Raw genomic sequence first — 69542 nt, forward strand, 5'->3', positions numbered from 1 at the left:
GTTTGATAGGTACAGACGTAAACTCAAAAGGGATAGATTGAGGCGGAGTTCTTCTCGCTCTTCTAAAGAATTTTCATCTTCCCATGTCACTAATCCTGTTCCTTCCCCTGTAGTGGTAGATCCTGATCCCACTATTGCAACTGCTAATGAGCTGTCACTCAAAGATATGTTAGTGGCGATTCAAGCGCTGGGCACTAAAGTGGAATCGCTTGCTGTGGATAGAACACAGCTGATGGCCGATGTAAGGCAGTTGAAAGGTGAAAGTGATAAAAGTGCAGTGAAGTTAAGTGCAGTGGAGAGTGCACCTGCTCGCGTCTGTCGTCCTCCTAGTCCTCTTCCAAGCTCCCCAATCCCTGGGAGAAGGAATGTCGAAAGGCGAAAGGAGACGAGAGGCTTGAATACACGAGCAGACGTCCCCTCGAACGCACCTGTGGGTGCTTCCCAGGACGTTCACCCTCACCAATGGAAAGGTGAGGTTAAGTGTTTCTCGTTGTCTTCGTATGACCCCTTGCCTAAAAAAGGCTGGAAGCTTGCTTCCAGACCTCTTAAGAGGACCTATGATAAAGGCCTACCAACGTCCTGCTAGTTCTCGTCCTGGATGTAGTCACTGGGATACACCAGAGACGTTTGAAAGTCCTCCGATTAAACGTCCTTATAGGAAGTTGGACTCTTCCAAGGATACTCCTATGCAGTCAGGACCAGGCTTAACCTCATTCCAGGCGCCAGCACAGCCTTCAGACTGGTTTTCACCTTCCAGGCACACTATTTCGCTGAGCGATGAGGAGAACGTTGTGATTTCATCCCCGATTTCACAACGTTCAGATCCTAATTTTGCTATGCCGCAAGACATGCAAAACAGGCTCTCGTCGTTTATGCAGAACTACCAGCGCAGCAACAAACCTCAAACCAGCACACGTGACAGTTTTGGTCGGGATCGAGATAGCGAGCAGGCTGTTCTACAAGTTTCGAAACGTCATGTAGGACGTGTGCTCTAATGCCCTCATAGTAGAGGATCTAAGCTTCCTGCTAGCCTCTATGAACGGCCTTTAGGAAATGATCGTGAAGTCCACAGTTGACAGCCTGTTTAGAGAACACGAACGCCCTTACAGGTGCAAGGAGATCCTTCCATCAGAGCGTGTGCTCGAACATCCTTCAAAGAAAGACGGACGTCCTGTGAAACGTGTTATCAAACGTCCTTCCAAACGTGCTGCTGAACATCCTGAGAAACAGGCTGCCGTTCGTCCTTTGAAGCAGGCTATCGAACGTCCCTCGGAACAGGCTCCCGAACATCCTACGGAACAAGCTGCCGAGCGTCCTACGAGACAGGCTGCCGAACGCCCTGCGAAACAGGCTGTCGAACGTCCTACATTTCAGGACGCTCTTCACTCATCAGATTATTTTAGTGAACGTCCTCCAGGTCGTGTTTCCGAATGAAAAACAGTTGAACAAGTTGCTGAACAACAAGCGCTTCGCAGCGTCGAATGCTTGTCAGGAATTGACGGCAAGCGCGTTTCAGGATATGATCCGGAACTCCCTATCCCTTACCATATTTCGGATGTTAGTCTGGATTACGATAATGAGGCTCACTCTTTACAAGAGGATATTGATGCAGTTCAAGTACAGGAACTCCTTGATTCCGATCAAGTTGACCGCGAGCGTTCGGCTGAACCGCTAGCTTCACGCCAGCTCCCCAGAGAAAGTAATGTTTCTCCCAATGAGCCTGTTTCCATTGCTGTTGGTACTCAGGATATTTTTGAGAAGGAGACTGCTTCCAACACTGCTGCTCCCGAAGGAACGTTGCCAGAGAAAGATATAGAAGGACTGTCTCTTTTCGTCATTCTGCCGACTTGAAGAAACTGATGAAAGTTTTTACGGAGGAGTTCTCCGACTTTTTTGTGCCAGTGGCTCCCCGTTCGCTCGCCACCGTCTGAGTTTACTCTTGGGAAAGCCTCTAAGAAAGCTCGCTTTACTAAGATGGTGTTATCGCGCTCATCTAAGAGAGCTCTTAAATTGATGAGTGACTGGTTGCAGTCTAAGAAAGCCTTAGGAAAAGCAGCTTTCTCCTTCCCTCTGGCTAGACTGGCCTCCAGGTCTAGTATCTGGTACGAGACAGGAGAAGTTCTCGGCTTGGGGATTCCTGCCTCTGCCCAGGGAGATTTCTTAAGCCTCGTAGACACTCCTCGTCGGTCGGCCATGAGAAAGACCAAGATCTTCTGGTCTACTTCGGAGATGGACCACCTGCTCAAGGGCATATTCAGAGCCTTCAAAGTTTTTAACTTCTTAGACTGGACTCTCGGAGCTCTGGGTAAAAAAGTCGATACTTTTTAAAGAAGGGGATACCTCTGCCCTAGTCCATCTGATGTCCTGCATGGACAAGGCATTGCGGGATGAATCCAACGAACTAGCAGCGCTGTTCTCTGCTGGTATCCTTAAGAAAAGGGATCAATTATGCTCGTTTCTTTCGCTGATGGTTACTCCCTTTCAGAGCTGTTGTACGTGCCTCTTTCTCCATTGTTGTTCCCTCAAGAACTAATCAGAGAGATATCGGTAGCCTTGGCTCAAAAAGTTACTCAGGATCTTGTCTCGAAGACAGCCAGAAAAGCCCTTCCACCCTCATTTACTAGTCGCAAGCCTAAGGAAGAAACTTTTCCCAAGTTGTCGCAGCCCTTTCGAGGGAGATCTTCCAGCAGGGGTAGTTCCAGACCTGACGCTAGGAGGAGTAAGAGAAGAGGCTTTAGAGCAGGGCGAAGCAGGGTCTGACTGCTTTCGCCTTCAGGCAGTAGGAGCCAGACTACTCAACTTCTGGCGAGCGTGGGAGAAGAGAGGAGCGGATCAGTGGTCTATCCAGATCTTGAAGGAGGGTTACAAGATCCCCTTTCAAGGGAGTCCTCCTTTGGTCTTAGTTCCTGTAGATCTCTCTCCCAGGTACAGAGAGGAGGCAAAGAGACAAGCTCTATCGACCCAAGTGTCTCATGTTAAAAAAGGGGGCCACAGAGAGGGTACAGGATCCTTGTTCATCAGGTTTTTACAACCGTCTGTTCCTGGTACCCAAGAACTCGGGGGAATGGCGTCCAGTCCTGGACGTGAGCGCACTGAATAAGTTCATACTGAAGACGAAGTTCTCTATGGAGACTTCGAAATCAGTGCTAGCCGCAGTAAGTCAAGGGCGCCTGGAGGGTCTCTTTAGACCTCCAGGACGCCTACTTCCACATCCCGATCCATCCGACCTTACCTAAGATTCGTCTTCAAGGGAGATGTCTTCCAATTCAGAGCCCTATGCTTCGGCCTTTGCACAGCACCCCAGGTCTTTACGAAGCTCATGCTAAATGTAGCAAAGATCCTCCATTCAAGGGGCATAAGAGCCTCTCTGTATCTCGACGACTGGCTTCTCAGAGCGCACTCATACGATCACTGTCTGAAGGATCTTCAGACAACATTGGACCTCTCAACAGAGCTGGGTCTCCTTGTAAACAAAGAAAAGTCTCTCTTATTAACATCTCAAGAGATTCTCTATTTGGGAATGACGATTCGGAGTCAGACTTTTCGGGCTTTTCCGTTTCCTTTAAGGATGGAGCAGGCCAGATTGAAACTCCAGTCGTTTCTAAACAAGAATATGTGTTCAGCAAGTGGATGAGCCTAGTAGGAACCCTCTCCTCCTTGGAACAATTTGTTCCCCTAGGAAGACTGAACATTCGTCCTCTCCAGTTCCATCTCAACAGCCATTAGAACAAGGAGAAAGACCTAGAAGCGATGTCCATTCCAATTACGAACACTATCAAAGACTGCCTTCGGTGGTAGGAAGAACCGAACAAGTTCCAGGAAGGTCTCGACCTATCACAAAAGAGCCCAGACCTTGTGTTATGCTCCGACACCTCGGACGCAGGATGGGGAGCAACCCTAAACAAGCTGGAAGCTTCGGGGCTATGGTCAGAGAACCAAAGGTCTCTGCATATAAACCACAAGGAATTGTTGGCAGTTCTATTAGCCCTCAAAAGTTTCGAGGAATCAGTCACCAACAAAGTGGTTCAGGTCAATGCGGACAACACGACAGCATTGGCGTACATTACCAAACGGGGGAACCCGCTCGATATCTCTGTACGAGACGGCAAAGAATCTCCTTTTGTGGGCAAGAAAGAGGAACGTTATACTTCTGACAAGGTTCATCCAAGGGGAGAAAAACGTAATGGCAGACAGCCTCGGCAGAAGGGGTCAGGTCCTACCGACAGAGTGGGCACTCAACCTTCAAGTTTGCAAGAGCCTATGGCGCCTTTGGGGTCGTCCATGCATAGATCCCTTTGCAACCTCAAAGACAAAGAGGTTAGAGGCATATTGCTCCCCGGTGCCGGATCCAGAAGCAGTCCACATAGACGCGTTTCTTATGGATTGGTCCAACCTAGACCTGTACGCCTTCCCATCATACAAGATCCTGTACAAGGTAGTTCAGAAATTTGTAACATTCAAAGGGACCAGGATCACCCTAGTGGCTCCCTATTGGCCATCAAGAGAATGGTTCACAGAGGTACTGGAATGGGCGGTAGACAATCCAAGAATACTTCCATTAAGAGTAGATCTACTCAGAAAACCCCACTTGGAAAGATTCCATCAAAATCTCCACGCTCTTCAGCCGACTGCCTTCAGACTATCGAAAGACTCGCTAGATCTAGAGGCTTTTCGAAGGAGGCAGCTCAAGCCATTGCAAGAGCAAGGAGGACTTAAACTATCAAAGTCCATCAGTCCAAGTGGGAGGTGTTTAGAGAGTGGTGTAGGGTTAACTCCCTTTCCTCATCCAGTACCTCTGTAGCTCAAATTGCGGACTTCCTGCTCCACCTTCGAAGGAAGTGCAATTTCTCCTCCGCTACTATTAAAGGTTATAGGAGCATGTTGGCAATTGTGTTCAGACATAGAAACCTTGACCTATCCAACAATAAGGATCTGCAAGATCTCCTTAAGTCTTTTGAGACTACCAAACAATGGAAACAAGATTCTCCAGCCTGGAATTTGGATGTTGTCTTGAAGTATCTTATGAGCGACAGGTTTGAGCCTCTAGGTTCAACTTCTATGAAAAACCTGACTATGAAGACTTTATTATTGGTTAGTCTTACAACAGCCAAAAGAGTGAGTGAGATACATGCGTTTAGCAAAAACATTGGATTTCGTGATGGTAAAGCTGTCTGTGTCTTACAATTAGGCTTTCTTGCCAAACACGAACACCCTTCTTAACATTGCCCAAAGCGTTCGAGATTCCAAATCTTACGGTTTTGGTTGGAGAAGAATTGATAAGAGTCTTATGCCCAGTAAGAGCTCTGAGATGCTAATTGGAGAGGATGAAAGATATTCGAGGCAATTCTGAAGCTTTATGGTGCTCGGTCAGAAAGCCCTCATTACAGATGTCTAAAAATGCCTTGTCATTTTTCATCAGGCTTTTAATTAAGAAGGCACATATTCATTGTAATGAATCAGACCTTTGTCTTTTAAAGGTCAAGACGCATGAAGTCAGAGCAGTAGCAACGTCGGCAGCATTCAGACAGAACAGATCACTTCAAAGCATTGTGGACACAACCTTCTGGAGGAGCAAATGTGTGTTCGCATCATATTATTTGAAAGGTGTTCAGACTCGTTACGAGGACTGTTTCACTCTGGGTCCATTCGTAGCAGCGAGTGCAATAGTGGGCGAAGGATCCACCACTATGTTCCCATAATCCCAATAACATTTTCTTCTTTTGGTACTCTTAATTGTTTTTTATGGTTGTTTGTGGAGATTGCGTCAGTCTTCCACAATCATTGATTTTGTCAGGTGGTCAAATTTGTTCCTCGAGAGCGCCTGGAACGGGTTATTGGAGGAGGTTCTGTCATAATGAGGTATATACACCGGTTTGACAGTCCCTACAAGATCTTCAGCCCCCTGGGAGGACCGCTGGATCTCATAAGGCTAGCAGACATAATGAGGCAGAGTATAATTGACGTCAGCTTCCTTATCAGGTACAAACCCTTAGGTTTGTTTTAATTAACTCTTAAGCAGAATTCCAGATATATTAGCTGTCTCTAACCCTCCTCCAAGGGTGTTAATCTGCTATGTATATAACTACCGGGTAAGTCTTATGTTTAAAATGGTATTTTCATTATAAAATAAATTTTTGAATATACTTACCCGGTAGTTATATATAATTTAAGCCCCACCCTCCGCCCCTCTAAGAGACTAGAGGCATAGAATATGAGGATTCCTGGAATGGCTCCCAGGTACCTCGCTAGGGACCCGCCTAGGGCGCAGGGGTTGTACACCTGGCTATCCAATTGGTGATTGGCGCGAGCTTTGAATTTTCTGCCGTGACGTCAGAGACGTAAGCTATATATATATAACTACCGGGTAAGTATATTCAAAAATTTATTTTATAATGAAAATACCATTTTAGTTAGTATGATTGCTGGGTTTAGCACATTGCATAGCCACATTTGCACGCACCTTTGGTACCGTCACTTGAAATAGAGTTAGGGAGAGCACCTCAACTGACAGGTTTAACTGGTAATACAGTGACAGGCTAATCTCGTAAATAACGTTATGTTGGACTACAGAATTGCAATTTCTCAAGAACTGTGTTAAGAAGTGATGCAGGTTCTCCATTTTGCTCGGCAGGCCATCAAGCACAGTATTTTGGCCAGGTATCACTACAGCTAGAGAATGCTCGCTTGCTTGGCAAGCAGCCTATTCGGAGCCATTGCAGCAGACTTCTTTGTAGCCTGTGGTGTTATTATTATTATTATTACGAGCTAAGCCACAACCCTAGTCGTTGTTGTGGCCTGATTGGTAACGTCTCTGTCTGGTGTTTGCCGGACGGGGGTTCGAGTCCCGCTCAGACTCGTTAGTGCCATTAGTGTCTGCAACCTTACCATCCTTGTGAGCTAAGGTTGGGGGTTTTGGGGGAGCCTATAGGTCTATCTGCCGAGTCATCAGCAGCCACTGCCTGGCCCTCCCTGGTCCTAGCTTGGGTGGAGAGGAGGCTTGGGCGCTGATCATATAATATATGGTCAGTCTCTAGGGCATTATCCTGATTGCTAGGGCAATGTCACTGTCCCTTGCCTCTGCCATTCATGAGTGACCTTTAAAAAAAAAAACTTTAAAAAGCAGGATGCTATAAGCCCAAGGGCTCCAACAGGGAAAATAGCCGAGTGAGGAAAGGAAATAAAGAAAAACTACAAGAGAAGGTTAAGATAAATATTATTAAAATAAATCTTTCACATATAAACTATAAAAACTTGAAAATAACACAAGGAAGAAAAACAAGATTGAATAGTGTGCCCATCATGGACATGTTCAGCGGGTGGCCATACATGGTTGCATCGAAATCAGCCACCAAGGGCTTAGCCACAGCCCTGTTCAATCACCTTGCAACATTCGACATAACTAAGGAACTTAACATGGATGGCATAATGGAATTTACTGTCAAGAAAAAAAAATCGGTGTAACATTGGATGTCAAGCTTCTCCTTATTACCATACGACCCTCAATCGAATGGCCGGCAGAGGTAGTTGTCAAATCTATAGAGCTCTTACTAACATCTCGTAAAAACACCGATGCAGTGGCAGCCGGGTTGCTGCAGTGCCACTCACACAGGACCCACATGTCTTTATCACTGGCACAAATTGTCTGACAATCTTTGGATCTATTCCTTGTTTCCCCAGGCACACAGGGATTTACAAATCCAGCAGTACATTATTATTATTACTATCCAAGCTACAACCCTAATTGGAAAAGCAAGATGCTATAAGCCCAGGGGCTCCAATAGGGAAAAATAGACCAGTGAGGAAAGGAAATAAGGAAATAAATAACTGGAGAACAAATTAACAATAAATCATTCTAAAAAAAGTAATGTCAAAAGAGATATGTCATATATATACTATTAACGTCAAAAACAAATATGTCGTATATAAACTATAAAGACTCATGTCCGCCTGGTCAACAAAAAAGGACGAGACTTGGAACACCAAGAGAGAGACTGACAGAGACTTGCCAAACAAGTTTATAATCTGTCACTTCACCCACAGCAGCCCAACCTTAACTCCAGTTAAGAGTGTTATAAAGCCAGATGGGTCATTACAGCAAGAGATGGAACAGAAATTAATTGATCATTGAAGCAAAGCCTTGACCAATATTTGATCAAGGTGGACGATTTTGGTCGATGTCTTTAAGAAACCAGCTGCTCCTTTGCCACACTCAAGTGCTAGCCAAGACTGACCATTCCACAATGTGAACATCCCAACATTAGTCACAGATTAACTAAGAAAGTGGCGGGGTCAACAAAAAGTATAGCCAGTCCATACACCAAGCAGTGGACTATACTCAATTTTTTGTAATGAGACGCATTTGCATCGACTCGCAGCGGTGCCCTTTTAGCTCGGAAAAGTTTCCTGCTATCTGATTGGTTAGAATTATCTTGTCCAACCAATCAGCGATCAGGAAGCTTTTCAGAGCGAAAAGGGCACCCCTGCAAGTCAGTGCAAATCTGCCTCACTAAAAAGAATTGACTATAGATGTGTGCTTGCATTGTTACACTATGCAAAAGTTAAGGGAGATGTGCACGAGCGTTTCAATTCTAGGGCTATTAGTTTACCGAGTGTGTTTTGAAAATGTATGGTAGTGTTAATTATAAGGATTATGGATAAAACAGAGGATGCAATCTTGGAAGTACAGGATGACTTTAAAAGAGGTAGGGGAGGCATGGATCAGTTTTTTAGTTAGGTATGCGAGAAATATTTAGCAAAAGGTAAGGAGGTACTGTATAGGTTGCATTTACAGTATAGATCTAGAGAAAGCTTATGATATAAGAGTTGATAAAGGAAAGCAATGGGGAACGTAATAAGGCTATGTGGAATTGGGGGAAGGTTGTTGTAAGCAATTTAGAGTTTATACATAGGCAGTATACTACGTGTTAGGATAGGATTTGAAGTGAGCAAGTAGTAGATTAAATAACATGATGAATTGAGAGCTACTTGAGGAAGCAGATTACTTCAAGTACTTAAATCTCTGTTATTGCTGCAAATGGTGGAGTGGAAGCAGATGTACATCAGAGTGAATGAAGGATGTAGTGTTGGGGGCAGTGAAGGGAGTAGTAAAGAATAGAGGGTTGGGGATGAGTGTAAAGAGAGTTCTGTAAGAGAAAGTGATTGTATCAACTGTAATGTATGGATCGGAGTTGTGGATAACGAAAGTGACAGACAGAAATTGAATGCGTTGTTCGAGACGAAGTATCTGAGGAGCATGGCTACGACTTAGTAGTGAGAGAGATCATGTTTGAGGAATGAATTGGCAGCTAGAGTGGACATGAATGTGTTGAGGCAAAAGACCTTGCTAGAAATATGGCTTGCTGCCTTATTTGTGGTGGAAAAAGGGGTCCGCTGAGGTGGAAGTGCATTGAATTACAATCCAGGGGTATTTGTGTCTTGTAAATGCTTGGAATATATGTGATTTAAGGAATAAAAATGTTTGAAACGTGAATTGAAAATGTACATATCCATATTTAAACAATACTGTAGTGTAAGTGTTTTCATTTCCTGGAATAAACAAGAATATCTACTATGTCGTATTGTGTCTGTTGTAAATTAGTTTTCATGCTGTCCACTGGTTGTTTTGGTGACCAGCATATCGCAGCCTAGCCACATTGTTTTGTCCTAATTAGGACTTTTTTCTTTCCAGACTGGAAAACTTGTGATGTACCTGAATAAATTTTTTTTTATCAGCACACTTCAGAATGTAATTTTGACCAATCAAATGAGCAACTACTAGTGCCAAGAATGCAGGTATCCAGGGACACCAGCGCGAGTTGATCTGCCGTTATCTGACTTTTTCAAAAACTGTGCCATTGACAGGTTCTAAAGAGCTGGGATAGATCCGAATTGCCTGACATCGTGCTCTCGAATCTGGGACGATTGTTTCGTCTCCTCACTTCTCTTATTACTCCTGCTGCATTAGGAAGAGTCATTGTATCCTCCCAGTACAGAAAGGCTAAGGTAATAGAGAATATCTCGAGAGTCAAAGCCTATGTACTTCCCGTACCACAAGTTCGGATGGGTCTATTTCTTTGGATTTGTGACGTGGCCCATGTGGCTTGAGCTTCATATTAGGGCCAGACTGACCCACACTCCTGAGAGTCTTGTCGTTTCATAAGTCTTGGCCTATGTTTCAGTTGAAAACTGATCAAAGAGCCAAGTGGTAACCTTCACCACAGATTGAGAAGCTTAACCGAAAGTTTGATAGAAGACAGCTAATCTAAACAATTCATCGCAGGGTTGCTTAAAAGCGATCAACAGACTGTCAAGTAGCCTAATTGGAAGAACGGGTCGAAACGAGCGAGCAATCTAATTCCCAGGAATGTTGGATGGCATCCTCGAATGCTGCAATGGCTTTGACTGGAGACGAACAGTGGATGTTTATTGATCAACTGAATGGCAGTCCAGACAAGTGATGGTGAATCCTAAAGAGCAAGAAGCAATTTCACCACATTACTTTGGACCGCTACAGAGCATCCGTGTCGACAGAGCGTGTCTGCTCGAATAATCGCCCTGCCTGCATGACCGTGCTAAATAGCTCTACAGCATTGTCGACTTCCCAATGTTGCACCTACTTGCTAACTTGTTAAGGGTCTCGAAACACGACGCCTTTTTTAATGTAAGTTGCGAATGGAAGCGTTAGTGTTCATCAACAGAGTACAAAACTATTTGTTAAGTTTACAAAGATATGTATTTCTGGTAGGTTGAAAGCATGTACATTTCTTCTGTGGACCAATTATCGCAAGGGAGATTGGCTACCTGTACTTTGGTATGTATGAAGAGCAGATTTTCTGTGGTGAGGAGTTCCTACAATGAGGTTCAACATTCAGCTACCATAGTACATCGGTCTGTATTCCTATTCCACAAGAAGGGAAAGGGAACACTGTTTGGTAGCTAGCAATACTTCATGAATTGCTTGTGGAGGTGCCTGTTGGAAGATGTCACTAGTACAGAAGATAGTTTGTGCCCAAACAATAGCACTATTGTACCTTTGTTGCTACGTTCTTTTCAAGGGAAGATTATTGCTGTTCTCTTGCCATCGGTATTCCCAGATGCTCCATCCTCTGGTTGGGAATCCGTTAAAACTTTACCCCAATGCTATAGACCATTATCCGTAGCTCTCAGGAAACGAAAGTCCGACTATTCTTAAACAATTCTCCTTGAGTAGGACCCTCCACTTCATAGTTCAATAAAACTTTCTCCGATGCACTGCATCATGATTTGTAGATTGTGGCTGAAATTAAGAAGTCTGATTTGATGATTTACCAATTCTCCCGTGGAAGGATAAATGCTACAATCTACCACAGTGAACTAATGCTCAATTAGAGACTAGCATAAACACTTGGGGAGTGGTAGCCAGTCTGAAGTATAAAGTTCTGAACCATTACCACACTCCCAAAATGTAACGGAGAAATTCTCCTCTAAGACAGGGATTGGATTTTAAGGTACGAAGAAAAAATCTTTTTTATATAAGATCATACGCTGTCAACTACATCTTGTCTAGAGATACAATTAATTGTTCAATGTAAAGATATCTATGACGGGTCTCAAGATCCACATTGAATTCTCCATCCAGGAGTCAACTGCAAGAGGCCAGAGAACCGTCTAACCACTTGGAGCGTATTCTGTCGCCTCCGCTTTTGCTACTAGGGAAAGAGTTCTGGCAGACGGGGCGATAATGCAAGGTAGTTCCGAAACTTCATCGGTGTGCGATGGAGGTGGGCCACAGTGAAAGTCTCAAAGGACTTTCGAGCATCCGCTTCCTGCTCAGCATCACTGGCTTTACTCACGGCTGCTGTAGGACAATTTGGCGTCCCCCTCTCCCTTTCCTTGGAATGGCCAGTATTAGGCCTGAGTGCTTGCCTTGGCTTTATAGGCGAGGAACAGACTGCGGGTGTTGAACTGTACCTCTAGGTGGCAGTCTTCAGCACATCTTGAGGGTGCAGTGGAACTCTCTGAATAGTTACCCTTTTTAGTTGTCAATAGAAGAGGGAAATTCTCTCTCTTCAACTACTCACCTGATATGAGCTTTCTCCCGCACGACCAGAACAGCAGTCCCCAACATTGGTGCATTCCATAAGGTTCTTATCACCTGCCTGGTGAAAGACGAGGTTATGGTATTCCTTTTCTTTTAGGGTTCAGTTGGCCATCTGGTTAATCAATTACCAAGGTGGGTCTCAAAGCCTGACAGGATCCTAATCTCGAGGCTTGCCATCAAAGTCCTCAATCATTGCCCTATGTTTGAACCATGTCAAGACTGCCTGGCGATCATCGGACTGGGGTTCAAGTCCCGCTAAAGCTCGATAGTTTCTTGTAGTGTCTGATAAGGATGTGGATATTGGAGGAGCCTATGGGTCTCCCTGCAGAGGCGATAGCTGCCATTGCCTGGCACTCCTTGGTCCAAGCTTGGGTGGAGAAGGGGCTTTTGTGCTGGTCATACATAAAGGTCACTGCCCCCTGCCTCTTGCCATTCATGAGCAGCCTTTAAACCTGTTGTCAGTGTAAATTTAAAGTTAGATTGCTTGAGGCTGTCAATCCGTTAAATAAGAGGGTCTGTGGAGAGCACAGTTGGCGGAATCTCATGTGATCGGCTAGAATGCAAGATTTCCATTGACCAGAGATCTCTGCACGAGAAATTGCAACTGTAGCAACAAAGGGGGGTTTCACCAGCTCCTATCGTTTGGCAGTCACTATCTTTGGAACTCTGAAGAAAGGCAAGAGTGACACCCTCCATCCCGTTGTTTGTCTCCTATGAGTTCGAGCACTAGATCTGTGAACACCTGTATTGTACCACGCACCATAACATTCCTGGTACACAAGAGTATCCTTGTGTAACCCAATTGAAATCGATTGGGGAGAAGACTGGCCGATTGATCCTTCTTAAAAAGTAGTCTACTTTGGGAGAGATGTAGCAGAGGTCACGGCATTCAATACAAGAAAGAGTTATGGGTGCAAACATATCTTCCCATTACGAGCTAATTTTATTAGCTTACTCCCCCGCCAGTAAAGAGGACAGGTACTGATTTTTCTTCCCGCTTGACACACACCGCTTCCGACAGTGTTTGCGTGTCCAGGAGGGGGTAAAAAACTGGTGGCAACCTTAGTGTTAAAGGCAGCGAGTGAGCTCACCCACCCGTGCTTGGGTCGAGCTTGTCGACAGTTTTTCTTTCCGCTACGTAAAAACTCTGCACTTGTTCTTCCCTGTACAATTCAGAGCAATGGTAAGAGGTGTGAACACCCAAACCAACATCTATACTTTTGTGTCTGTCTCTTCCAACTATGGGGCAAGTCAGAGCAGTCACTGAAAGGAGGTTCCAGGTACCACACTGTCTGTACCACTGGTTAAGAAATAAATGGTAGGGGTCGCACAAAATACAGACTCCTTTAGACAGTCTTTCTGGACCAATGACTACTGCTACAACTACACTATTTTCGTCTTGAAGTTGCAACAAACTTCCCAGAGACAGCATCAACAGGCGAAGAATGGTAATGTCACTCCCTTAACACTAAACAGCGATGATAAAGTAAAGCCAATATCCATAGGATCAAGTCGTTGTCACAAGGCCACACTAGCGAGGTAATGAACAGGAATGCTGTTCAACAAAAACAAGAATATGAATATCGGCAGTTCAGGAACAAACAGCTTATATTTTCTTCTTCCGTAATATCCCTTTCACACAATAATTGTGCCATCATTTATCTAAAAGAAAAAGCTAAAGATTAAAATGGTCCGATGAGGTTTGAGATAACATCTGTCAGACACCTAAAAAAGGGGGAGTTCAGTGGCTTGTCGGATGAGCAGTGCTTACCTGGCACACTGCATCTTATCACTCCATCTCATGGAGTGAAGCTAGCTCTGGGTGATAGGATAGATTTGAGAGAGGCAAGAGCGCGTGCTAGAAATAGGAATGAATGGAGAGCGATTGTGACGCAGTTCCGGTAGGCCCTGCTGCTGCCTCCAGTGCCTTAGATGACCGTGGAGGTAGCAGCAGTAGGGGATTCAGCATTATGAAGCTTCATCTGTGGTGGATAATGTGGGAGGGTGGGCTGTAGCACCCTAGCAGTACCAGCTGAACTCTGTCGAGTCCCTTGTTAGGCTGGGAGGAACGTAGAGAGTAGAGGTCCCCTTTTTTGTTTTGTTTCATTTGTTTGATGTCGGCTACCCCCCCAAAATTGGGGGGAAGTGCCTTGGTATATGTATGTATGTATCTCATAATTTTCAAATCTCATCCAGCTTTGCTGAAAGCATACTTCTATAAAAGGACTTACGTTTATATTAGTGTAGGAACACAGAAACACTAATAACTAACCCCATATATACTAGCTACTCCCAAGCTATGTAGAGTAGAATTTGACTAGTACAGTAGCAAACTTAATTAATTTTTCTGCACACAATTAAATTCCTGGAGAACTAATCCAGTGAATACCACTGATAATTTCCGTACATTTTGGAAAATAAAGAACACAGCTACATTTAAAAGAACTTTATTATTAAGTTGATTAAACATTACACACTAATACAGAGCTTCTGCTCTTGAAAATAAAATCTGACTCATTTATTTGCACTTGAACTTACACTAAAACAAACACCACTTTCTTTTTATGGTATATATTGCCAATCTGATAAAAGGTATACTTTCTTTCTATTATATATAGCAATTGTCGTCCTTGCAGGCTAGAGAACCGTCCTTGACCTATTCCATAGATGAATTTTGAAAATTCATAAAAACCTTATAAAATGACTTTTCACAGTAAACCCGCCCAGACCCTAAACAACATTTGAATACATGATAATAAAATGCACACGGTACCTAGGGCACCGAAAGGTCACAGTCAGATCTACAGCATCAGTTATTCGTAGATATCAAAATCTCTGAAAAATATTCGTACACAATATATTTAACGTATTCACAATACGGCAATGGAGTCTAATAAACCTGGTATTCGGCTCAGCTTTCTAACCAAAGACAACTACACGATTCCTAATACAGTATAAGTTGTCGCATACAACGGCTTGAAGCTATGGAGACCTAAATCTGTGAGAATGATATAATAGTACAGTTACAATTAGTCTTCTTCCTGAGAAGTTTAAGCTTGAGGTAGTAGTATAGTATCTAAACCATTAAAATCATCTTTAATGAAGGAACTGTTTTCTCTTTTTAAAAAGAAGCTTATAATCTATGAGCTGCTTCGGACATCAAAAAACCGAGAAGTACAAAAAAAAAAAAAAAATCATCTAGCTACCCAGACCACGATTATACTCCTCTACTTGTGGCTACATCTGGCAACGACAGCAACTTTCCTCCCAAATAAAACATCTACGTATAGGCAATGAGATCTCTTCAAACCAAACCATAGACAACACGCACAGCGTCTTACACAAAGATAGAATCTTAAGATATCTACAATAATAATAATAATACCATCTAACGGCTTCACCAGCCACCACACACACACACTTCCAGATGGCCGCGTCCTCCTCGGAAGTAATGCATAAGACCTGGATTAAAGTCACGTATGGGAGAGTAGTGACAAGATATTATTCTAAAACATTTCCACACAATAGAAGACCCGTTTTCATTGACAGATTCCTTAGCACACACTTTAAAGCAGCATATTCTATGCAATTAGTTCAATGCTTTACTTTGTGCATGGTAAAGTTATTAAAAACTATGTTATAAACAAATATTAATACTTTCCTTATAACCTAAGAATGAGGTAGATGCATCTGCCATCCGATTTAATTCATTAAAAAAAAACTTGAACAAGATATATTAAGTCAAGTTTGTAGTAGTTTGTGCAATTTAAGCTTGCCTTTAAAAATTTATAACATCAATAGATTTAATAGTTAAATCTTAAATGCAATGAACATCAGTTTAAAAGAAATCCACCTTTGTAGCCTGCAGCAAAACTAGCTAAAACTTGACCTAACATTTTGTGACTATAAATACGTCATACCCGTTAACAGACACTTTCAGGACTTACTTAAAAGGATTATCCACCACTTCATCTTCAGTAATGGCTACTACATATATGGAGTACATTAAAAATAAAACTGGATCCCTGAGCTTTTGAGATGAGAGACAAAACATAGCTAGAAATTGCAACGCTGATGAAGACGACAACGAAAAACAAAACTAATTGTCCTAGCTTCATTCGATGAGCTGTTCCAAATTGCTAGTTTTGGCTCTTACCTACAAACCACAATGAATGTGGCTAAGGAACAATTGACAGTTTATCCTGAGCACCACACGACGAAGATTGTTACGAGATAAAAACTAAAATCATTGCCTAATCCCTTTTTGATAGGCCTTTAGAAATTCATCTTAGAGTTAATCACCTACCACTAAATGGAGTGACCCACTAACTTTGAAATAAAATTCCAAGGTTCTATATGTACAGTACAGTATATGAAATCCCTTTCACTTAAATTACAAAAATTACCCTGTATCAATCTCCAAATTATGATTGAACCTCAATTGAGTTACAAAATAAAAAGTACGTTACCTGTAAAATTGTAAAATTTGTACGATGTTACATAAACATTTTGTACTTTATAATAAAGACACTTCACTGCGAATACAAATCGCTGGAACTTAACCCTATCAAAATATCTAATACCAGTAGAGAGATTACAGTGTGTCACTAACTATCAACGCCTCAAAACACTTGCACCCGATTGTTGCCAAAATCAACTACAATTATATAGCCTTCGGGAGACACGCATATTCCGCTAGGACGGTCTAGCTGCCCGGGACCTGTGCCAGGCGTCCCAAACTTACACAAAAAATTGCCATTGTTCTGGAAGATTTGAACACGGTGGTTACGAGAATCGGCAACGATGAGGTGTCCCTCCTGATCGATTGCAACGCCCTGGGGTCTCAAAAACTGGCCATTGATAGTGCCCTCGCACCCCAGGAAGCGAGCCGTCTGGAAGTCTGGGTCAATGACGAGGAGTCTGTGATTGTTGAAGTCAGTCACGACAATGTGGCCTTCTTGGTTGAAGCACACTCCCCTGGGCGAATCAAAGTGCTTCCAAAGAGAGCCTTCAAAACCATATTTATTCATGAAACTACCATCAGGATTGAAGACTTGGATACGATGGTTTCGAGTATCAGACACTACGATGAGGCCCTCTTCGTTCACGGCCACATCCCAGGGGTAATTGAACTGACCATTCTTACTGCCCTTTTCTCCAAACTTGAAGAGGAATGTTCCATCAAATGTGAAGACCTGTATGCGATGATTATCCTTGTCAGCCACTACGATCCTGCCAATTGGGTCTGCAGCAACCCCTGCCGGCCTGTCAAATTGACCTGGCCGAGTTCCAGCAGAGCCAAATGAGTGATGGAAACTACCGTCTGGGTTGAAGACTTGCACTCTGTTGTTGCTGCGATCAGCAACGATGATGTGGCCCTCTTTGTCACAGCAACAGCCCCACGGACGGCAAAGCTGCCCTTCTCCCTCACCCTCTGATCCAATAGAGAGGAGCACCTGACCGACATTGCTGTAGTTACGACCACATTTCACATCTACGTTGAATGGCGATCCTTTGACGTCAAGCCCCTGCAGTAGAACACTTACAACATGTCGACCTTCAAGCTGTGGCTGGTAGGTAACTAAATAGGACCCATTACCCTTGTCCTGAGCCTCGGCCCTGAAATACAAGCCGTCCGGACCATGGACAATGACACGTAATGGGTCGCCACCGATCTGTCTAGCATCGCCCAGATGGTTCTTGGCGTGCACCATGAACGTAGAGATCCTACCACGAAGGGCCTGACGAAGGCCGCGGCCAAACGCAAACGAATTTGGGGCGAAGCCGGAGGAAGATATGACACCCATGTTACTAATGCTCTGGAGTAAGGTAACGTCAGTCATGGTAAAAGTAATGATGTCGTCTTCATGTGGACTTAAATGCGCTTTCACCTGTCTCAGTTCGTGCATGTCTGCCACGGCTTGGTTCCGAATCTGAATCAAATCCAGAGGATTATGGGAATCCACGACGGACCCTATCGTTTCGACGGTGCGGTTAAGTCTGGCCAGAGCCGTGGTCAGGTCATCTACTTGGTCTTTGAGCGTTTTTCCTTTGACAAGGCGAATCTTCTCTACTTTGTTCAATAACTTGCGTTCTCGTTCTTCTATGGCGGTAATGTGCCTCCTCGCAGTGTTTCGGACATCGTTAGCCACCGCCTGAGCCCTGAGGTCGACGCGATCTACCATTCGCTTAGTCAAACCGATGCTCTCTTCGATGGCACGAATGCCACTACGAGCCTCTGTCAGCAATCGCAAGGTGTCATTGCGAGAGGCTTCAATGGCGTCCTCTAAAAATACAAAGGAGTGCCCCCTGTGGGCCTGTGAAGTGCATTCACGACATATGAGAACATTGCAAACTTCACAGTAAAACCTAAAATACTCAATTTCATGTTGACTACAGAAAGATACATTAGAGTTTAGTGAGGAGTGAGAACCTATTGCACCTGGAGGCGAGGAAAGCGCCATCGAGACATGATTGTTCTCTTCCTGCATGTAATTCCTACTGCACGCATTCCTCCTGGGCGTAAGTGCCACAACCCCATTGCTTTCCCCGTCCGACAGAGGCACGATGAAATGATCCTTAGTTAACCGCACCCGTTGGTGGGCCCTCACACAAGAGTCACAGAGGGCTTCATTGCAATCCTGGCACCTTGAAGAGGCGTGCTGGCCCTCGTCGCAGCTAGCGCATAAATAAAACCGATGCCTCCCGCCGTCGCTCGGTATGTGTGGGAAAGTACGCATCTGATCGCTGTTCGGGAGCAGGGGGGTCGGTATCGGCAGACTCAGAAGGCCACTCGTCGGCGACTGCGACGCCTCATTGTTGGGGGAAACCATTTCGAGGATGGAGGGTAGCAAGAAAGGGGACCCTGAGTTGATGGGTTGGTCAAGATTGATTTTGGCATGGCAAGTGGGACAAGTTATAGTGGTTCCAATGGCTAAAGACTCCAAGCAAGCTCTACACACAGTGTGGAAGCACGGTAGGATTCGGGTGTCTTCCAGGGCCGACCTGCATAACGGACACGTTCGAACCAGGCTGTTGCCGAATTCAAACCCGCTCCTTCCACTCGCTATGCTCACAGCGAGGTTGAGTCCGCTCAATCTGTCTCTGCTGTCACAGACGCCATCCATTCCTTCAGCTATTCCTCCAAGTCCGGAGGGACCCAACCCATCCATATTATGGTCATTATGTCCGCCAGGGAATGCACTAGCCATTCTGTGAAAAAATAAGCATCAATGAGAATTACAAAATCTGACCAAAAATTACATTAAGCAGAAAAAAATCTTCCTAACTTAACTGAAAAATAAGTTCATAAAATAATTTGCAACAAACAATGGTGTTTGACTTAAAAACAGATTTTATATATGACAGACCAAGCTTTGATTATTTATAACAATGAAAAATCTTATCTTGAAAGATTAAATTCTTTAGTATAGCATAAGGTTTCTGCTATGCCAAGCTAACACTGTAATGTTATTTCTCATGAATAATTTAACAGGATCTTTTGACATTTTTATATATCAGCTACATCTTTATATTTTGGTCCAGCATCTTTTAGACATGTTTTGGCCAATATATTCAGCTTCCTCAACATTCATTGTACACATCAAAACACCTGGGCTTAACTATAAACTAGAGAAAGCAGCCCCACTAACTATTTTCTCTATCTTCTTATGAATGTTAAGAGTATATCTGTACTACATGAATTTTTTGTTTCATATATCCATATATATCTTATCTTATCAGTTACAATACTTATATGAGTGGAGCGACATAAAATCAGAGGGGTAGTAGTTACCTGGGAATTAGTATATGCAAATGATTTGGTGATTACAGCTGGAGAAGAGAACTTGCATAGTGAGTAGTAAGGAAGGTAGGGACGGGATAACTATACATAAACGTAGAGGCTCTGTTATACAACAGGTGAAACAATTTAAGATACTTGGAATCGACTACAAGTCAGGAGGGAGGAAGTGAGGCTGAAGTTGCGAATACAATAAAAGCGGCAGGGGGAGCTGAAGGAGATAGCAGTTGTGGTATGCGATGCAATCCCATCATGGTAAAAGTCAAGATCTATGGCACAGTAATAAGACCAGTGTTAGCCCTCTTACCCCTAAAGGACGTACTGGTACGTTTGACAAAAGCCATCCCATTACCCCCATGGACGTACCGGTACGTCCTTGCAAAAAAAGGCTATGAAAAAAAAAAATTTCATATTTTTGATAATTTTTTGAGAAAATTCAGGCATTTACCAAGAGAATGAGACCAACCTGACCTCTCTCTGACAAAAATTAAGGCTGTTAGAGCAATTTAAAAAAAATATACTGCAAAATGTGCTGGGAAAAAAATAACCCCCTGGGGGTTAAGGGTTGGATATTTCCAAATAGCCTGGGGGTAAAAGGGTTAATGGACAGTATGTATTGGAAACGTCAGCTCCATGATGAAAAGGGGAACAAAGCTTAAGAGAACAGAGACGAGGATGCTGAAGTGGATTACACAAATATCACTGCTTGAGGGATGGGAAAATTATCCAAAGAGTGGCAGGCATAGTAAAGATTACAGGAGATAAAAAAATGTCACGACGGATGGTGTGGGCACATTGAGGATGGATGGTGGGGGGAGTGAGAGAGGGTTTGGGAGGGATCAAGCAGGAGGCAGAGAATTAGAATAGATGGTGAGATACCTTTGATAGAAGGCATTGGAGAGGGGTCCTCCTATGGCAAACATTTTGCATTCTTTAGTCATGGATGCTGCAATGCTTGTACATTACGGTTGCTCGCTGCATATAAAGTAGAGAAGGTAGCCAGTGGACAAAATTTCTCTTAAGGGTTTCCTCCAACATGCACACACCAGAACATGATTGAAAATTATTCACAATTTATAATCATTCTGACAAATAAATTGAGGACAGATTTTGATGGTTCCGGTAGGCATACAGTATTTAGGTACTTGTATATCACTGCAAAGGTATACATTTCCGTGATGAGGAAACAAATACATCTGCCAACAACTTAGAATCAACAAAATCAATCCAATCTCTAGTCTTGGACAACCTTCCTTTTTCCAAGTGTAGCATTTACAGGGACAAAAATGTCCGGAAATTTACCAATGTTACATTTCCCTTAGTTTTTAACTAATGAAATCTTTGGAGATGGTCTTGATAAGGAATATTTACTCAAAAGTCACGATTCTATTCTATTTCAAAAACTGTTCTTCTCTTTTGTTAAGTAGATTCTTCACAGCCCTTTCATTTTCAAAAACAAGATACGTTCCCTGTTGGGGCTGCAAGGCTCTCTGCTTTCTGCTTTACCAACTAAGGTTGCACCGTATCGTAGTATCTTAGGACAGTAGCATCAGCCTATTATCTAAAATCTCCCTAACCATTATTTAAAACACTCAACTTTGTTAAATGTGGCCATTGTACTCATTATAAACCAGACTTGTTCTTTCTTACTAGGAGTGTGATTATAAATTTAATCTTCATAAGAAATATGGATTAATTTTACCAAAACTGGGGGATCCAAGTAAAATAAGCCACTTAATTTACTTCTACCGTTATGAAATGCACAAGGCCTATGGCAGACAGTTAAACAAAAGAGAACAAGTAAAATAAAAGCAACTTACTTGCACTATCTAGGCCCACACCAGAGCCACCAAAGGTATGGTCCATCATCTAAACGATAACATCTGGAAAAAAGAAGATTAAATTTTAACATCAGGGGAAAAAAATTCAATTTCATTTCAAGACAAAAATTTCATTATGTCTACTCGTGTATATTATAAACTAAATATCTAGAAAATTGTAGAACCAATATGGGAAAAATTATATTCAAACATTGGTCTAAACAAATTCCCAATAACAAGCTATCCCCAGTAATTCCATTAATAGAACTCTTCCCCTTAATCTGCCAGCAAAATTATTAACAGTCTTCCCTCAGCACACCCATTAATATACCATTAATAGACCATAACAGACCATTTCCTCTGCAAAGACCATAATAGACCCTTTCCATAACAGACTATTTCCCTGGACAGACTGTCAACAGAACAGTTAACTGGCAAAACCAACAATCCATGTCCCCGTCCGGACCATCAACAGACCACCAACAGAACGTTTCCCCGGCAAGACCACCAACAGAACGTTTCCCCGGCAAGACCACCAACAGAACGTTTCCCCGGCAAGACCACCAACAGAACGTTTCCCCGGCAAGACCACCAACAGAACGTTTCCCCGGCAAGACCACCAACAGAACGTTTCCCCGGCAAGACCACCAACAGAACGTTTCCCCGGCAAGACCACCAACAGAACGTTTCCCCGGCAAGACCACCAACAGAACGTTTCCCCGGCAAGACCACCAACAGAACGTTTCCCCGGCAAGACCACCAACAGAACGTTTCCCCGGCAAGACCACCAACAGAACGTTTCCCCGGCAAGACCACCAACAGAACGTTTCCCCGGCAAGACCACCAACAGAACGTTTCCCCGGCAAGACCACCAACAGAACGTTTCCCCGGCAAGACCACCAACAGAACGTTTCCCCGGCAAGACCACCAACAGAACGTTTCCCCGGCAAGACCACCAACAGAACGTTTCCCCGGCAAGACCACCAACAGAACGTTTCCCCGGCAAGACCACCAACAGAACGTTTCCCCGGCAAGACCACCAACAGAACGTTTCCCCGGCAAGACCACCAACAGAACGTTTCCCCGGCAAGACCACAAACATGAACGTTTCCCCGGCAAGACCACAAACATGAACGTTTCCCCGGCAAGACCACAAACATGAACGTTTCCCCGGCAAGACCACAAACATGAACGTTTCCCCGGCAAGACCACAAACATGAACGTTTCCCCGGCAAGACCACAAACATGAACGTTTCCCCGGCAAGACCACAAACTTAACGTTTCCTCAGCAAGAAATGCTATGTAGTGAGGTCTTTCAATCCAATCAATGGAGTTTCCTGTAATCCCACACTCACGTTCCATGTAATCACATGACTAAATTCAGTGTAATCCCATAAGACTAAATCCAGTGTAATCCCATAAGACTAAATCCAGTGTACTCCTCACTAGACTAAATCCAGTGTAATCCCATCAATAGACTAAATCCAGTGTAATCCCATAAGACTAAATCCAGTGTAATCCCATAAGACTAAATCCAGTGTAATCCCATAAGACTAAATCCAGTGTAATCCCATAAGACTAAATCCAGTGTAATCCCATAAGACTAAATCCAGTGTAATCCCATAAGACTAAATCCAGTGTACTCCCATAAGACTAAATCCAGTGTACTCCCATAAGACTAAATCCAGTGTACTCCCATAAGACTAAATCCAGTGTACTCCCATAAGACTAAATCCAGTGTACTCCTCAATAGACTAAATCCAGTGTAATCCCATCAATAGACTAAATCCAGTGTAATCCCATCATTTGACTAAATACCTTGTAATCCTTTGATAGTTTCATGTAATCACAGAATAAATTCCTGTAATTCCTTTAATGATTTCATGTAATCCCACCAATAGAATAAAATCACTGACCCATTTAATGGTTTCCTATAATCCCAAAGGAATAAATCCCACGTAATCCCTTTAATAGACTGCTTCCTATATCCTCACAAATAGAATAAATTCCCTATAATCTAAAAAAATAAACTAAATTTTGTGTAATCCCATAGACTAATTTCCCTGAAATCCCTATAATACACAAGTTCTTTTATACCATCAATTTAATAGTTTTCTGTAATACCACTAAAAAAATTTCCTGTAATCCCTTTAATAGTTTCCCGTATTCCCATTAATAGAATAAAATTACTGTAATCTATTGGTTTCCTGTAATCCCATTTACTAGAATAAATTATCAGTAATACCTTTAATAGTTTCCTGTATTATATTTAAATAAATTTCCTGTAATCCCTTTATACAAAGCTTCTCATGTCCTATATTAGAGCTTCCCGTAATCTCATCAATAGAATAAATTCTCTGTAATCCCTTTAATAGTTTCCAGTAATCTCGTCAATAGAATAAATTCTCTGTAATCCCTTCAATGGTTTCCAGTAATCTCGTCAATAGAATAAATTCTCTGTAATCCCTTCAATAGTTTCCAGTAATCTCGTCAATAGAATAAATTCTCTGTAATCCCTTCAATAGTTTCCAGTAATCTCGTCAATAGAATAAATTCTCTGTAATCCCTTCAATAGTTTCCAGTAATCTCATCAACAAAATAAATTCTCTGTAATCCCTTTAATAGTTTCCAGTAATCTCATCAACAAAATAAATTCTCTGTAATCCCTTTAATAGTTTCCAGTAATCTCATCAATAGAATAAATTCTGTAATCCCTTCAATAGTTTCCAGTAATCTCATCAATAGAATAAATTCTGTAATCCCTTCAATAGTTTCCAGTAATCTCATCAATAGAATAAATTCTGTAATCCCTTAAATAGTTTACAGTAATCTCGTCAATAGAATAAATTCTCTGTAATCCCTTTAATACTGTCCAGTAATCTCGTCAATAGAATAAATTCTCTGTAATCCCTTTAATAGTGTCCAGTAATCTCGTCAATAGAATAAATTCTCTGTAATCACTTTAATAGTTTCCTGAACAATCATCAGAATAAACTCCATGTAATCCTTTAAGACAGTTTTATGTAATCTCATCAATAGAATTCCATGCAATCCCATCAACAGATTTAATTCCCTGTAATCCCATCAATATAATTATTTACCTGTGATCCCTTTAATACAGTTTCCTGGAATCCCATCAGAATAAATTCCCTGTAATCCCTTTAATAGAGTTTCCTGGAATCACAGAATAAATTCCCTATAATCCCTTTAATACAGTTTCCTGGAATCCCATCAGAATAAATTCCCTGTAATACTGGAAAATTTTCCTGTAATCCCACCAATTAATTCCCTGTATTCTCTTTAATAACTGCCTGTAATCTAATCAATAGAAAAAATACCCTGCCGATCACCTCAATAGACTGTCCTGTAATCCCATCAATATATTTTGGTGCTTTAATCCCATCAATAGATTGAATTCCCTGTTACCCCTTTGATGGACAACTTCCAGTAATCCCATAGATTAAATCCCCAGTAATATCTTAAGATTTTCCTGTAATTGCATCATTAAATAAATTTCCTGTAACCCCTTTAATACAGCTGCCTGTAATCCTATCAGAATAAAATCCCTCTGAGTTTCCTGTAATCCCATTAATAAAGCCCTTGTAATCACTTTAATAGAATGTTCCCTGAAATCCCACCAATAGAATAAATTCCATGTTTTCATTTTGTTTTTTGTGATCCCATCAATAAAGTCCCTGTAATCCCATCAATAGAATAAAATGTGTAATCCCTTTCAGACAGCCTGTAATCCTTCAATAGAACAAATTCCCTGTAATCCCTTGCCAGTTTTTCTGTAATCCCAACAATACAACAAATTCCCTGTAATCCCTTGCCAGTTTCCTGTAATCCCAACAAAAGAACAAATTCCCTGTAATCCCTTGCCAGTTTCCTGTAATCCCAACAAAAGAACAAATTCCCTATAATCCCTTGCCAGTTCTTCTGTAATCCCAACAATACATCAAATTCCCTGTAATCCCTTGCCAGTTTCCTGTAATCCCATCAATAGATCAAATACCCTGCAATCCATTTAATAGTTTTCTGTAATTCCATCAGAAAATAATCCCCGTAATCCCTTTAAAAGTTTCCATTAATCATTGAATAAATTCCCTGAAATCCCATTAACAGACTACATTTCCTATGCACCAGTAGACTAAATTCCCTGTAATCCCATCAAAATTCCCTGTAATCTGATACAATAAATTCCTTGTAATCCCATCAATAAATTCCCTGTAATCCCATCAATAAATTCCCAGTAATCCCATCAATAAATTCCCAGTAATCCCATCAATAAATTCCATGTAATCCCATCAATAAATTCCATGTAATCCCTTTAAATTAGTTTCCTGTTATCCAATAGAATAAATTCCATGTAATCCCATCAAAATAATTCCCTGTAATCCGATACAATAAATTCCTTGTAATCCCTTTAGTTTCCTGTAATGCCATCTATAGAATAAATTCCCTGTAATCCCTTTAAATTAGTTTCCTATTATCGACCAGTAGAATAAATTCCCTGCGATTGCTTTAATATACAGATTCATGTAATCCCACCAATATACTTTGAATCCCTAATCCCCATCAATAGAATAAATTCCATGTAATCCCCTTAACTCTAGATTTCCTGTAATCTTAATATACTCTCGCTTCTTAATCCCATCAATAGAGTTCCGTATAATCCCATCAATAAGCAATTTATCATTAGATTTAGTCCTGCATTCTCAAAGATTCATCTAAAACCCCATCAATACTTATTTTCCTGTAATCCCATCAAATTATTTTCTTGAAATCCCATCAAAAAAATAATTTTCCTCTGCAACCCCATCAACACTTCTTATAACCCCCTCAAACGAAATTTCCTGTAATCCCATTATGACTAATTTTTCTACTTGCCCATCAAAAGATGGAGTTTCCCACTGCCCCATCATCAAAAGGCAGAGTTTCCCACTGCCCCATCATCAAGAGGCAGAGTTTCCCACTGCCCCATCATCAAGAGGCAGAGTTTCCCACTGCCCCATCATCAAGAGGCAGTTTCCCACTGCCCCATCATCAAGAGGCAGAGTTTCCCACTGCCCCATCATCAAGAGGCAGAGTTTCCCACTGCCCCATCATCAAGAGGCAGAGTTTCCCACTGGCCCATCATCAAGAGGCAGAGTTTCCCACTGGCCCATCATCAAAAGACCGAGTTTCCCACTGGCCCATCATCAAAAGACCGAGTTTCCCACTGCCCCATCAAAAGGCAGAGTTTCCCACTGCCCCATCAAAAGGCAGAGTTTCCCACTGCCCCATCAAAAGACCGAGTTTCCCACTGCCCCATCAAAAGGCAGAGTTTCCCACTGCCCCATCAAAAGGCAGAGTTTTCCACTGCCCCATCAAAAGGCAGAGTTTCCCACTGCCCCATCATCAAGAGGCAGAGTTTCCCACTGCCCCATCATCAAGAGGCAGAGTTTCCCACTGCCCCATCATCAAGAGGCAGAGTTTCCCACTGCCCCATCATCAAGAGGCAGAGTTTCCCACTGGCCCATCATCAAAAGACCGAGTTTCCCACTGCCCCATCAAAAGACCGAGTTTCCCACTGCCCCATCAAAAGGCAGAGTTTCCCACTGCCCCATCAAAAGGCAGAGTTTCCCACTGCCCCATCAAAAGACCGAGTTTCCCACTGCCCCATCAAAAGGCAGAGTTTCCCACTGCCCCATCAAAAGGCAGTTTCCCACTGCCCCATCAAAAGGCAGAGTTTCCCACTGCCCCATCAAAAGACCGAGTTTCCCACTGCCCCATCAAAAGGCAGAGTTTCCCACTGCCCCATCAAAAGGCAGAGTTTCCCACTGCCCCATCAAAAGGCAGAGTTTCCCACTGCCCCATCAAAAGGCAGAGTTTCCCACTGCCCCATCAAAAGACCGAGTTTCCCACTGCCCCATCAAAAGGCAGAGTTTCCCACTGCCCCATCAAAAGACCGAGTTTCCCACTGCCCCATCAAAAGGCAGAGTTTCCCACTGCCCCATCAAAAGGCAGAGTTTCCCACTGCCCCATCAAAAGACCGAGTTTCCCACTGCCCCATCAAAAGACCGAGTTTCCCACTGCCCCATCAAAAAACCGAGTTTCCCACTGCCCCATCAAAAGACCGAGTTTCCCACTGCCCCATCAAAAGACCGAGTTTCCCACTGCCCCATCAAAAGACCGAGTTTCCCACTGCCCCATCAAAAGACCGAGTTTCCCACTGCCCCATCAAAAGACCGAGTTTCCCACTGCCCCATCAAAAGGCACTGCCCCATCAAAAGGCAGAGTTTCCCACTGCCCCATCATCAAAAGGCAGAGTTTCCCACTGCCCCATCATCAAAAGGCAGAGTTTCCCACTGCCCCATCATCAAAAGGCAGTTTCATATTACCCCATCAAAAGACAGAGTTTCCCACTGCCCCATCAAAAGACCGAATTTCATATTACCCCTTCAAAATAGTTTCACACTACCCCATCAAAAGACTGAATTTCCTATTACCCCATCTAAAGACTGAATTTCCCACTACCCCATCAAAAGATTTATTTCCCACTGCCCCCATCAAAAGATTTCCCACTGCCCCATCAAAAGACTTATTTCCCACTGCCCCATCAAAAGATTTATTTACCACTGCCCCATCAAAAGATTTATTTCCCACTGCCCCATCAAAAGACTTATTTCCCACTGCCCCATCAAAAGACTTATTTCCCACTGCCCCATCAAAAGACTTATTTCCCACTGCCCATCAAAAGACTTATTTCCCACTGCCCCATCAAAAGACTTATTTCCCACTGCCCCATCAAAAGACTTATTTCCCACTGCCCCATCAAAAGACTTATTTCCCACTGCCCCATCAAAAGACTTATTTCCCACTGCCCCATCAAAAGACTTATTTCCCACTGCCCCATCAAAAGACTTATTTCCCACTGCCCCATCAAAAGACTTATTTCCCACTGCCCCATCAAAAGACTTATTTCCTACTGCCCCATCAAATGACATATTTCCTACTGCCCCATCAAATGACATATTTCCTACTGCCCCATCAAATGACATATTTCCTACTGCCCCATCAAAAGACATATTTCCTACTGCCCCATCAAAAGACATATTTCCTACTGCCCCATCAAAAGACATATTTCCTACTGCCCCATCAAAACTTATTTCCTACTGCCCCATCAAAAGACATATTTCCTACTGCCCCATCAAAAGACTTATTTCCTACTGCCCCATCAAAAGAATTATTTCCTACTGCCCCATCAAAAGACTTATTTCCTACTGCCCCATCAAAAGACTTATTTCCTACTGCCCCATCAAAAGACATATTTCCTACTGCCCCATCAAATGACATATTTCCTACTGCCCCATCAAGAGACTTATTTCCTACTGCCCCATCAAGAGACTTATTTCCTACGCCCCATCACAGACTGTTTCCTTTAAACCCAACACTAATTTCACAGTAACCCAAAGAACTGAAAATTCCTTGTCACCTCCGATCATCTCAGAAACATCTTACTAAATCCACAAGAAACAAACTATCAATGGGCTCAACGTGCTGTTCATGAGCCCATGCTGATGAAAGTCAAACTATCGAGTGGGTATTATAGCACCGATGTGGAGGCTAAAAAAAATATGGCATAATACAAGGTAATAATGTAACTAGCATGTCTCCGTACAGCAAATACGTGGGGTGTGAGAGAGAGAGAGAGAGAGAGAGAGAGAGAGAGAGAGAGAGAGAGAGAGAGAGGTCACACGGTACAGTGAGCTAGCTACAGGGAAGAGCTACGTAGCGGTATGTATAGCTACAGCAGATAATAATTTGCTACAAAATATATCTGGAAAATTCTAGAATCCTCCATATGATTTCGGTCATAATAAAAGACATTAATACCTATGAAATAGGCGACAACCCAATTAACGATACTAACCAATTACACACAAAAAGCTTTTTAACACACCCAATTTTACACACACAGCTCACATGCGATTTTCCACAGCCAATACTTAGGGATACTTAAATAAGTATGAATTACTTACAAGGTTTATCTACACTACGACACTTTTTTTTTTTTTAGAATTGATCTACTTCCCACCGACAGCGTTGACTCACTACTGACTGACTTGCTACTTCTCCTGCACCCAGTAACCCGGTAGAAGCGGCGCGCATGCGCGCTGATGCCGTACGGGAAACCTATACGCCTATAGAATGACAACAGGAAGTACAGAAACGTACAGTATATATGGACGTATGATGTATATTAAACAGCTCGAAGTATGTGATTTCATGGCTGGGGTTTTATATGTATAAATATACGTTAAAAATATACGTTTTTTTTTTTAGCATTCCATCTACTGCTCCCCTATTATATGGTGGGGGGAAGGAGGGAGGGGGAGGGAAGATGGTACCATAAAAATTTAGGGCCTACAACGAACCGGCCTATGGTGGGAAATAACGATTTTCAGTTATATAGAAATATATCAATATTTATAGACATTTATAACACTAATAATCTAGTATCATTAGTGGATAGTGGTCTCAGAGAGAGAGAGAGAGAGAGAGAGAGAGAGAGAGAGAGAGAGAGAGAGAGAGAGAGAAGAGGAAGCCGGTGACTAGGCCTACGAACACACACACACACACACACACACACACACACACTCACTACCGCCCTCTCGCTAGGAAACAAGAAATGTGTTGCGAAGGTCAGGGTTAAGAAACATACAGCCAAGAAATCAATAAAGGAATTTACAAAGGCAATGCATAGGGGAATATAACTTGCATTTTTGTTTGATTTCATTCAACCTTTTTTTCGATTTTTGATTTGTAACGGCTTAAAATACCATTAACTCGGTAGGCCTACACAGCCGGATAGACACAGTGTTCCATATTCATAAGAATGTCAAGACATGTGTGTGCGCCTGAGAGAGAGAGAGAGAGAGAGAGAGAGAGAGAGAGAGAGAGAGAGAGAGAGAGAGAGAGAGAGAGAGAGAGAGAGAATTTAAAATCATCGTTTTTGTTACTTCCCGCTAATCTTAAACCATATAAATTATATACTTACTAATTATAATTTCTTACCAATAAACACGTTAAAGTATATATTATCAATTTACAACTTAATTTAAATCAAATTTTATTTTATTTCAGACAAAATTCTTCTATGAACTCCACATCCATGAATAATTAACTTGAAAAAAAGGGAAAATTATCACTAGACTAATTCATAAAATATATATATATATATATATATATATATATATATATATATATATATATATATATATATATATATATATATATAACCTACTGTATGCTAAGAGCTAGCAATGCTGCTAATAGCATCTTCTCCTGCCTACTTAAAGAAAATAAACTTTTTTATAACATTATTGTATCTTTCCCACCAATAACTTATACTTCTAAAGTTCAAAGTTGGAGCAGATTTTTCTATGTTGACCAGGATAACATGAGTCTTTTTATAGTTTATATCTGACATATGTTTTTGACATTGTTAATAGTTTATATATGACATATCTATTTTGACGTTACTGTTTTTAGAATGATTTATTGTTAATTTGATCTCATTTATTTATTTCCTTATTTCCTTTCCTCACTGGGCTATTTTTCCCTATTGGAGCCCTTGGGCTTAAAGCATCATGCTTTTCCAACTAGGGTTGTAGCTTGGCTAGTAATAATAATGATGATAATAATACCTTAATGAGCTCGAGATGAGCTCTCCCTAGACACTCCCTCGAAATGTACCAACATAAGTCTGAAGAATTTTACACACTACCCAACACTGCATAAAACTATGATAACAAAGGTACTTTTAGGAGAGTAACTAGGGGCAGGGATCAAGAGAGCATTCATGTTTAAAATATACAGCTTATCAGTCAACCGTTCCCCTTGCGAACATTGGAAAAGGATATCTTAAATTTAGGATATACAGTATGTAACTTATGCTGGGCCATTGTAAGTCATCCATCTCAGTCGCAGCAGATTAAAGAGAGACTGAGCAGCAAGATGGAAGAAAATAGGCAGCAACAAATATTAAATGCAGAACTTAGAATAAATGAAATTAAAGACAACAGCAAACACAGGATAGTGTTAAATTATAACCACTTCTCCAACCCCAAAAGTCTGGTTGATAAGGACTAAATGATACGAGTAAACGTACGAACTTCTGGTGGATGTAGGAAACTTAACCTTGAGGAAGTGTGAATACAGAGTTGAAATTCAGGAGTTGTAGGTACCCCATCACTAAACTAAAATACATAGGTTACAAAAAAAAAAATATGAACTATACAGGGAATTCAACCAACAAGATGGGCCACTGGAGGAAAGGCAAATCCCTGATACTATGAACCTATTGAGTAAAATTCTGGCCTCTTGCACATTTAAACTTGCATCAGGTAAATTTTAAACAAAAATAGTCACTGCTAGAAGGCATTGTATTCATAAATTGCTAAAGGCAAAACTGTGGTTGCGTGGTGATGAATGCAACGTTACAATGCCAAATTAAGAAAGGAAATAAAATTAAAGATGAGAGATAAGGACAAATGGATAAATTAAATTTAAAAATTGTGCACAAAACTACGGAGACCACATTTGTAGGATACTAAAGTCTTGAAATTAATACCATTTTAGGTACAACCTGATTTTGTACATCAGGTTGCAACAGAAACGCCAGGGAGAGTTATCCAACTAGGAAATACTGGAATAGCGATTCCTTGTGTAGGCATTGACAGAATGAAGAAACCTCCCTTAGTAAATTCCCAAGCATCTCTAACAATCCTGCGTACACCCGGTGATCAAATTCTCATACAATTTGCAAAATCTGTTTTGAACCTTTGATATTTTTAAATACGGTACTATATATACACCTATGTACATACAATCCAGTATTAAGAAAAAAAGTACTCCGTACATTTTTAGGTCTATTCCATGTAACTGAGGCCCCTTCCCTAAGTAAACTGTATAGTAACTCCCACACTTTTACCCAGCCTCTAGTTCAACACAATCTAATCCCCATCCAGAAAGCTTCTAGCTCATTGTGATCTTATTCAAGTTACGTTATCCATGCTTTGCCACTCTGGCACGCTACTAGTGACTATCTTTCATTGCCTTTCCATCTTGAGAACAATTTAGTCCCTCTGTTAAACTTAAAAAAGATAGCTTTGTGAATTACTCATTGCCAGAACATGCACCAAAGTTGAGAGAAAATTACATCGAGCTTCCTAAACATACAAAACAATACCTTGCACTCGAGTAAAACGCAAAATATGTAATCCACTTCAGTTTGTTGGAAATAACCAGCATCAAAAGAATTATACAAAGTAGAGGCTAATGAAACAAACATACTTCAAATGAAAAGAGTAGCATTTCTTTGCTAGGGTGGTCAAATGCTCAGAAACAGATTAAGAAGTGGACGTTGATAGGGTCTCAATTAGAATGACATCCAGGTTCCAGATCTCTAGGTAAAATGCAACTGATCCGTGTAGCCTATTCCCATGGAAACCTAAATTGAAGCAAGAGGAAAGACTTATCAACAGTACCAGTCATCCCCACACGAGCACATTTCTAATTATCCGCAAACAGGTCTTTGCTCAGCAATGGGTCGCTTCGCTTATAATATAGCATAACCTCCCAGCTCCCCTTATGGAAAGCCATACATGCAGTGTTTTGTGCGTCACATACCTGACTAACATTCATAACTAACCACCTTTGATCTACATATCTATACACAACTACTACAACAATATTTCAACAGCCTAATAGCTTTGGTTCTTAGGTACTCAGCCCATAATTAATTTCATAATCCTCATTTCAAAGGTGTCTTTACCAACACACTTCTGGCATCAAAACCATTGTATCATGTGGTACATGAATCCATCACCTGCAGTCATTGAAACACCAATTGGTACATTATAGCAAGACTTGTCAATCTACCATAATTAAAAGTGGTATTTTTATTACTGATCGTTGCGAGGGATCGTCAACCGTAGTCAGGTGACTACCAGGGGAAAGTCCTTGCGACATTTCCGGCGCGCCTCGTGCGCGATCTGAACCGACTCGCATCTCCAGGTAAATGATATTCTGTGATGGTGTTCTGCTCTGAGTAGCCAGTCGTCCAGGTATAAAGAAATCCTTACACTCTTTAGGTGAAGTCAGCGAGCAACGTCGGACATCAGCCGGGTAAAAACGGAGGGAGACATGCTCAGTCTGTGTGCTGATAAGTATTCTTGAGGAACGTGAACCTCAGAAATTTTCTGTGGTCTGGGTGTATCGGGATATAGAAATACACGTCCTGCAGATCTAATGACACCATCCAATCTTCCTGTCTCGTGCCTGCAAGGACTGAAGCTGAAGTTTCCATGGCAAAATTTACTTTGCTGACGAACTTGATCGATGGACTGACGTCCAGAACAAGCCTCCACCCCCCCCCCCCCCAAGCTTTTCGGAACTAGGAAAAGTCTGCTGCAAAACCCCTCTGAGGAGATATCCTCTACCACTTCTATGGCTGATTTTGACAGCTTAAGGTTCACTTGCTCTTGAAGAGCTGCTGCCTCGTTCCCTTAGTGGGTTGTCAACTCTAAGGGTATCGACAACATAGGAAGCATTCTCAGGAAGGGGATCATGTATCCCTCCTTGAGGACATTGATCGTCCAGATGTCCGCCCCTTTGGCTCCACTCTCACCAAAAAAGGGAAAGCCTGGCTCCCACTAGCACCTGGAGATTGTAGGTCTCACTTTCTCGATTTGGTTTGCTGTCTTGGGAATCTGTGAGCTTGACCTCCGGCCGCAATCCTCTGAGTTCCCGTTGAAGGGGCTCTCCCACGAAAAGGCTGACTAGTGGGAGGAGCCTCCTTTTGTTTCCTTGCTAAAAAGCTAGCTGGGAGGACTTTCTCAGCAATCCTTGAGATAAGATTTTCCGTAGCCTGTAGTGCCAGAGCTGTTGACAAATCTTTCACTAAGTCCGGAGGGAAAAGATGATTACCCAACATAGCAAATAAAAGTTCAGATCTCCGAAAAGGGGACAAACCTGAAGATAAGAAGGAACAAAGCATAGCCCTCTTTTTAAGAACTCCTGCCCTGAAAAAGGACGGAAAGATCGACGGAGCCATCCCTCACGGCCTTCTCCGGACAGGCAATCAGATGCATCCGAGCCTCGTTCTTAGGGTCTGTGGCCTCTACAAGAGCTCCGAGTCCAGTCTAAAAGGCTGAAGTCTTCTATTGTCCTAAAAATTCCCTTCAGCAGATGGTCCATTACAGAATTGGACCACAATTTTTGACTTGCTCATGGCTGACCTGCGTGAGGAGTTAACAAGTCTGGAGAGGTCTCCCTGGGAGGAGGCATGCACTCCCAAACTGAGGACTTCCCCAGACGAATAACACACAAGATCTGGAGGCCAGTCTAGTTGGAGGAAAGGAAAAGGAAGTCTTCCCTAGATCCTTCCTCTTGGATGTCCATTAATTAAGAGTTGAGAAAGCTCTCTTAACCGATCTAGCAAGAACCTTCAAGAAGGAAGATGTTTTTCGGGGTCTGCCCTTCAAAAACTGAGAGGGCGGGCTCTGAGTCATAGGTTGTGTAAAGTCCTATGGATACAGAGATGTTAAAACTGTCAGTAGCTTTCTAAGGTCAGCTGCCTGCAGCGAATCCTGAGATTCGTCCTCTAAAACTTCAGCTAAAGGAACATCGTTCTCCTGAGTCGAATGGGTAGGAGACCAAACCGCGTCATCCTGTCGGTTATCGTCTTCCATACCATAAAGAACTCGACCTGTCCTGATGGAATATCGTAAAGGATACCATCCAATTGTGAGAAGCACCACGTTTACGTTCTGTAAGTCTCGAGGGAGAGACAGGTTCCAGCATAATTTCATCATGTTGTAAGGAAGCGTCAACATCGTAAACCCCATGCTGCGAGGGTAAGTCCTGCTCGCGTGCATCCAGCGTGCGTTTACGATGCTGTATGTCAACAGCGTGACACTAGGAAGCGTTAGCTGCGCATCCAGAGTGTCGCGAAGGAGAGACATCCACTTGTCTATCATGCAGCGAGGATAAGTCCTGACTGCACGAGTCCAGATTACTGCATGTGTCCGGATTGCCGCATATGTCCATGTTGCCGTGAAGTTGATCAATATCTTCGATATTTGAAAGGCAGCGAAAGCCATTTACAATAATCAGACAAAAGGTACGTCACCAAATTGTAAAATAAAGTAATAACAGCGAAACGAATTCCTAGGTGTTGACTCTATCAACGGTAGGGAATTTCTGAGGAATGTTGGGAATAGTTCTAGTAACCCATGAGATGGCGCTCATGTATAACCACCTACTGTCATTTTTACCCTTCAGTAGGTAGATAGGATCCGAGAGAAAGTCAGTACTGTGCAATACACAAAGTGATCTGTAATGAGATTTGAGGGGTCCAGAAGTAAAATTGTTTAGTGAAGTCCTATAATACATACCATTGGGATTTCAAGTAGTTCTTCCTGCAAAGCCTGGTAAATTTTAACAGCTTATTTATGTCCATAATTTTGTTTGAATTTGTAGAGCAAAGTTCCATTTATTTAGTTTCTCTTTAGCAGATCACAAATTGGTTCCTTATCCTATTCAGCAAGTGAAATCTTCAAGTAAACCTATAACATCCCCATTACACCATACGGTGTGTTCATAATTCTTGCAGTAAAGTATATATTGGTGTCAATTGCACTACTCCAGCAGTATCAAAATTACCACTACAGCCAATTGCAGGTTACAATGTGCCCAACAAATTGAAAAAAACACCAGCTGTGTGTGCATGTTAGCTTTCTTGTGAAATCCACAAGCCTGCTTCAACTGCAGTTTTTCTGCCTTCTTTCTAAACCTCAAAAAATTCCACCCATTCTATCTGGTCATACTTCCTAGTTCCCCAGCTTCAGGTCAAACAAGTTAATACATTTGTACCTAATTCCGAGAACATCTTTTGCCTTGAAAACTTGTGGAACTGATAAAAAGTATGCTACACAAATCAGTATCTTCTACAGCCAAGCTTACTTTCAAACCTAAACTGTGATATAATCAAACACATGCCCCTCATATTTCCCGACCAGAGTACAAGTGGTGTTGCCTACATAAAATTAAAAACAGAAGACACACATAAGCTGGAAGTCACACAATCACTACAATTTGTTACCATTTGCTTTGTTTGTGTGTAGACACAGCTCGGCCCCATTTAAGAACATGGGGTAATTTCCCAAGACAGCAATAGCCAATATTCAATTTAGAGAAATACCTGTAGTACAGCATATAAACAAAAGCAATGTACCGGTATAGAACATATCCAAGACTCGAACAACAAGGTGTGTTACAAAACACAATTAAAAAAAATTCTAAAATAAAAAATTTAGAATTTTGAATACACAAACGAACAAAGGGGCCCTCGTGAACATCGAGACTGCACTGCAAACGTGCAAGCAAGAGCAATACGTACATGATGAGCATGCATTCGGGGTAATGAATAAATGATCGAGACAAACACTAGTTCAGCTTTGCAGCATTTTTGAAACAATAACTAATAAATGCGGGTTAAAATTCATTAAATTCTTTGTTGGCATAGCTTGACTAAGCATATAAATTTGAAAATACAGACTATTAGAGAAATTTATATTCTAAAGCCCCAAAAGAGGACTTAATTATTTGAGCTTTGAATAAAATCCAAACTAAGATTTCACATTAATAACCTATACAGATAAAAAATGTAGTTTAAAAATGCCAAAAAAAATTAGTACTGTATACTAAAAATTATCTGCAGAATACTTGCTTGCTTCTTAAGAAAAAATGGAATAATAAACGGCATATTTATTAAAATATCTATCTAGTTGGACAGTTACAATAAGAATTGCAGAAAAAAAAGCCAAGATGAATAAACACAGTTTCAGAGACGAGACTATTAAAACTGAACAGTTCTTCCAAGCGAGAAAGTAACAAAATTATTTAACATTACGTACACAGGAATGTCTTCCCACTCAAATCAACATGCCTACTCATAGTATCATCAAAGAGCAAACCACATTCATGGCCAATTTTTAGATTTATCCCAAAATAAAAGTTCACGTGGATGGCCGAAGCTTGGCACATCTGCTTGAACAAAGTTATGTCACCTTTAATTTAGCTTTTTCAAGTGCCTTTCCATACTTCTAATAACAAAAACTTACCAAAAGTAAATGAAAATAACAAAACTAAGTAGTTCAAACTCCTCCACAAACAAACCAGGTTCTAATCTTGCTCCTTCATATTTCATAGCCTACAGTAATCTAACCATTTGGTCAACCTAACTTTGTAGCTTGCAACCTCCAAGGAGGCAAGTTGGTATTACTTTACCCTGATACCGATCGATGATACTTCCACACACTGTAAAATAGGATACCCTAAGATCAGGCGAGCTAGAATTACTTTACAATGTTACCTATCAACAATACTACCACATACATTGAGGGTATCCTTCGGCTATGCAAGATGCTTTCCCGTTACCAGTGACAAATTTCCACCTAGTGCAAATTAATCCCTATATATTTATTGATAAAATGACAGAACAACCATCCTTTAGGTTGCCATATGGTATCTTACCAATTGCTTTTCCGACTACTTCCCTTATATAAAGAATTAAATAGCAGTAAAGTAATTATGTGAGTTCTCAGGCAAAGTTTTAAAAACAAGATTTAAAGATTTAACATCAGAAAGCTTCAAACAACCTAAGGCTTTAGGAAACACTCCAGACAACAAGAGAAAGCAGGTCACCGAGGAATCCCTGCATTAAGTTCTTCCAGCCCGGAACTTGCACGAAAAGGGTTGTGGTGGCCGATGAGGTAACGCTCCTGACTGGGGATCGAGTCCCGCTCAAACCCTTTAGTTTCTTTGGTCGTTGCAACCTCGCAATCCTTGTGAACTAAGGATGGGAAGGTTTGCCTGGCCCTCCTTTGTCCTAGCTTGGGTTGAGATGGGGCTTGGGCACTGATCATATGCATGTATATATGATCAGTCTCTAAGGGCATTGTCCTGCTTAATAGGACAACTTGCCCCTACCATTCATGAGAGGCCTTTAACCTTAAAGGTAATACAGTAAAACTTTAAATCTTTATAAATATCTTCCTTAAAATATGGGCTCAAATTATTAAGAGTTATATGAATCTCATCCTAGTGCCTTTGGGAAAACCCTCCCCTGTAGTTACAGCATGAAGTAAACAATGTAGCTTAGAGGAATGCAAGCAGAAACGGATGTACTGTACAGTAAAAGAGCGATCGCTGATAGGGGCCAAAAAGGACACTGGCGAGCTATCGGCACAACCTCTATGAGGGGTCCGTTTTGTATACTGACAAATTTCAGCGAGAGAGAGTACCCTCCATGAGAGAGAGAGAGAGAGCTAACCTATAAGAAAGAAATACTTTTGTATGTCCCAATTTCTGCAAAAAAAACCTGAGAAGAGAGGGGGAAACAGCACAAACCAATAAGGAAGAAACTCTTTAGCAAATACCAATTTCAGCAAAATACTGCAGAAAGAGAGAGAGAGAGAGAGAGAGAGAGAGAGAGAGAGAGAGAATCCTCTAAGGGGGGGTCACCCCATGCATGTCCCAATTTCAGCCAAACTATAGAAAAATAGACTATGCAAGAGAAAAGACATCTTTCGCCTTTTCGGCCGCATTTGAGCGATTTCTCCGAGGATAAATGGGGGCCACCCTTCTGCATATCATGGCAACAACCCACCAAGTAGTATGACCAACCTTACCCAAGTTCCTAGGTTAGGATAGGTGTGATATAAATAAGTTATCTGGGACAACCCACTATATTACCAATTGATTTTGGCCGGCTCAATCGATTGAGGTTTAATAAGGGTTCACAACCAAAGCCAATTTCAAACAGTACAGGTAAAAATATATGTTGCCACCCAGTACTTCAATTAGTAGAAAGCTACTTACAAAAATTTCTTTAATTTTCCTAACACAAGAGTTTGAAAGACCCAGGACTACATGCCTGAGGACTATGAAGCACGATGTAGGAGATGATGAATGGAGAAGTATTGAATTAGAAGCTCAAGATAGAGACGACTGGCGAAATCTAACCGAGGCCTTTTGCGTCAATAGGCGTAGGAGACTATGAACACCACAAACCGCGGTACGAAGTTCGGATTCTCTCAGGAACAGCCAAATCTTAAAAACTCTAAAAGGGCATTTCCAAGATATTCAAATCAGAGTACTTTCATATAGAAAGTTCCAATATCATAGGACTTAAGGATTACTTTTGCATAGGAACAAATAGCAAAATGCCCAACATACAATATTTAAATAAGGTTGGAAACGCCATGAAAAAAAAAATTCACCAGTTTTTTTTCTTTTTTAGACAATTCCAAATTGGTAGCAAGGAGCATACATAAAATATTTAGTTAGTGGAATCACCAATCTAAGAAAAGTTTTACAACTAATACTGTAATTAAGGGTTTGTCATTGTGGGCATAGTATTACTTGAGAATTGCTATAAATACTGAACTTGAATAGAGCATAGTTCACTATAATAACAACTCTCAATTTGTAACTCAATATTAACTATAAGAAATTATCAGTTTGACCACTTTAACCTCAAATCCATTAAAAAAAACGGTGATATTGAAGGCTTTCATTAAGGTAAAGAAAAATAAATTTTAATCAACATTTGCTTTGCAAGACTTTAAATTGGGAACAAAATGTGAATTATAATAAGACTTTCACAGGGGAGGGGGAACCTTACTGTCACCAAATAGTTGAACTATGTGATTAAATTGATAAAAAGAAACTTCTACAAAACTTATATCCGATATGGACAGATCATGAGTTTCTGGTAGGGCAAAGGTTAAGTCGCAGCCCATTCAGTAAGGTCGACTCACCGCCTCGTAGCATACCTCCATGATAATTTTCAGTTTTAAATACCTACAGGGTATATAATAAAATTCAAGAACCTGGTAATAAAACACTCATAAAAAATTAATGAAAGAATGCATTGATAACACGAAAGAAGAAGCGTGTAGAAGTGTATTCTAGAAGTTTTATATTGGCATAAAACTTTTCATCTTATCTATTAAAATTAAATATTTCAAACATTATTATTACTAGGCAAGCTACAACCCTAATTAAAAAAGCAAGATGCTAAAAGCCCAAGGACTCCAACAGGGAAAAATAGCCCAGTGAGGAAAGGAAATAAATAAATGAGAATAAACTAACAATAAATCATTCTAAAAACAGTAACATCGTCAAAACAGATATGGCCTATATAATTATATAGAACATTATACAGAACTACTTCTTGAATATCATGGAATTTTAATTATAGAAAATACAGACAATCACTGGCCTCTTAAAAAGGTCTGCTATTGGGTGGCGAGTTGACCCGTAGATAAAGAGTGGCGAGTTGACCCGTAGATAAAGAGCGTCGAGTTGACCCATGACCTCCAGACATAGGTTACTTGGATCAGATAGACATTTTAAGGGGGGACGGCAGGCCAATGCCATTCTTTAGGGTTATTCCCACACCTATAGTCAATTTTTTTTACCGAGGAAGATTTGCACAGACTCGCAGCGGTGCCCTTTTAGCTCGGAAAAGTTTCCTGATCGCTGATTGGTTGGAAAAGATAATTCTAACTAATCAGATCTCAGGAAACCTTTCCTGAGCTTAAAGGGCACCGCTGTGTGTCGGCGCAAATGCGCCTCATTAAAAGAAATAAAGTATAGAATGATCTTTTTGGCAAAGTTTTGTGATGCTAGTGTGATATAAGACTTGGAATTTTTACCATATATATAGATCTAATTTAACCTCCAATTAATGTTTTTTTTAAGCAATTTCTTGCTATAAATAAATTTTTCCATTAGAGTAAAAAAAAATAAAAAACATAAATCAGGAAAAGAGGGGCTACATTCCAATTTAAAGGTTTTAAAGGTCGCTCATGAATGGCAGAGGCAAGGGACAGTGACATTGCCCTAGCAATCAGGACAATGCCCTAGAGACTGACCATATATTATATGATCAGCGCCCAAGCCTCCTCTCCACCCAAGCTAGGACCAGGGAGGGCCAGGCAGTGGCTGCTGATGACTCGGCAGATAGACCTATAGGCTCCCCCAAACCCCCCAACCTTAGTTATGGCAAGCAGCTCTTCAAGGAGGACACTCCAAAATCAAGTCATTGTTCTCTTGTCTTGGGTAGTCATAGCCTCTGTACCATGGTCTTTCACTGTCTTGGGTTATTGTTCTCTTGCTTGAGGGTACACTCTGGCACACTATTCCATCTTATTTCTCTTCCTCTCTTTTTTTAATCTTTTAGTCTATAAGCTATTTGAATGTGGTTATTGTTCTTAAAATATTTTTTCCTTCCTCACTAGGCTATTTTTCCTGTTGGAACTCCTGGGCTTTTCCAACTAAGGTTATAGTTTAGCAAGTAATAATATTATTGAATCAGAAATTAAAAACTTTTTTTTTGTAGGCTCCCTGCTAATAATGTCTATATTAAACTCTACACTGAGGTGTTATGAGAGCGAATTTTTTATGCATGATACCAAGATATTTTGACGATTTTTTCCTCTTTGGCAAGAATTATTTTTTGAAAATCAAAACAGACAAAAACAAGTGAATGAAGAGGTCAAACTCAACCCTCATACTCAGTTTCTACTTACACTGAAAGTGTATATAAGGTCATAATTTTTTATATTAACCCTTTTACCCCCAAAGGATGTACTGGTACGTTTCACAAAAACCATCCCTTTACCCCCATGGACGTACCGGTACGTCCTTGCAAAAAGATGCTATAAAAAAAAAATTTTTTGAGAAAATTCAGACATTTTCCAAGAGAATGAGACCAACCTGACCTCTCTATGACAAAAATTGAGACTGTTAAGAGCAATTTAAAAAATATATACTGCAAAATGTGCTGGGAAAAAAATAACCCCTCGGGGGTTAATGATTGCAAATTTCCTAATAGCCTGGGGGTAAAAGGGTTAAAATGTAAATATAAAACTTTACGACAACAGAAGAAATACTGCATATTCTCGTACAAATCTAAACTTTAGATTTATCTACTTACTTTTACAAATCACCCTGTAGCTATGAAGGCAGGAGGAAATTTGGCATTCCGTATTCGCATTAATTGCCATATGAAGCCCCGGGAATTTTTTTCAAGATCTTGCGTTTTTTCTCCCGATACCCCTATATTGATTTACCGAGGACAACGGCAAAGCAGCGCTATGAATAAAATAGGCTTTATGAAGAGCAAAAAATTTAACCCTTTTACCCCCAGGCTATTTGGAAATTTCCAACCCTTAACCCCCAATGTTATTTTTTTCCCAGCATATTTTGCAGTTATTTTTTTTAAATTGCTCTAACAGGATTAATTTTTGTCAAAGAGGTCAGGTTGGTCTCATTCTCTTGGAAAATGCCTGAATTTTCTCAAAAAATTATCAAAAATGAGAAAAAAAAAATTTTATAGCATTTTTTTGCAATGACGTACCGATACGTCCATGGGGGTAAAGGGATAGCTTTTGTGAAACATACCGGTTCGTCCTTTGGGGGTAAAAGGGTTAAAACAGAACAGGGACGTCACCAAAAACCTAAGGGTGCAGAGGTCAACCCAAATCAAGTACCTTGTTCCTAGGCCTATCAGAATAGACAGCCCTAAAAGTCATCAACTGCAAAAACATACATACAGTATTACCAAAGCTTTAGACCGTTCGATATGATAGGCACAGGAAGGAACCTAACCTATCTAGACCTTTGGCATAGGCCTCCTTTTACTCAAATGAATATATAGTGATATATATGAATATATAGTGATATCAAGAACCAACAAAGAATATTAAGAAATTTTAACAATAGGCCTGTATAGGCAAATTATAAATTTTCATTAGGCCTACATAGGCAAATTTTAAATTTTCATTAGGCCTACATAGGCAAATTAACTAATGCATAAGAAATGGGATTAGCTCTAAAAATACACAATCTAAAGGCTATATCATTTGATTTTCATAAATATTAGTACCCTAGGATAACATGTTTCCAAAATATGAGTTCTTGCTGGTATGCCTAACCGGCCATGCTACAACAGCCTAAAGTAAGATAAAAGTATAAGCCTAAATCTATGTAAAACGCAGATTTCGTAGAAACAAATAACATTGTCAGTTTTATACAAAATTCTCCATTAAGATACAAATATCATTAGCATATACACCGCTATGGCAAGCCATAAATTGACGAAAATATTAGGCCTATTGACTGAAATGACAGTTTTAAACCAATTAATAAAAGACAGGCCTATTTACCTTCTCCAAGTGATACCAAACTTAATATCAATGTCAAAATGAATCTATAATATAAGAATTTAAAAATTAAATTTCCGTCGGAGCCATAAACAAAAATTTCGGCTTCGGTCTCAGACGTCCTAGCGTAGCTATAGGCCCACACTTGAGAGCGTCCTAGAAAAAAATATATAACCGATACGTGAAATTCAAGTATTTCCGTGACTTGACCTGACCCGGAGGAAGGTCAAGGGAAAGGTCATGACCTTGTACATCAACAAATATATTTGTAAAAGGTGAATGTGTCAAATGGGAGGGGGGAAACTCGAAGTCCGTGAGATTTAGGACAACACGTGGGTCTTAAACGGGAGGAAATTCTCTGCATGCCTAAGACTAACTCTCACGGACTTGGCGGTCCCGGCTTTAATTCTAAATTAACAATACACCCAAACAGTATTTAATGACACGAGTATACCACGACTAACACCTGTTGTATACATAGTACCAATAAAAGACAAATTTGAACAGTAATATAAGCTAAAACTTGACAAATCGGTGTCTGTAAAAGTCCTCTCGGCTTAAGGCGACCAAAAATTGAATGAATCTTGACAAACTAACCTTCGCCGAGGTAAATTTGGACGATCAAGTGAAGGATCTAGTTGGACACATTCTAAATCTAGGAGGACTCGGCATAACAGGGGTTGTAAGTGCAGTTCGTGGCCCAATTTCACAACAGTTCGGGACCGCCCATGACGATACTACTTTCCACTATGACAGCTGCGGCACAACTGAATAGTGTGCGTCCTCGCTATTGGATATAAGCGAGTCTTGATCGAAGATTCGCTCTGTTCATCGTTCAGTTTCTTTGATTTTCGTTAAAAATACCTTTATTTATACGAGATTATATAGCATTTATAACCAATTATAGCTGTAAAGATATATAGAAATATAAATTTAGAAATATTTTTTAATTAATAACAGGCAAAAAACAACTCAATAAACTATATAGCGATTATAATATTAATGATAATTAAGGAAATGTCGTGAAAACCAGCATTATTAGGAAGTGGGCGGGGCCTCGAAAAGTCACGTGCACAGAAGTGACCAATGGGCTACGGACTCCCTAAAACAAACTGATAAACACAAGAGGGTCATGAAGAAGTCGAAAAACCGCCATGGCTCCCAGAAATTTCGAAAACACAGGTGTCCTTAACGTCATTAACCACCTTAAATACCCATTTCCAACCCACGTCATTAATTAGGGGCATGCAATTGGCATATATTAGAAGGCCGACCGCATGTTTGGCCCGCGTGTGGGAGGGCACTATATGTTGCGTCATCCAGATGGATTAAGATCTCCGGGAGATGTTAATGCTATCAAAATGGAGGGGGGGCAGCGCCCCTCTCATCTAAAAAGGCTAATTGTCTAGCTTAATCGCTCTGTTAGAGCCTCTAATGGCCATCAGACTTAATTGGCATCGCATCCTATGCCGTCATTAGCGCCAATCCTGCGTTGTGTGGAGCAGATATCAAGGGATAATTGTGCAATTGGGAGGAGCCTGTTGCACTGGACTGTCATGCGGGTGTGGCTAATCTATGATAGGGGATAAGGGGGTTTGCAACATGGTGGACGGATTACAGGCTCTAGCTGGGGGAAATTCGGCCGATTTTTCAGCCTGTAAAGTCCCTGAAATGTTATGGATAATCTGGTGGATATATGCTGTTTGATATGAGACTAAATCTGGTCTTTTTCGGCCTGTAAAGATATGAAATATGATGGAAAAACTGTTAGAAATATGCAGTTTGATATGAGACTAAAGCTAGCCGATTTTTCAGCCTGTAAAGGTTCAAATACTCTGGATAACCTTATAGAAATATGAGGTTTCACAATTTTTCAGCCTGTAAAGCATGAAATGTTATGGATAAACTTTTAGAAATAGGCGGTTTTCCATTACACTAAGAGCTGGCTAACCTTTCAGCCTGTAAAAGCATGAATTGAAGGATACGCTGTTAGATATATGCAGTTTGATATGAGGCTATAGCTAGCCGATTTTTCAGCCTGTAAATGCATGAAATGTGAAGGATATAGTGTTAGATATATGCAGTTTGATATGAGGCTATAGCTAGCCGATTTTTCAACCTGCAAAGGCATGAAATGTTATGGATTAACTGTTAGAAACATACGGTTTGATATGAGACTATCGCTGGATTAGGTAGACCTATTAGTACTACTGTATTGCGCTTGAAAACTAATATATTTGCAATTATTGCAAAGATTATCAATATTCATGAATTTTTGCGGGATAGATTTCACTCCAATCTGAAGTAATCTCAAAATACAAAACAAGATTTTGAAGATTTTGTTCAAGGAAATATTAAACTGGACAGTACTGGAATAGGTCTAATGACTATGAGACTGCTCTTTGGCCTATGCCAACATCTATAGTACACAATTCTAGCAATTTCCTTAGAGATTGAAATAGACTTAAAGGGTAATTGTAGGCCTACATACATAATAGTCCTATTCAACAATTCTAGCTATTTCCTTAGAGATTGAAATAGTCTTAAAGGGTAATTATAGGCCTACACACATAATAGTCCTATTCCACAATTCTAGCTATTTCCTTAGGGATGGAAATAGACTTAAAGGGTAATTGTAGGCCTACGTACATAATAGTCCTATTCAACAATTCTAGCTATTTCCTTAGGGATTGAAATAGACTTAAAGGGTAATTGTAGGCCTACATACATAATAGTCCTATTCCACAATTCTAGCTATTCCTTAGAGATTGAAATAGTCTTAAAGGGTAATTGTAGGCCTACATACATAATAGTCCTATTCTACGTGCATTGGGGGAACAGGACACATTGTACCGCTCAATTTTCCCTTGTTCAAATCCGTGTGATTTTCCCTAACGCTGACTAATACATAAGTCACACTGAATCACTGACGCACAGAGAGAGAGAGAGAGAGAGAGAGAGAGAGAGAGAGAGAGACGATGAGAGAGAGAGAGAGAGAGTGTAGGTATTATCTATCGGTGCTGGGGGGAAATGACTTTTGGAAAATTCCCATTTCTGCAATCGCCGGAGAGAGAGAGAGAGAGAGAGAGAGAGAGAGAGAGAGAGAGAGAGAGAGAGAGAGAGAGAGAGAGAGAGATTATAAGGACCTAAACAGTTCCTGGAGACAGTATGATAATAACGAATATAGGCCTATTGTGCAAGCCATACTTAAATTATTGCATAGACCTATGTTGACAAAATGCTCGTTTGGAAGTTCTAGTAGGCTTACTAGCTTGAAAATCTTGATGCATAGCAAAAATTTAATGTTAAATCAGGGGATATATATGAATATTAGATGTATTTTATGTGTTATTTCTATATGATTTTTAATAACGGTTTTGTCACCATAGTATGGTAACTTTTGCTTACAATGAAACTTATCTAAAACGCTGACTAGGAAATTTCACAAAAGTAGACTAATGTTTAGTGCTAAGTAGATATTATTATTATTATTATTATTATTATTATTATTATTATTCATACCGGTTTAAGAAAGACGAAGTCAGTAAATTAGGCCTACCTACCCCTGACACTTTGGTATTTTTAGGTCAACTTGAGAAATTAAAGGTCACCTTAGCTCTGACAGGTGACTGATGGCAGAGATAAACGGTATATATTATATATATATAACTATATATATATTATATATATATATATATACTATATATTATATATATATATATATATATACTATATATATACTATATATATATATATATATATATATAGTCCACTGTAGGACAAAGGCTAATGACACGTCCTTACTCATGTCTAGGGTTTGTCCAGTTTCCATCACCACGCTGGCCAGTGTGGATTGGATTGGTGGTGGTGGGAGACTTTAGCCTGATCGCTCTCAGCAAACCAACATAGTATGGTGTCCCTGACTAGTACAGCTTTGCTGATCATGACAATACGCAAAAAACCCTTAAAATTATCTAGATATTTGGAAAAACTCTCTGCATGACATTCTGTCCGAAGAGAAGCTATGTTAAGGTCTTTCTGTGCCAGTGTATACCCTCAAATTTTCTTAGCTCGTCAACCCATCGTCTTCTCTTCCTTTCCCTGCTTTGTTTTGATTCCCTTGGGACCCCTACACACACACACACACACACACACACACACATATATATATATATATATATATATATATATATATATATATATATATATATGTATATATATATATATATATATATATATATATATATATATATAAAATCATCTCCTCCTACGCCTATTGATGCAAAGGGCCTCGGTCAGATTTCGTCAGTCATCACTATCTTGAGCTTTTAAATCAATACTTCTCCATTCATCATCTACTTCACGCTTCATAGTCCTCAGCCACATAGGTCTGGGTCTTCCAACTCTTCTAGTGCCTTGTGGAGCCCAGTTGAATGCCTTAACGTGGTGAAAGGGTTTGTGTATCGCCATGATCAATGAAGCGGTACTAGTCATACTAGGTTGGTTTGCTGTGAACGATCAGATGAAAATTGGCCAAACCACAGACATGAATAAGGACATGTCTGAGGCATTTGTCCTTCAGTGAACTAGAAACGGCTACATTTGTTGTTTTATATATATATATATATATATATATATATATATATATATATATATATATATATATATATATATATATATATATATATATATGTATATATTCGCTATTTACTTATTTCCTTTCCTCACTGGGTTATTTTTCACAGTTGGAGCCTTTAGGCTTATAGCATCCTACTTTTCTAAATATGGTTGTAGGTTAGCTAATAATAATAATAATAATAATAATAATAATAATAATAATAATAATAAGAGAGATGTAGGCTATCAAAAATATATCACACACTAACAGTAACACTTGCCTCTAATATAGGCCTACGCATATATATTGTGTGAAAAGTGTATTATACACATATCACAAGCTGCTTGAGAGAGAGAGAGAGAGAGAGAGAGAGAGAGAGAGAGAGAGAGAGAGAGAGAGAGAGAGAGAGATGGGGGGGGGGGTTACACAAAAACAGGAAAGCTGATACGGTCGCAGGCCTATAGGTCTAGGCTCTGCCTCTGAAAATGCACCCAGAAAGTAGGGCGTCACCGGCTCCCCCCCCCTGGTAGGCCTACCCCCCTTTCCTCATTCCCCCCAATACCCCCAAAGTTCTGGGTCTCTTCGGCTACCCTGTACTCACTCTCTCACGGTCTTCCTTTCCCGGAGCTGTAAAACTTTTGAAAAACAACTTCGTTTTTGCTTCTTCCTTTATTTTGCATAGGCCTAGCATCGCCTAAGTCATGATTTTTGTCTTATAATCTTGGGAAATGGTGTTATGATAACATACATAGGTCTAGTAGTATTCTATGTTATTTTATATATAGCTTTTAGAAGGGAAATCTAGCCTTTTTTTACTTTTCTAAGTTATAATAGTTCCTTTACTTTGCATAGGCCTAGCATCGCCTAAGTCATTACTTTTACCTTAAAACTTAGTAAATGGTGTTTGGTGTTTTAATATATATAGGTCTACCTGTAATCTTTCTTTTTTAAAAGATGTAGATTTTAGATGGAAAATTTAGCTTCTATGTCTTGTCTAAGCTATAACAATATAGATTTTATTGTTCATTTCTATTCTTGTACATGAGCCAAACACAATAAACTATTTTCTAAACCATATTTCTTACTAAACAACAATACGTTGACGATATATAGGCCTAGACATATTTCCTTAAACTGTTTACATTCTATTTGCACATAGGACTATTTCAATCAACTCTTACTTACAACAACAAAAACAACAATGACAACAAAAACAATAGAAAGTTCAGTAAAAGCAGTATATTGGTATTTCCCATTTCCTAGCTTCGTGCCTCGATGGCCATGGAGAATGATAGGCCTAATGACTGCTTCTGCTTGTGGTGGTCCACAGCTATAGTCCTCACTGTACCTCTCTTCACTTACTGTATACTTGATTGAATTATTATTATTATTATTATTATTATTATTATTATTATTATTATTTTTATTATTATCATTATTATTATTATTATTATACAGTAGGCCTAAATGTTTAATGGATTATATGCCTATTTGTGAAGTAGTTAAACTACATTAAAAACATCTTATACATGCATATATATATATATATATATATATATATATATATATATATATATATATATATATATATATATATATATATAATCAGGATAATTTTACAAATAACCTTCTCACAAGAATTCAAAATGTACATAGGTCTAACAGAAGTAAATGATTTCATACCTAAATTCCACTATTTATATATAAAAATTACATCTTTTACAGGCCAACATCAAAATCAAGATTGAAGGAGCTCTATAGACCTATTCTTCAGAGATTTTTACCAGGACCTTAATTGGAAGAAAAGGAGAAAATAAGAAAAAAAAAAAGGAAAAATGTTTGGTATAGGCCTAGAGTACATCCAATGCAGCCGGAGCTGTTGGTGCCAGGCGATCTGGGAGTACATTCGTTAGGGTCACTAAGCCTCCCCCCCCCTCCTCCTTAACCCCAAACCTTCCCCCAACATCCTTAGAGAGAGAGAGAGAGAGAGAGAGAGAGAGAGAGAGAGAGAGAGAGAGAGAGAGAGAGAGAAGCAGGCAAGTGCGTGCGTGTGTGATTTCTCTCTGTCCTGTATACACCCACTCATAGGCCGAGCTGCCTTTGGTATAAGCCTCCTCCTAGCTTCACCCCCTCCCTCTCCCTCCATTCCCATACTAATAATCCTCCTCCCCTCCCCCCCTACCTCTCCTTTCCCCCTCCGCCAATCTCACTAGGGACTGAAAAACAACTTTACCACAGTCAGTCACCGGCATGCCCTTCAATCTCTCTCTCTCTCTCTCTCTCCCCTACACTGTCCCTGTCCCTTCCCGGTGTGCCTTTCTCTCTCTCTCTCTCTCTCTCTCTCTCTCTCTCTCTCTCTCTCTCCTGACAGCACTTCGATCAGTTTTGCCCCAAGAACTCTCTCTCACAGCCCTGAGATATTGGATGCAGATAGCTAGCTGAGTTCCTCCACATTCCCCTCCCCCCTCTTACTAATCTCTATAGTCCCTACCTTTGTAGGGGCGTAAGGGTGTATCGGGGATCCCCCCTAGGGGGGTGTAGGGGTGGGTGTAGGGACAAGAGGAGCTTAGTCCCTCCTACAGGCCACAACACACCCTATAAGCTAGCATACTGCCATTATGTACCTTGAAATATCTTTTTTTTTCCCCTTTTGGTTACAACTTGTAGTAATTTCATTCATGTATTGGCGTTGATACGTCAGCATTTGTAGTAATGTTTCATTCATATATAGTTATATGAATAATTTATACACACACACACACATACACACACACACACACACACACACACACACATATATATATATATATATATATATTGTATGTAGAGGGACATGTCTGAGGCCTTTGTTCTGTAGCGGACTGGTAACGGCTGGTAATATATATATATATATATATATATATATATATATATATATATATATATATATATATATATATATATATATATATGTGTGTATTATCCCCTACGAGAGAGAGAGAGAGAGAGAGAGAGAGAGAGAGAGAGAGAGAGAGAGAGAGAGAGAGAGAGAGAGAGAGAAAGCGCTTTCACCCCAAGTGGAAGTGTGATGCATATCTTGAATTCTTAAGAAACTACCCAGTCGAGGCTCTACTGCTTGAAACAGTTTACCGTACTCACACACACACACACACACTTCTCTCTCTCTCTCTCTCTCTCTCTCTCTCTCTCTCTCTCTCTCTCTCTCTCTCGTCGTAAATAAATTCATCTTTAAAGTTGTTAAACCCAATTGTGATGAAAAGCTTCATTACGTTCATTTCAAAATTATTTATCCAAATTGTTCATTTGTAATATATGTTTATATGTATATTCATATTTATAAGTAATATCGTTTAGAAAAATAATATAATATTAATCATTATTATTTTGATTGATAATAATTGTCTAATTAGCTTATAATATTGAAAAATTATAATAAATAAAGTTTATTATTTTTTCACGCACTTATGAATGCCTCTTTGTTGACATTCTACGATTTTAATTGTTAATATCCCGCTGTGAGACCACGTGTCGCGTGTTTTTGTCTTTGTGTTTAAGTGATTTTCGCGTGTTTTACCGACCAAAAAAGATGAACAATCGCTGTGTATGGTAAGTGAATGCGTATTTTGATAATGTATATATATAATACTTCACGAAATATATGAATATAGTTTGTGATTTCAATTGTTCTTTCCCACTCTGGTGAGGAACCTCCAGATTCAAGCAATGAAGTTTTAATTGTTTTAAATCAACTAGTTTTATTGATAGAAACTATCAGGTTATGATATACATTTATGAAGGTCTACCCTCAGGTCTGTGTAGAATTTTACCAAGTTTATATTATAAATTAATATATAAATTATGCACGAAGTTTGAAACGCCACAATATGCCTGACTAAATGACATTTCACAATGAGATAACGATATTGTGACAAGGACTGGTATCCTGTCTTGGCAGATATCTGCGGAAGATAAAGCTATGCATATATAGGATCCAGCAATCTCTTGCGTTTGTAATCTTTATCTGTCGAGATATGACAGATAATTTTGACCCCGAATATTGACTTTATAGATGTGAAAGGCCATTTAGGGATCGACAGACCATTGTGGGCTTTGTATGATGCCAGGAGTAGATATTAGAAAAATTGATAAAGGCAGATAAGACTTGAATTAATTAAGCATGGTTTGGAACTTGTTTTTCGTATGGGCCTTAGATAAATGGGACAAGTGGCCGTGTATATAGTGGTGGTATTTCCGTAAATCAAATATGCCGTAAGGCATCTCTCCCGTTAAATATTTGCTTGGCTAAGGTCTAAAGGTCAAGGCAGATGGGTATGGGAAATAATCTGATAAGTTTTAGGTAGTTGTGGAAAATTTGGAACATACATACATACATACATACATAGTGTATATGTGTACCATTAATCAATCTATTTATTTGTATCGAGAAGGAATATATATATTTATATGTATATATATATATATTTATATATATATATATATATATATATATATATATATATATATATATATATATATATATCTATCTATCTATCTATCTATATATATATATATATATATATATATATATATATATATATATATACCTATATGCATATTATATATATACATGTATATATATATATATATATATATATATATATATATATATCTATATCTATATATACTGTATATATATATATATATATATATATATATATATATATACTGGATATATATATATATATATATATATATATATATATATATACTGGATATATATATATATATATATATATATATATATACTGTATATATATATATATATATATATATATATATATATATATATGGATGTATATGTATATTATATCTATCTATCTATCGATCCAAGTATATATATATATATATATATATATATATATATATATATATATATATATATATATATATGTGTGTGTGTGTGTGTGTGTGTGTGTGTGTATGTATGTACACACACACACATTAATAACGAATGCATCCATTGCTTGTCCACTGCAGGACAAAGGCCTCAGAAGACATGTCCTTTGGGCTTGGCCAATTTTCATCACTGTTGACCACTGCAAATTAGTGATGGTGGGACACTTGTATGATCACTTTAACATTCACCGTGTTGTACAGTTTCTTTTTTGCTGTTACATCGTACGCATTTACTTCCTCCAGTGTATGGGCCGGATGTGTTTCTTATAAGGAAACCCTTGTAGGGAAGTGTCCTTTTAAGCCCATAGTTAAACCTCTTCTATGGTACTATGTGTAGCATTGGTAATAGAGTTTGCTATGTCATCTTGGTCCTTTGTAAGTGATCTTTTGTAACCTTAACTAACCTAACATAGTTTCACCCCCCCTCGTCTCACCTAAGACTCCTCTGATTAGTAAATTGATTGTTGCCTGACCTGATTTAGTCTAATTTAACTTATCCTTTTGAGTGGAGTGGTCAAATATTGATAGATCAAGTTACATATCAGCTTCTATATATTAGCAAGGGGAAGTGACCTGTAGTTGAATCCTTTAGGAAGAAGGTCTACTCACAACTAAGTCACCTATTTCTTTTAGACCCTCAAGGCAAAACCTTTGAAAATGGGCTTAATATCTTATTCAATTCTGCACATTTATCAAACCTCAATTTTCTAGTGCGCGCCTACTTCTTATTTTGGTTCTAGTGGCCAGACTCGTAATTTCCTTTACCCATGTGTTTTATATTCCAAGATTTTATAATCTGCTGTTAATGGCAGATCGTCAGTACAGTATACAGTATGTACAGTTGGTGACAGGAATTCTATCACGCCCTTACAGCCTTGTTAGAAACCAAAGTGATAGGTTTGGGGAGAGATGGCAGAGTTTTTGGGTGGGGCTACGCACAGGAACTTGGTGAGTAATTAGGGCGTGGAAGGGTGAATTTCCTTAGAACGAGGCATCGCAGGAGTTCCTGTCCAACTATTCCTTGGCAGTTTCCTTTGGCATGCGATACAGTAGTGTCCTCCATTGGGACAATCAATAGTAATTACAGTAGTTTGAGTTCATAGCTGGTTTGAGATGAAAAATAATACTCAGCCAATATTGATTCTTCCATGTCCTGATGTAATAACTAATCTACTTTGGCAATCTTTCCTTTCATTGCTTGCCCTGGTACTCCATTAAATACATTTTTACTCTTGTAAGTTATAGTGTTTTCTAGTGTGATAATTCTCCCATTCTGGTTTTGGTGTAATGATCTCCAATTAGAATGGTGGAGCTTACAATAAGTTTAAGTATATTTGATCAGTCATGGTATGTTTATTATTGAAATATGAAACTGTTAAACCATTAGCTGGTATCAGGAATTTGCAATCAGTGGCATTTTACGCTTTTACATTTGATTGATATACAGGTTCAGTTTACAGCCAACTATATACTGTACGTACAGTATGTATAGTAATACGTCGGTTTAACATACGTCAGTTCCAACCTTACGCCAATTTACGATGGTCTCTAAATTGTAAAATACAATTAAGTACGTACTGTGCAGTACTTTACATGGAAATTTATGGGTATTTGGTTTTCATAAAATGAAAGCTGGTTAAAAGTACTTTTCTGTGTTGAGTATGTGTACAGTATAGGGAACATTTGATCAACACGATTTGTTGGCTAAACGATGTGTAGCAATTGTATTGAATTATATACTGTATTGTAGTATCAGTTCTTCTGATGTCAAGTGGAAGCCTGTTATACAATCTTGTAGCCACATATTTGAAAGCTCTATAACCTACAGTCGAGGTGAATCGGTGCTCAAATGACTTGAAGACATCTGCAACTATTCTCGCGTCAACACGATTGGTTGGCTGGACGATGTGTAGCAATTCTATGAAATATTATGGATGTCAGGTTCTGTTAACTTGATGAGTCATTGTTTAAATCTTGTAATTTATTGTAGCTTTAATAATTTATTTATTGATTAATTTGAGTTTTTCTGGCATCCAAGCATCTAGGGTAGTTCAATCAGTACAGGGGTGACCCTTTCTTGGGGTGAGGGGAACGCCAGCATTTTATCAATCATGCTCGTCTGTTTAATACGTGTTGTACCTTCTTACGTAGTACTTTGGTTAGATTGTAGTCAATGGAATAGCAATAATAAGTACTGGTAAGAACACAATGAAAATATCCTTAACAGAACATTCATCCTATTTCCTCACAAAAACAATGCTTCTAAGGTTACATCTAGTGATTCTTACCATATTATGTATTTGAGCACTCGGAGACAAGTTAATCAAGTGATACACCTAGGTCACAAACTCAACGACATATCAGAACCAAGTTGCCATTAATATTCATTTGGCTGTCGCCAAGATTTCTTGGATAGTTCTTCTTTCCCTCTGCCAAAAACTCAAATTTTAGTTTCTCTTAGTTTTGGTTGTTTAAATGTCATTTATTCTTGTTAGCAGGCATTTTTTGTCACTCAAAGATGTACATTAAGATGATAATTCTTTTGTATTTATGTATATTTTGGATTAAAATCATCTTTAAATGGTTGAGTGGGTTTCATCTAGACTCTGTAACAAAACTTGACTGTCATGTACATCATTTGCCTTCACATTTTATTGCAGTCCTTCAACTTTGATGGAGAGATTATGCATGAAATCATTGTACTGCATTCTCGGACGATATGAAGTTGCTGCTTTGCAACTGATAGCATCGAAAGGTCGTTCATTCAATAACTATGAGAGTTTCTAGCACCTGTGAACTGGAACTTATCATTTTCAACTGTTCTATCAACGTAATTTTGAAAATTGTCCCTTCATGATAAGGACAATATTACTAGCTTGGCTAACGAGTCTGGCTTTTCCCAAGGGTACGGGTATGGGTGGTACTGGTCACCCACCTCCTCTGAATGTATGAATGTCTCAGAATCTTGCATAATAAGGACATTGCTGCCAGCCATATTAGTTAAATCATAAAAGAGGGGAGTGTGTTAGGCTGGAGTGGCAGGGTTGGGTATGAATGATGTGGGCAATTTCAAGCGATGTTCTTAAAAGGCGTCGATGGTAATGCATGCGTAGATGGGGGAATTGCTTGTATGGCTTCTCATTTATCCATTTTTGTGACAAATCTTCCGTCGCATTTTGTATGAAGGTCGTCAGACACAGACATGTGAGACGATGTGTCGCCAGTGTTTTAATTTAATTAATTTTAGTGTTCTCAGAGGTTTGTTCAGGCAATTAATTTTGCAACATTCTCAGAATGCTTGTCTGCAACCTTCTTGAAAATGCCAAGGAGATATTCTCGTAATAATGATAAAGGCTTTGTGCATGTAGCTTATTAACATATAATTTCGGTAAAAGGACATTCGTTATTTATGTTCACAGTCAACCTTTCCTGTTGCACAATTGCTCTACTACTCGAGTGCCATTAAACAATATATTTTTGTCTTAATGTCTCCATTTATAAGTGACAAATCCTTTCAAAAAGATTGTAATCTCTGGAGTTATAGTTTATAACAAAAATATTTCTTATATGAGGTAGTTATGGGTGTTGATTCTCTCTGTGTCCGTAATTAAAGTATGGCTGATTTTCATACTGTTTGGGTTAGTGTTAAGAACTGGCATTTCACCACAATGTAGCAAAAATACCGTGTCTTAAAGAATTGGGTATCTATAGTCCGGAGAAACCTGTGCTCAAAGTTTGCATATAAACTATTATACCTTTAGTTTAGATGCCTTGTAATCTTCTCTTCGTCCAAGTTTCGTGTTTACGTTTTACATCCCAGACTGATATTCTTGAATCGGCACTAACGATTCCTCCGATCCTCTATATCGCCTCTGTAGGCTTTACTTCAGTGCCATTCCCGATTCCTTTCTTTCCATTTTGATGTTCAACCTCCTTCAACTTTTTGCTGTATTGCAGCTATGGGGGGCTTTTCCCCCCCTGGTTGCACCTCGATATATAAGGACCATTCCGGCCATTAAAACCATGTCATAGTTCCTTACCATCTCTTTCGGCCTTCCTCCTTTCTGTCTCTATTTGGGGTTCATGTTTTAAGATACAAGGATATTCCTTCCTTTTTGGCGGAACCTCCAATTTTTTGAGATCTTTTTGTTATTGTATGATTGGCCATTGAATACTATACTCAATTTTTTTTAATGAGGCGCATTTGACACTGACTCGCATCGGTGCCCTTTTAGCTTGGAAAAGTGTCCTGCTATCTGATTGGTTAGAATTATCTTGTCCAACCAATCAGCAATCAGGAAACTTTTATGAGCGAAAAGGACACCGCTGCAAATCGGTGCAAATCTGCCTCACTAAAAAGAATTGACTATAGGACACCGCTGCAAGTCGGTGCAAATCTGCCTCACTAAAAAGAATTGACTTTAGTGTAGAATTGTCACGTTCTTTGTCTGCTGAAGCAATGTTTTATTTTATGTAAGTTATTATTGTATCCTTTGACTGACCAGATTGTACCACATTGGATCCCTCTCTCTGGTTACGGCTCATTTTTCCTTTGCCTACACATTCATTAAATAGCCTGGCATAATCTTTCCACATTCTCATCTGTCCTCATACACCTGACAGCACTGAGATTACCAAACGATTCGTCTTCGCCCAAGGGCTTAACCACTGCACTGAAATTGTTCAATAGATACTTTCCTCTTGTTAAGGATAGAAGAGACTCTTCAGCTGTGGCCAGCAACTCTTCTAGCAGGAGGATACTACAAAATCAAACCATTGTTCTCTAGTCTTGGGTAGTACCATAGCCTCTGTACCATGGTCGTCTACTGTCTTGGGGTAGAGTTTTCTTGCTTGAGTAATGAATAAAAAATATATATAATTTAATTGGTTATTGTATTTCCTCTCCTCACTGGGCTATTTTCCTTATTGAAGCCCTTGACCTTAGAGCATCCAGCTTTTCCAACTAGGGTTGTAGCTTAGCAAGGTATAATAATATTGTTTCTTTCATAAATAAATTTATTAATTTCTTATATTAATTGAATGTAAATTACTTCTATAAATTGAACACACTATTCTATCATTTATCCTTCTTATTTTTTTAGATGTTTTTATAGATTATTTATGAAAGATATAATTTATTGTTGTTATGTTCTTGAAATATATTATTTGGATTCATCACTTCTCTTGTAGTTTTGTTTATTTCCTTGTTTCCTTTCCTCAGAAGGCTATTTTCCCCTTTTGAATCCCTTATAGGCTTATAGCATCCTGCTTTTCCAACTAAGGCTGTAGCTTAGCTAGTAATAATGATAATATTGATGTCTGAATTTTATTTTATTCAAGTCTAATTTTCCAAGTTACTCATACGGACATAAACAGTGCCTTCCATCATCTGGTATCTATTTAAGCATTCGAGAACACTATGCTTTACCCCCTTCTTTAACCATAGCCCCCTCCCCCCCTACGACATTCTCCTGTGAGGGTCATGCCTCCTTACGTAAAGCTGGGTTCTTATTCATCCTAGAAGATCCATCGAGGCAACTCGATCAATCCACCTCGGTGTCTATGCGTTGTCGCCTGGGCTCGTGATGGCTAGGGCCGTCGAAGATGGTTCTTCCTAGGGAACGCTCGGTCCGTAGGTTATGCTTTGGAATTCACTCATAGCTTCTTTATTTCCAGAGGTCTTCGGGTGGGAACATTTCTTCGTTAGCGGGATGTTCTAGGTATGCAGTTAATTCTAATAACTTGATCAGTCCACCTCGGCATCTATACATTGTCGCCTGGGCTCGTGATGGCTAGGGCCGTCGAAGGTGGTTCTTCCTAGGGAACGCTCGGTCCTTAGGTTGTGCTTTGGAATTCACTCATAGCTTCTTTATTTCCAGAGGTCTTCAGGTGGGAACATTTCTTCGGTAGCGGGATGTTCTAGGTATGCAGTTAATTCTAATAGCCAGGCCTTCTCCATTCCAAGGCTTAATACTGCACAGTATTCTAGAAGTTTTGTTCCAGCTGTGACCAAGTTGTGGTGGCCGATGTGGTAACGTCCCTAACGGGCCCTGCTCAAACTTGTTAGTTCCTTTGGTCAATTCAACCTCACCATCCTTGTGACCTAAGGATATGTGGTTTGGGGGAGCCCATAGGTCTATCTGCTGAGTCATCAGCAGCCATTGCCTGAGCCTTCTTGGTCCTAGCTTGGGTAAAGAGGGGCTTGGGCACTGATCATATGTATATATGGGCAGTCTGTAGGGTATTGTCCTGCTTGATAGGGCAATGTCACTGTCCCTTGCATCTGCCATACATGAGTGGACTTTAAACCTTTAAAACTTTAAATTGGGTAGTGGAATCGGTGGAACTTCAAAACTTCCTCAGTCTCATCATAGTTCATATATGCAAGATCTATTTTGATGTTTTTTCTCTTCCTAAGATATATATTTTTTATTCATTACTTCTCATATATAATTTAATTGCTTATTGCATTTCCTTTCCTCACTGGGCTATTTTCCCTGTTGAAGCCCTTGACCTTATAGCATCCAGCTTTTCCAACTAGGGTTGTAGCTTAGCAAGGTATAATAATGATATTAATTTCTTATATTAATTGAATGTAAATTACTTTCATATATTAATTCATTTATAATTTGACTTTTAAAAAGTTTTTAAGTGCTCGAATTGCCAATCTATGAGATTGCGTTTGATCCCCACAAGTCCAAAAAGCTGTAAATGGCTGTCAAGGAAAAGGGCGTGGGGCTAGCGATTTCACTCCTTAATATTTGATCATGTAGTAGAAGGCTGAAGAAGGTGTATGAGATATATATATATATATATATATATATATATATATATATATATATATATATATATATATACAGACACACATACACTGTACACTATGTAATTTATGTATGTTCCCATTTTTACACACACACACACATATATATATATATATATATATATGTATATATATATATATATATATATATATATATATATATATATATATATATATATATATATATATATATATCTGTGTGTAAATATAGGTATATATACTATATATACATATGTGTACTGTATCTATAAACAAACATAAATGAATATGAATATATTTATTTATATATGTAAATATATATACAGTTTCTTTGTATACATACATATATATATATTTATATTATATATATATATATACATATATATATATATATATATATATATATATATATATAGAGAGAGAGAGAGAGAGAGAGAGAGAGAGAGAGAGAGAGGGGTCGATAATGATACCTATAAGCATATCTCTATCCCAGGACCCCCTTTGTGTATAGCCTTGACTCTCTCTCTCTCTCTCTCTCTCTCTCTCTCTCTCTCTCTCTCTCTCTCTCTCTGGACTCCAGGATGTGTCCTTGAGCCATTATCTGGGTTATCCTTGCGGTCCTGTTCCCGAGATAAAGGACCCTTCCTAGGAACAGTGTCCTGATGAACATTCTCTCGTAGATGCTCGGGTCCTGATAGCAGGAGACGAGACAAGGAAGGAATTTAGAAGGACTCTGAGAAATGTAAGAAGCTTTAGAGGTGCAGATATTGGTAGTGATCGCCTGCTCCTCATTGCCACTTATAAATTAAAACTGAAAGCACCCAACAGAAAGGTAGATAGAATACCTAGATTTGATACAACTAAGCTTTTAGAAGAGGAGCACACAGAAACATTTACAGTTGAATGTAGGAATCGATTTGCAGTCTTAGAGCCTTTGAAAGACTAAGAGCTGACAATTAATGAAGAATGGTGTGATATTTAGAACATATATCAGTCAGTTGGTAGTGAAGTCTTGGGACACGCAGTTACAAAGAGAAAGCCATGGATATCTTCTTCTTCTTGGGGTATTAAAGCCAACACTTGTTGTTGGCACGGGCCTTTCCCTTGGTTGGCCCGTAGTCATGGATATCAAATGATATTTGGGATACTATAAAAAGGAGACCAAAACAGAGATTAATTGTTGAAATTTTTCGAGGAAGTAATGAAAATAACAAGATAGAGCCTGCAAAGTATTCCAGTATTGATAGTGAGGTTAAAAGAAAAGCCAGGAATGACTGGAGAGAGTATTTAGACAGTAAAGCAGATGAGGATGACAAAGCTATGAATTCAGGGAGTGGCTATGCTGTAAGAATTGCTCATAAAATTCTAATGAAATCTCGACTGGGGCAAAGAAGAAGAAGCATATGCCCATCAATAAGAGAGATTGCTCTGTTATAGAAACAGGAGATGTAGAAAGACAACGTTGGATGGAACACTTTAGTGAGGTCATGAATAGGAGATATGAAGGGAATAATTTGATTGATATACCTGAAGCTGATGAAGACCTTGATGTGCCCATGAATGAATTCAATGTGTTTGAAATTGAAGCTATCCTCAAAACACTAAAGAGATGGAAAGCCCCTTGATACGATGGAATAACTGCCGAGATGATACTTGCCAAAAATGAAGTGACTCCCAGAGTACTTACAAGATTATTTTGTAGAATGTGGCATGAAGAGGAAAAACCTGATGAATGGGTGTTAGGAGTGTTGGTGAAAAAAAGGAGGAGGAGACCTGACTGATTGCAATAATTACAGAGCCATAACACTTACGTCAGTTGTTATGAAAATATATAGTATGCTTATTTTAAAGAGACTGGAGAGAAAGATTGATGAGAAGCTGAGAGACGAACAAGCTGGATTTAGAAAAGGTAGAAGTTGCACTGACCAAATTTTAATTTTGAGACATGTTGTACAGCAATGTATAGAATATAGAAATTCGCTTTTGAGGGCATTTGTGGACTATGAAAAAGTTTTGGATAGTGTGCACCGGCCAGTTTTATGGAGAGTCCTGTGTTATTACGAAATTCCTCTTAAATATGTAAATTTGATTGTGTTCATGAGCATAGCAAGTGCAAAGTTAATGTTAATGGAGTCTTATCAAGTGAGTTTTCAGTGAACAGCGGAGTACTCCAAGGGAATGTGTTGTTACCTATGTTGTTTATCCTCCTCATGGATTTTTTAATGCGTAGAACAGTTGGAGATGGTGGAGAAGGATTGGAGTGGATTGGTGATACGAATTTAGCAGACCTAGAGTGTGCTGATGATGCTGTCCTTGTTAGCAGGACACCACAGGATTTGCAATGCTTGCTTACCAGAATGCATGAAATATCACACAAGGTTGGGCTGAAGATAAATAGAAGAAAGACAGAGATGATGAGAACGGAGTATGCAATGGAAGATGAAATATCATTGAAAGAAGAAAGGATTAATGAGGTAGAATCTTTTAAGTCTTTAGGAACTATGATCTCCAATACAGGGTCTTTAGAATTAGAGTTTAGTGAAAGATTAAAAAAATCAAATCAGATAATGATTAGGTAAAGTAAAATTTGGAAATCAAATTGCCTGAAATTACAAATAAAAATCAGACTATATATCAGTTAAGCGAGATCGCTGTTACTCTATGGACATGAGCCATTGTATGACAATGATACAATCTCCAATAGATTTAGTAGATTTGAGAACAAAGTCCTCAGAAGGATATTGGGAGTTAAATGAGATTACTTGAGTGCCATATGTGGATGAGATCATGGTGAGGGGTAGATGGAGATGGTTTGGCCATGCTCTTCGCACTCCCCAAGAGAGATTAGTTTACCAAACGTTCAGCTGGGCTACGCAAGACACTAGAAGAGTTGGAAGACCCAGGCCTACATGGCTGAGGACTATTGAAGTAGGGGATAATAAATGGAGAAGTATTTAATTAGAAGCTCAAGATAGAGACAACTGGTGAAATCTAACTGAGGCCCTTTGCATCAATAGCCATAGGAGGAGATGATATATATATATATATATATATATATATATGCATATATATATATATATATATATATATATATATATATATATATAAAGGCCACTAAACTTTCAACTGGGCTCCACAAGGCACTAGAAAAGTTGTAAGACCCAGACCTACATGGCTGAGGACTATGAATCGTGTCGTGGGAGATGATGAAGGGAGAAGTATTGAATTAAAAGCTCAAAATAGAGATGACTGGCGAAATCTAACCGAGGCCCTTTGCATCAGTAGGCGTAGGAAGTGATGATGATATGTATGTACATTTATATATATATATATATATATATATTATATATATATATATATATATATATATATATATATATATATATATATATACATGCTCATATGCATATTTACGCAAATGCATAATATGTGTACATGTATATATACTGTATGTATATCTTTATCTATCTATCTATCTATATATATATATATATATATATATATATATATATATATATATATATATATATATATATTTACTACTACTTCTACTTCTACTTCCTCTGCTAGCTAGGCTACAACCCTAATTGGAAAACCAGGATGCTATTGTGGAAGCCCTATAAGGGCTCTGACATGGGCAAATAGCCCAGTGAGGAAAGGAAATAAGGAATATAGATATACTATATGAGAAGTAATTGATAAAGAAGTCTGAACTTATTGAGGTTCTACCGAATCAACTATCCAAATAGGAAGATCATTCCACAAACTGGTCACAGCTGGAATAAAACTTCTAGAATACTGTGTAGTATTGAGCCTCATGATGGAGAAGGCCTGACTAATAGAATTAACTGAAGGAAGTAGGTTGGCAAGGGCACCAGTCACCTGTTGAGATACTACCGTTAGTGAGTTATTGGGTCTTTTGACTGGCCAGACAGTACTGAATTGGATTCTTCGCTCTGGTTACGGCTTATTCTCCCTTTGCTTACATAAACACCGAACAGTCTGGCCTATTCTTTACATATTCTCCTCTGTCCTCATACACCTGACAACATTGAGATTACCAAACGATTCTTCTTCACCCAAGCGGTTAACTACTGCACTGTAATTTTTCAGTGGTTACTTTCCTGTTGGTAAGGGTAGAAGAGAGAATTTAGCTATGGTAAGCAGCTCTTCTAGGAGAAGGACACTCCAAAGTCAAACCATTGTTCTCTAGTCTTGGGTAGTGCCATAGTCTCTGTACCATGGTCTTCCACTGTCTTGAGGTAGAGTTATTTTGCTTGAGGGTACACTTGGGCACACTATTTCATCTCATTTCTCTTCCTCTTGCTTTTAAAGTTCATATTTTATAAATCTATATGAAAGATTTATTTTTAGGTTGTTACTATTCTTAAAATATTTCAATTGTTAATCACTTAAAGTTTATTTATTTTCTAATTTCCTTTCCTCACTGGGCTATTTTCCTTGTTGGAGCCCTTGGGCTTATAGCATCATGCTTTTTCAACTAGGGTTGTAGCTTGGTAAATAACAATTATAATAGTAATAATGATAATAATAATAATATAGTATGAAAAGTGATGGGCCAAGAACACTATCTTGAGGAACACCAGATATCACATTCCTATACTCACTATGGTGCCCATCAACAACAACTCTTTGTGATATATTACTTATAATTTCAATAATGATGCTAAGAAACGACCCAACCACTCCCAACTATTTGAGTTTGAAAACAAGGGCCTCATGATTAACACTGTCAAAGGCAGCACTAAAATCAAGGCCAATCATACGAACTTCCCGACCACAATCAAGGGATTTCTGTACTGTATTGGAGATTGTAAGAAGGGCATCACATGCTCCAAGGCCTTTACGAAAACCAAATTGCAAACTAGGGAACAGATGATTACCTTCAGCAAGCCTATTAAGACGTTTTGCCAGAAGACGTTCAAAAACTATAGATAATATGGGAAATATGGAAATTGGGCGGTAATCAGTGGGACTTGAGCTACCACAAACACATTTACATAGTGGAGTAACATTACCTATTCTCTAACAAGTGCTAAAAGCTCCTCTTCTTGCTAACTTGCAAAAAGTAGCAGACAACTTAGGAGCTTTATAAAATCAAAGGAAAAATACCATATATATATATATATATATATATATATATATATATATATATATTCAAATATCCTTTACTTAAATTTATTTAATAATAATTTACACAGATGGAAATGCATATAATCCTACCCACTGTGATCAGGATTCGAACCTATGCCTATCAGGCATAGTTAAGTCCCAAGTTTGTAAAATGGATTCATGAAAGTAGATAATATTGATGCCTGTAAGGCAGAAGGATATTTGCAAAAGATTGTAAAGAGACTTTTGATACGATTGTTGAACCAACTTAACTTTATGGAAGGGATGTGGATCCTCTGGCTCGCATTTGGAAGGCCTGTGGGTGGATTCTCAACTTGCAATTAAAAAGTCAAGCGTGTTATTAGCTTGATACATCTACACAGGCAGTTCACCAGCAGTGCTTCGAACCCCCAAACACATAATGCGCCATTCCCCAAATTACGACATATGGATATTATTATTATTAATTGCTAGGCTACAACCCTAGTTGGAAAAGCAGAATGCTATAAGCCCAGGGGCTCTAACAGGGAAAATAGCTCAGTAAAGAAAGGAAACAAGAAAAAAATAAATATTTTAAGAATATTAAAATAAAAATCTCCTATGTAAACTATAAAAACTTAAACAAAACAAGAGGAAAAAGAATTAGATAGAATAGTGTGTCCGAGTGTACCCTCGAGCAAGAGAACTCTAACCCAAGATAGTGGAAGACCTTGGTACAGAGGCCATGGCACTACCCAATACTAGAGAACAATGGTTTGATTTTGGAGTGTCCTTCTCCTAGAAGAGCTGCTTACCATAGCTAAAGAGTCTCTTCTATCCTAACCAAGAGGAAAGTGGCCACTGAACAATTACAGCGCAGTAGTTAACCCCTTTGGTGAAGAAGAATTGTTTGGTAATCTTAGTGTTGTCAGGTGTAAGAGGACAGAAAAGAATCTGTAAAGAATATGCCAGAATATTCGGTCTATGTGTAGGCAAAGGGAAAGTGAACCGTAACTAGAGAGAAGGATCCAATGTAGTACTGTCTGGCCAGTCAAAGGACCAAATAACTCTTTAGCCGTAGTATCTCAACAGGTGGCTAGTGCCCTGGCCAACCTACTACCTATCTTTTAACCCTGCTACCTATATGCTCTGCTTGGCACTGGGCTAGGGCTAGGGAGACCATTCAGCGTTGAGGAAAAGGGGAACAGCTAGTAAAGTAGAAAGCTAATAAGTGGGTGCAGCTGCAAGCAGGAGAGATGTGCAGCTCAAGGCTCACGTGTGGCAGGTCCGTGGATCGCTCTCTATATCCAATTGGTGTCAGCATGTTCGATTAGGAATTTTATTAATTATTATTATTATTATTATCATTATTTTTATTATTATTCATAATAACAAGAAAGGTGAAGTTGATTGCTCTCTCTCTCTCTCTCTCTCTCTCTCTCTCTCTCTCTCTCTCTCTCTCTCTCTCTCTCTCTCTCAACGTATTATAAATAATAATAATAATAATAAAACTGGCTTCATATACCTACCAAACGCTAGACTCATGATCTCCGAACCATGGGTTTGTGTGTGTGTGTGTGTGTGTGTACGTGCGTGTGTTGGTGGGGAAGGTGGTGTTATTGGGGGAACTGTCCTTAAACCTTCCCCCACTCTTCCCCCCTCCCTTCCCTCCCTTCCCCCAACTCCACATCCTTCTGTATAATCAGGAACATCTCTTCCCTGAGTGGAGTCTCTTGTCTCAAAATGGCCGACGTTAGGGTCGGCCATTTTTTCAATGCGTCTATGTTTTGTTGTAAATATATTATATATATTTCTTTATTTATTTATTTATTTATATTTATATTTAAATATATTAATGGTTTTATCAGTGTAAAGCGCTGCTATTTATATACTTATTATGATAGAGAAGTTTGGTTTAAACCACATGGTTGTGGTTTAAGATTTAAGTGTTATTGGCTCAACTATATTTACTACTAATAACAACAACAACAATAACAACAACAACAAAAACTTCATACTAAAAATGCACATTATTTCGCTCCTTCAATCTCTTTACATAGGCCTATAAACTACATTTATGAATGAATGTGATACCTACTATATTAATACTACGACTACTTTCATTTCTGTAATTTCGCTTTGATCCTTAGGCCTACCTGAAGTAGTCTTGAATTATTCAAATTAATGAATTGGTGTATTAGGATTATAGGCCTCCTGCTGTTCGTATGTCTAGGCCGATAGGATTTTATTTGCTAAATTCTTGGGCCTCTTGTGTTGGTTCCTTAGAATTGGGCCTTTATTTCATGGCAATTTGTAATTTCCCTTCACAATAGGTCTATAGATTTGTAGCTATGGCTGAATTCTTAAGGTTTATAATGTAATTCATGATTTAGGCCTATAGGCATTTAGTGGGCTGGATTCTTAATATATTTATTTTAATTATTCATTTTAGTTTTGGGTAATATTCATTATACTGTTATTCATAGTATAGGCCCATGTGTATATAAATTGGTAATTTCATAATTTACAAAGTTTTTATTCATAGCTTAGGCCTATATATATAAAGTGGTTATTTCATAATTTACAAAGTTTTTATTCATAGCTTAGGCCTATGTATATACAGTGGTAATGTGGTAATTTCATAACATTTACATGGTTTTTATTCATTGCTTAGGCCTCTGTATATATAAAGTGGTAATTTCATAACATTTACATAGTGTTTATTCATAGCTTAGGCCAGTGGTAATTTCATAACATTTACATAGTTTTTATTCATAGCTTAGGCCTATGTATATATACAGTGGTAATTCCATAACATTTGCTAAGTAACTTTTCTATACAATAGGCTTAAATAGTTTTATTCCAGTCGGCTGAACATCTTAAACTTAATAATAATCATTTAAATGAATAGGTCTAGAATAAGCCTCTATAACAATTGAAAATAACTTGAGCCACATCATCAGAAATTCTCAAGAAAGATGCCTATGGTTGGAAACCATTAAAGGCGAGAGAGAAAGAGGGAAATTTCGTTTTTTTTTTCGTGACGACCTGCCATAAAAAGTGATTATTGGTAAGGGTAGGCCTATTGGTGGGCAGCAAGCAAAGGAACCCCTGGTCCATGGACTTTCTCTTTTGAACGTCTCTGACTCCGTCTCAGAGACGCCGCCATTTTTCTTTTTGTTGAAACTCATAATTGTTGTGATTTTGAAGCAAAGTTTAGGGTTTATTAATACATTTTCATTATGTAATTGTTAAGGAAGTATAGATGAAGGGGGCAGCACCAATCTGTTTAACTTATATGTAGGCGAATACATCGAAAAAATGCAGTTCTGTTGTTGATGTCTACTGGGTAGCCGGCGATGGCTGTGTTCGATCGCTCTTCATGGCCAACTGCATTCCTATAATATTATCGATTTAATTATATTAATAACCACTTATTTAATTTAAATTACGACAAAATAACCTATTTATAAATACCCGTTCGTCTATAGATATTTCGGATAGTGCATTTTCGATCTGCATATATTTATTAACTGCATAGCAGTGCATTGTCTCCGTGAAATCGGACAGTGGGGGAGAGAGAGGATGTGGACAGTGTTGCTGTCTTGGAGGATACTGATTTTATATTTGTATTTCACATATTTATATTTTTTAATGATATTTTAACTGTTATTAATTTTGATTGATTAATTGGTTTAATACTTTATATATCTAAATGATTAATTATTAGTTTTATTCTAATTTTGTTGATTAATTAAGGAAAAATGAAAGTATTCAGCCTACTGTATAGCAGAACAACCTTTATTATCTCTCTCTCTCTCTCTCTCTCTCTCTCTCCATCTCTCTCTCTCTCTCTCTCTCTCTCTCTCATAGCGTGACCTGCATTGTGGATTCTTTATCTTTTATATATTTTTTCGTTTTTTTATAGGCCTATTTTCATTCCATGGGTTGCCGTAGGCCTAAGTATTTTCAAAGGATTGTTTTTTGACCTGCATTTGTTTATATTTTGTTTATTTCTGTTTTATTATTATTATATACTTTTTTATAATGTTTTTTTCCATGTAGACCTAGGTC

The 69542-nt window shown here is 39.3% G+C and overlaps 1 protein-coding gene across 2 annotated transcripts; it reads right to left on the reverse strand.

Annotated features, from left to right (window-relative positions):
* Positions 1 to 15141: 15141 nt before the first annotated feature.
* On the reverse strand, positions 15142 to 44766 carry LOC137635639 (E3 ubiquitin-protein ligase TRIM71-like). 2 transcript variants are annotated; one of them, XM_068368101.1, is made up of 4 exons: positions 44581 to 44766; positions 21701 to 21763; positions 20760 to 20855; positions 15142 to 19291 (listed from the first exon to the last, which is right to left on the reverse strand). In XM_068368101.1, exons 3-4 carry the CDS (start codon positions 20819 to 20821, stop codon positions 16702 to 16704), a joined length of 2652 nt encoding a protein of 883 aa, XP_068224202.1. In that variant the 5' UTR covers positions 20822 to 20855; positions 21701 to 21763; positions 44581 to 44766; the 3' UTR covers positions 15142 to 16701. The 2 variants fall into 2 exon arrangements, with proteins under 2 accessions (XP_068224202.1, XP_068224203.1); XM_068368102.1 differs by lacking the exon at positions 20760 to 20855.
* Positions 44767 to 69542: the final 24776 nt, after the last annotated feature.

This window comes from Palaemon carinicauda, unplaced genomic scaffold, assembly GCF_036898095.1.
Source record: "Palaemon carinicauda isolate YSFRI2023 unplaced genomic scaffold, ASM3689809v2 scaffold152, whole genome shotgun sequence".
Lineage (NCBI taxonomy): Eukaryota > Metazoa > Arthropoda > Malacostraca > Decapoda > Palaemonidae > Palaemon > Palaemon carinicauda.

Bases quoted from the DNA above. Each gene is read 5' to 3' on its own strand.
- LOC137635639 (XM_068368101.1), bottom strand. From the start codon at position 20,821: ATGACTAAAGAATGCAAAATGTTTGCCATAGGAGGACCCCTCTCCAAT. The intron at 19,292-20,759 runs GTATCTCACCAT...ATTTTTTCACAG, and splicing joins TCCAATGCCTTCTATCAAAG to AATGGCTAGTGCATTCCCTG.